This window comes from Podarcis cretensis, assembly GCF_951804945.1.
Source record: "Podarcis cretensis genome assembly, chromosome: 15".
NCBI classification, from domain to species: domain Eukaryota; kingdom Metazoa; phylum Chordata; class Lepidosauria; order Squamata; family Lacertidae; genus Podarcis; species Podarcis cretensis.
Window position 1 is genome coordinate 36000799 of NC_137185.1, and position 71728 is coordinate 36072526.

Here is a 71728-nt window from a genome sequence, read left to right on the forward strand (position 1 = left end):
TTCTAAGATTAAAGAACAGCCTTTACCAAATGTCATGGACTTTGAAGGCACTTGAACTCAGGACAAAAGGGAGAAATGTGCTAAGAGGAAGACACGCTTGGCAAACCCTCACTGTGATCAACTCCTGCCCGGAAACCAATGTCCCCACTGTGGAAGGACATGTGGATCCAGAATTGGCCTCCACAATCACTTATGGACTTAATGTTAAGACTGTGTTCATGGAAGACATGGGTGAAAATGCCTAGCTCCTAAGTTATGCAAATATTTTGATAGCCCTTTTATAAATAGTTCAAACCTCAGCAGAATATGCACTGATCCCCCTCCACACACAACGGATCTGCCCATTCCATTGACACTAATCTTAAAAGTGAAGAACATTTTATTCATTACAATATTGAAACATACAGGCTGGTTTTAATCTGATACACAATTGCTATTGAAAACATTCCAAGAGAGTCAGAAACGACAGCAGCATATTTGAACGGATGATGGCCAAGAGAGTGATATTCACCATTTCCCCCTCATTAAGAAAATCTGTTTTAAGAATTCACATCCTCTTTGCAAAGCTTGCACACAGGAAAAAGGAGGAAAATATATTCAGTGTTACTTTGTTCAATGCACATACAAAAAGGAATTATAAAAAAGTTATTTCCTAAGAGCCCAAAGAGCATTTCAGAAAAGGCATCTATCTCATTTTAACGAAGCAGCAATCACACTTAAAACAACAACAAAAATTGTTAAATTGCATTTCCAGTACCTAACAGGTTGGAAAGAATTTAATTGTTTTATCAGGAGAAATCTACACCTTAATTCTTTATTCACATTAATATTTGCTGCTCTTTATTGAATAGTGGTTTTAAGTTTTCTTTAGAGAACTTCTCTCTCTATATAAAAAGAATCAAAAGACTTAGTTATTCTAATCAATCTTTTTACATCAGAGTCATATAAAAGAAGTCATATAATACACTTTGGCTTTGCTGGAATTTAGTTTTTGCTAGTTAAAAAAAGCTTGTGTAAGAAAATATCCCCCACCCTTTCAGCAGGACCAAAAATAAAAAAAAAATCAGGAACTGCATCCCACAAGTCTAATATAAACATTTTCCCACTTAATTTTTACATTCTTTTACATGCATAATACTATCTGCAAAGTGTGATAGTATGAAAACCGGGGGGGGGGGGAATTGTGTCTATTTCAGCATCTGACACAATACTAGACAGGAATTTTACTGCAAGGATGATGTGAAAAGAGCTACATACACACTTCAGTGTCTACCTATTCCACTTTAGCGCTTTTGAAACCATCCTTTAGTAACTTCCTGATGAAACTGACATGTAGCATCAGGTAGATTCTAGCATATTCACATCATAGAGAAATAGCCACTCAAGTTCAGCAATAAAGTAACCAATCCAAAAGCAAGACTGGAGCAGATGTTTAAGCTTAACTCATTCTGGATTTTGGATGCTCACTTAGTACTCTGATGCAAAAGGAAAATAGATAGGTTTGACATTATCAGCTCAAGTGTGTGCCACAAAAACAATTCCTAGCTTCAGCTCGGAGGCTAGATGATGCATTTTGCCTGGCTGGTGGATCATGCTGGGGTGCAGGGAGAAAAAAGAGAAGGCAGCAAAGCAAATCATTAGACAGAAATAGGTTTATTTATTAGCAAAGGTCCCCCTTTCTTCTCTCTCGTACCTTCTACCAAATTTCATTGTGAAAGTTTGTCTTCTGCCATCCATGTTTAATATTTAAAAAACACGGATGAATCACAGATACATTAACAACACACACACCCCTCTATCAAGGTTGCTTCACATATTAAGAAGTTAATCAGTACCTCCTGATGCTCAGGTTAAGTGTGAGAAAGAAACGTGCTTTGAGGGAAAGGGAATCAAGACATACATTGCAAGTTCCTATGACAATCAGACTCAACTTCCTGTTTCTCATGTTACAAGAGGCATGGACGGACAAATATCAAGTTATTTATTAAGGTGTCCAGTGGTTGGTAAAATCACCTTATGGACATTAAAAGACGCTACAATTTTCAAATCACTGCTGTAATTTTCAGTGATTCCAACAGAACAGCCCTCCTGCCCCAAGCAAGCAGCATGAACTCAAGATAATGTAGTTTTCAATCCCCAATGCTGTGCCTTAGTATGTAGTCCTCTAATGGACACGTGGGGCTTGCTAAACAGAACACCACAATCTTTCAAGAATTTGCTTAAGAAATACTTGCATATCACATAGGTCAGCTTCTCCCTTAGCGCCTGCAATGCTTGGCACAAACCCACTAAAGTTCAAAACAGGGCTGGGTAACGATGGCCAAAGTTTCACAGACGTGGTCAATGTTTGCCTGGAATGTACCACTTGAGACTGCAGGTGAGGGATCACATGCTTGCTCCTCCATTAAAATTTAAACCTGCACTTAGAAGAATAGCATGTCAAGGAAAAGAATGTCAACTTCACATCCCCCTAGACATGCTAGGTGGGCACAGAAGGATTTGTTTTTATATGGAGCAGCAATCATATGAGCCAGACCTACAATATGAAGCCCCAATGCAGGTTCTACTACCTCAATGGAAACTAAGCCTAATATGAGTTACCACAGGACAGAGTACAGTACAGCTTTTTCTGTTTTCAAAGTTAGGTGTTGAATATACATCACCATCAGAAAGGTTTGTAATGTTACACTAAAAGAGGTTCCCAAGGACTGTACCTTTCATCTTGAGTGGACCACACACACACACCTTGGGACCATCAATAATCTGAATCTCCTTTCACTCCAAGAGGAACTGGGGGGGGGGGGGGAGAGAGAGCTCTATTTTGCACGTGGAAGATGCATACAAGAAAACAGTGGGGTGAGGGAAGCCAAGGAGACCTGTGGTTTGTAATGTGGGAACCATCAGAAAGAAATCTAAGGCACATCTGGCTAAGTGTCTGGGACTCTCTAAGCCCATTTGGGGACTGCAGACTCACAACTTATTGTTCCCATTTTACAAAAATGCAGTTTCGGGATGCTGTCCTACTTGCATATTGAAAGGACAAGTTGAGAAAGCAAAAGGAAGAAGTAGCCTGTGGTTGCTGTTCACTTCTAAAGTCATCTTGCAAGAGCACAGCACACCACAGTATAGTCTATCAGACTGTCCAAACCACCCTTTTAGACAGACCTATGGCAAGCATCCCATTAAGCCAGGAATTGTGACAACCAGACTAATTTTAAAAAGTGCATTCACATCAGCCCTACTCCCAGAAATCTGTAACACCTCATTCAAAAATTATTCCAGGGCATTTGCAGAATCAGAACGAGAGAGATAGCAAGAAGCAAAGCAGAAAGCTTTTGTGGTTGTTCCTTGCTATGCATAACAAAATAAGTTTTGAAGCAGAAGCTGGATAATTGTGATGTCCTGCCCAACTATGGGGCAGATATAGAGGAGAACTTAGCAAGATGATGTCGCTGTTGCTCTGTACTAACCTGGTATGGAAGAATGGGGACTATGGTTGGAAGCAAAAATAGAGGAGCGATAAGTACTTTGGAGACCGGAGCTTAGTGTTTCTTTGCATCTCAGCCCCATTTATGAAAGAGGCCATGCCATGTTTAAAACACAGAGCAGCAAGCTATAAGACACAATGAGTATTTTGAAAGCCAGGAACCTGTCGACAAGGGTGCCACTGGACAAGCCGGATAACAAACCAACAACTCCAAAATCCACTTATCTGTCATGTCAAAGAGAAGTTTCACACACTGCAAGAATGAAGGCCTTGACTACACAGCCAATTTTGCGTGTAACTAATCAAGGTTATGTAATAGGCTTCCAGGTCTTCTTACTCTGACTATACCCATTGGCATTGTATTGAGGGCTGATAATAAGGAGCTGTGTCCAACTAACACCTACTCAAGAGAAGACCCATTAAAATCGCCTAAGTTAGCTATCTCTGTTATAGTAATTTCAGTGGGCCCACTATGAGTAGAAATAGCACTGGAAAGGTCTACAAGGTGCATATGCTTAATATGATCTCTGGAAAATAGACATCACCGAGTATCCCAACACAACAATGGGATACTAGATGTTGACCTCTGGCCACACTGTCTGGGGCTGATGGGAACTGGGAATTCAACAGTTCTGGAGGGTCAGAGTTTCCCCATTACAGTCCTCATACTGATCACACTTATAGCACAGTCTAATGTAAGATAGCACAGTTATCAGGGAAACAAAGCAAAGCCCACCTCTAAATCAAAGCCTGCCAGCTGCTTTGGAACAAACCATTTCTAGAACAAACACTAATGGGAGTAATCTAGAGGAAGTGGTCTGACATTTACAGTCTAACCAAGGGCATCATCTGAAGAAGAGTTTACTGCTAATGGAAGAACTTGGATGCAACTACGTAAGTTGAAGGCAGCTCACAGGGCTGTCCCCAGGACAAAAATCCACAACTGCATTGATGCCAATTCAAAAATAATTTCCCCAAAGCATCACTTCAAAAAGCAACCCTGCAAGAGCTAAAAATGAGGTCAGAATGAGTACAAAGTAATGCTATTCACCGCTGGAAACCTTTGCTATGAGCAAGCATGGGGTGGATATCCACCAGATGCCTTCCTCTAGGAAGACACTGAAATATTTGTACTAGCACAGTTGCACCCATGAAGCTGAGGGAAACAGAGAATCTGACTGCTGGTTTACAATCTAGAACACAGGTGTGCAACTAGAGATTTGCCAAGCTGAAACACAAGGCATGTACGGTGGCCTGCTAGGGTCTTAGTAAATTAGTTGGAACTTGGTGTGTGTGTGTGTGTGTGTGTGTGTGTGTGTGTGTAAAACATCTAGCAGGCCATGATTACATGGCTGGTGAGCTTGGCTTGATGGATGACCAGTTTTGCATGCATGGTCTAGAAAGAGGGTTGCAAGCCAGGGTGAATTTGCGAAATCAGGGTGACCATCTGGCTGACCAATGCTCTCTCGTGCAGAAGTAACATTCCTGGAAAAGGTAACTTATTCAGACAGACCATCACTGTGGGGGCAAAGCCTGCATTCCACCCAACACTGGTCCTGTGATTGTCCCTATCAGCACATCAGGAGAGGATGGTGGACTGTGGGGTTCAGACATACTGTATGGATGCATCCTGAAATAAGCACCATTTGGACACCCCTTTAGTGTGCTGATATTTAATGCTCCACAACACAAGCCAAAATCTAGAATTTGTAGTGTCTCTGTGTGTTTTAATTCAAAACATAGCACCTTTATTTGAGGGTGGATGGGGGTCAACATATATGCTACAGGTAAAATCCAACGGTTGGACAGCATGCTCATGAATCCTAATAATCCAGGAAGGACATGTAGTTGGTATCTAGCTGGTGTGCATATTATCAAATTTGGGCTACATCAAGCACTCAAAGACCAGTAAGAAAGAAAGAGAGAGAGAGAGAGATAGAGAGAGGGAAAAACTCCTTCCGATTGCTGAATTTGCTGGGTAAGATGCTTATCACCCACCTGTTGGACTTGACTTGTAACATGTGCACAACTGCCAGAGGAAAGAACAGTTTCTAGCAAGAAAGGGATCCCCTTCTTTAATTGCAATGAAACTGATTGGCTGCAGAGTCCATCAGGAAAATGCTGCAGCCTCTTAGTGTTGCTTTCTCCATCCACACGAGCACAAACATGACAGTGATTCTGACTGCTGAGAAATAAGTCAGGAAGCTGTCCCTTTATGTGCTTCCAACAAACCAGCCTGCCTCCCCCCCCAACATCTTTTTTTTTAAAAAAAGCACAGCTTTGCCTGGCTCTTCTCCGACATCCCAGAAGAGAGAAAGAAATCACACTGAGGAGAGGCGCTAGGCGTCAGTTCCATTCATTCAAAGATCAGGTTGCCCCGGTGGCCAGACTCAAGATTCACAAACCCTCCCCTGCTCCTAGCCAGTTTTCATCTCTCTGCTCCTCTGTGGGTCCTTCTGAAGATTTTGTGGGAGTCCCAGCGTGGTCCATGAACATGTTTGGAATATCTTTGCCAAAGTAGATCTTGCTGTTGGTGGCAATTGCTTTGTACTTCATGAGCTGCAAGTATTCTGGAGTCAGTTTTAGCTGCAAGAAGAGAAAGTGCATCAAGAGCCCAGGGTTAGAGAGATCCTTTAAAATTCAAGAGCGTCAAAAGAGCCCTGCTGGATCAGGCCAATAGCCCATCTAGTCCAGCATCCTGTTCTCACAAACCAGATGCCCCAATGGGACAAGTAGAACCTGAGCGCCAAAAACACTCTTCCCCCCCTGCAGTTTCCAACAACTGATATTCAGAAGCATACTGCCTCTGACAGTGGAGGTGAACTTGGGAGACCTAGGTTCTGCCTATGGATCAAATTATCTCCAAGGTGGCTGACAACAGATTGGAAACAATGCAAAAATGATACAAAAAAGGAACTGTGTGCGCCTCGATGGTCGGGCCGCTAAGTGAGATGCAGGGAGGGCATGACATTTTAGAGCAGCGATGAGGAAGCTATGGCCTCCAGGTAGCTGCTAGATTTCAGCCAGCATGGTCAATGGTCAGGGATGATGGGCGTTGCGGTCAAACAGCATCTGGAGGACCTCAGGTTCCCCATCTCTGTGTTAAAGCACTTCAGTCTTTACTTAGCTCAGTTGCAATCTGAGTAAGAACTAGGCCCAAGAGACCACAAACCCATGTCAAATCATAATCACACAGCCTTTGCATCTACAGAAGCAATATGGGGATGTCTTTGGGATGTTATTAGAGTAAGCTCCCAACATCCCTGATCACTGGCAGTGCTAGCTGGGATTGATTGCAGCTGTAGTCCAAAGCACCATGACAGCACCATGTTTGTTTCCCTGCAGGAGTATGAGCCATTGGGAACCTGCAACCCCAAGCTGAGGATGCCAGCTGTGTGGAAGAACAGCTAACCTTGTTGGCTTCTGCCATCTTCAAAGCAGTATAACATTCAGCATCTGCCCTCGCCTTCTCTCTAGCAAGGAATGCAGCATCTGCAGAAAGAGGAAGGGGAGATTTAGAAGTATAGGGAAGCTGTACAAGTCCCTGGAAAGCCCCTTTCTTACCCATTTCCACCTTCAAAACACAGCACAAGTTTTCATGGTTGTAATCAATGTGTTACCAAAGTCCAAACTCCGCCCCCTGCAGCCCCAGCACAATTTTGGATTGAACCAGAGCAGAAATAGGGAAATGACTGGGATCCTAGGATATTGGCTGGCAATATTTAGAAAGGAACATGAAAGGAAGGAAGCAGAGAACAGAATTTCACTTGCGCCCATTCAGATTGTATTGCTAGCGAGTCAGACTGTTTTCATACAGGGATGAGGAAGCTGGTGCCCTCAGGGGGTGTTGGGCTACAACTCCCACCAGCCCCAGCCAGCATGGCCAAAGGTCAGGAGCAATGGAAGTTAAAGAGCCCAACAACACCTGGAAGGCCACAGGTTCCCCATCCCTTATTAGTACCGACTGATGAAAATTAACACTTCTCTCTGTAAAACATGAAGGCTAGGATTTGTCTGGTAGAAACGGGCAAGAAGAACTGGCACACAAAAGAGTTCAGAGAATTCCATGCAGGCAAGTGAGAGGAACAGAGAAGGAGGGATGGAGAACTCCAATAGAGAGATGTAACTGACTGCTACAGAAGAGGCAGTTATCCCCTGCCAGACCACAATAGGCTAGTATTTTTTGGGGGGTAGGCAGGCTAGCAATTTTTGTGGGCTTATTTACAAGTGGTGTTGTTGTTGTTTCAACAATTTATATACCACTTAATTGCTGTGGTCTTTTAAGTGGTGAACAAGCAACTCAATACTATGAAAACAAAAAAGACACAACTGAGATACTTTAGATCAGCCTTCTCTAACTTGGTGCATTCAAGATCATTCAGCCCCACTCAGTGCAGTTAAATGAAAACTACACAAGCTATGAGTAACCACCCGTTTCCCAGAGTGTTGAGTGGCATTATACCAGCTCTGCCCTTTCCAATCTATGGCGTCCTCCATTTCCCTCCCGCTCCCTCCTTTGTGATTTTCAGGAAGAAACAAACCAAAGAAGTTTCAACCTGCTGCATGAAATTCTAGAGACCCAGCCACAAACTCCGGCAGTTGATCAACGAGGTGTAAAACCTTGTTCGGAAAACTCTTAAGCGCAGAAAGCCCACGATTTTAAAAGCAACTCTTGCAAAACTGCTTTTTAAAAAACGAAAAAGATAAAAAAGTGTGTGTGTGTGTCGGGGGGGGGGAAGCCTGTCACTTTTCCCCTGGAGCCTGCGATCGTGTTGTTTCAAAACACATCAATCCATTAGCTGGTCATTTCTGCTCACATAGCAGCTGCAACCAACTCCAACAGCTGAGAGTGCCTGAGATTCAAAGAGCACACAGCAATCAACTTGTCAGAGCAGCTGGAACGGCTTGGGACAGAGCCAAACATTCTCTGCCGAGGGTTCGGCTGGGCCTCCCGACTCCTAGGGGGCTGCATCGAGGGCCTGGCACCTGGCAACATGCCTTGATGAGAAAGAAAACCACCAGCGCTCTGCTGGGGACTGCCTAATGAGAGACTGCTGATCTGTAAACCACTAATTGGCTCCTCAGCGAGATGCTGCAAAGCTTGACAGGGCCTTTAATGAACCTAACAGGATTGAGGGACATGCTGCTCAGAGGCAGCCGGCACAGCCTTTCCCAGGTCCAGGAATCTGCCCGACAATAGGAATGACAGAGAGGAGGGGAAATCCTTCCACATCACATGCCTGCAGTTGTAATCAACTGGCAGCAGCTCTTTGGCTGAGGGCATGGGCTGTAGCTCAGTGGCAAACGGTCCCAGGTTGAATCCCTGGCTTTGGGCTGGGAAAGTCCCCTGTCTGAAACTCTGGGGAGCACCGTCTGTGAAAATACAAGGCCAGAACAGACTGTTGGTCTGACTCAGCACAGGGCAGCTTCATGCGCTCCAAGAACTGAACTGTGGCATGCATAGCACATGCTCTGCTACAGTGCATCAGTTCTATGTGCAGAGGACAAAGGTATCCAGGGCTGACATGTTGAACTGTGGAAGGAGAGTTGCAAATTCTACAGAAACACAAACAAACACAAATACCAGGGGAGCTGAAACGTTTGGCAGATTTCTTCTGGCTTACAGAATCCTGGCTGAGGAAACTAAACAACCTCATGTGCAAAGAAACACATGGCTGGAAACAGGGAAGTGTGGAGGTATGCAATCAGTGGAGGCAGAACGGGGATTAAAAGCAATTCACTCGATGGTGCTGCTCCAAAGATGTTTCTCAACCACAAGGACTATTTCAGGTGTGGGGAACTTTGGGCCCTCCAGATGTTGCTGAGCTGCAACTCTCATCCTCCCTGGCCTTTGGCCATGCTGGTGCTGATGGGAGCTGCTGTTCAGAAACATCGGGGGGGGGGGGAATGTTCCCCACATGTGTGGACTACTTGAATCAGCTGCAACCTGGCGACATAAAACACTGAACGACTTGGGACCCAGGTACATAATGGACTGCCATCTTCAGAACTGGACTATTCAGCTCTATAGATCTGCCAGAGATGCTCCACTTGTTGTTCCAGCTTCTGCTCAGCAGCTGGCAACACGAGAGAGGGCACTTTCAGTTGTGGCTACTCGATTATGGAGTTCCCTCCCAAAGGGCATTTGGCTGTCCTCTATAAATAGGATCAAGGTAAGATGCTTTCTATAGGGACGCGGGTGGCGCTGTGGGTAAAACCTCAGCGCCTAGGGCTTGCCGTTCGCATGGTCGGCGGTTCGAATCCCCGCGGCGGCGTGAGCTCCCGTCTTTCGGTCCCAGCTCCTGCCCACCTAGCAGTTCGAAAGCACCCCAAAGTGCAAGTAGATAAATAGGTACTGCTTTATAGTGGGAAGGTAAACGGCGTTTCCGTGTGCTGTGCTGGTGCTGGCTCGCCAGAGCAGCTTCGTCACACTGGCCACGTGACCTGGAAGTGTCTCCGGACAGCGCTGGCCCCCGGCCTCTTAAGTGAGATGGGCGCACAACCCTAGAGTCGGACACGACTGGCCCGTACAGGCAGGGGTACCTTTACCTTACCTAAGATGCTTTCTATTTGCCCAGGCCTTTGGAATGTGACTTTTTTATGGTTTTGCTTCTGTCACGTCTACTATTGATGTTTATATTTTGTTTTACCATCTGGCTTGGATGTGAGGTTTTAACAAATGGTTACTGCTGTTCACAGCTTTGTATGCAATATTGCATTGTCAACTGCTCTATGCTCCCATTGGGAGGAAGGGCAGGATAAGAGAATGGCAAAATAAATAACCCACATACTTCTAGTCCCTGCCTGTCTTTTGTCAAGTATCCTGTGGTCCGTCTTCTCCCTACCTTGTGCCCTCTAGAGGTTTCAAACTGCAATGCCCACCAGTCCTAGCCAACATAGTCAATGCAGGTACGACTGGAGCTGATGTTAAAAAATGTGGATGGCACTAGGTTGGGGAAGGCTGATGTTCTTAGATGCAAAGTGGCCAACTTCATCTTTATTGGACCTTAAAATATTCATCTGCGAGAAAGGAGGGATCCACCAGGCCCATACCTAAACCTATTTGTGCTCTGACATCCTTGGTCAGATGGAAAATCTTTTCCATAGCTACTTACCTTCAATCTCAGAGATTCGCTTCTCAGTTTCTTTTTCCATCACCTTCTGCCCGTATGTTATTTCAGCCACCTGAGCTATTTTTTCTGCCTCTGTATTAGGAAAGATAGGCCGATGATTATGGGAACCAACTCCGATGGTCAACATGGCTAATTAGTTCCTGGAACAGCAAGACACCTGGCAAGCTCAACTCATCTACTTCAAAACACTGACTTGCCCCTCCTGCCATCCCTGCAGAAACAACAAGGTAACAAAAACCTTTTCTTCTCTTTTGGAATATGCTTCCCTCTTTGATTAAGACTAGCTCGTGGCACATTACCACTTGTCCATGAACAACTGTGATTATCTCACCAATAGGACAGTTTTCTCAATCCAAACTCTCTCACTTTTTGCCTTGATAAGATGTGTGCAGGCCTGGTCTAGGAACCAAGAGGGGCAGCAATCAAGAATCTCCTTGTGCACACAATTTATTTAGCAAAGCCTTTTGTCATCACCTCATCTCCCACCAACCTCTTGATGAATCGGCTATGCCTGCCTCACATCCCCATAGGGATGAAGTCTCTTCCTATGTGCTATGCAACTCCATGTGCTGTTCTCTAAATAAATATCCACACAAACCAATAAGAGCCTTCTTGCGTTCCGTCTCAGCTTCCTTCTCCACCACCTTCTGCTTCTGAGCTGCAATCAACAGCTTTGTCTTCTCGCTCTCCCTAGAGGGACCAAGACAGGTGAATAAGTAAAACACTGGCAGAAACAGCAGATGCTCCTGGAAGCAGCCTGATTAGAACTGGAGTGGGGAACCTCAGGCCTCCCTATCTGGCCATGCTTTGCAACCTCTTTGTCTGTTTTTGCCCAGCTGGAATGTGTCCTTGAACTCTGATAATGCCTTTTGCTAGCCTGGATGGATGCTAGAGAGGTGTACATGAGTATGTGCAGAAATTAGCCTACTATACTGAGACATGCATTGTTCTGCCCACTTCTGCCTATGGCCCTGCCTGCCCACCTGTTGGATGCAGAGGAATGGTGGGAGGGAAGAAGGCTCAGAGCCTGGGGAGCGCTGGTGAGACAAGGATGAGTGGTCCAGAGAGAGAAGACTCTGTAGCTGAAGAATGCCCTGACAATAAGCATGCAATACTGAACTATCTTGGCTATGAGAGGCGAACAACTGCTTATTATCCACAAGGGCAGCCACACAATGTACAAAAAATTAACAGTGCGTGTCCCGCAGGAGCAGACTGGAAACCTTTCCAGTGCAGCATCCTGCTTCCCACATGGGTGAAAAATATGCTCCTGGGAAGCTCACAAACAGGACATGAACGTGGTAGCCATCTTCTGTTGATCTTACTGGGCACAGAAGTAGCACACAGTCATCATGACTTGTACTGACTTATCCTACAGAAATTGGTTCAATCCTCTTTTAAAACTATGTGAGTTGGTGGCCACCATCACACCAGGTTACAGCGAACTGCATAGGTTACCAAGGTGCAGTGCCTGGGTTTGCATTTCGCCATGGTTTGTTTAACCAAAACATGGTTTGTTTGAGTATGAGAACCTAGCCTTAACCTACACATCATCACAACTGTACTGAAAGGGAAGGAGAGAATAGCTGCTACTTACATGAGTTCGTAATTCCTCCGAATTGTCTCTGGGATGTTTGGCTTTGTGACTCGGACTGCCTGGAGAAATAAAAAGGGAGGATGGTGAGGGAAGGAGGCTGCTGAGCAGCAGCATGTGCTCAACTCAGTCAATAGCGACCTTATCATATATCCATCTGGAGCACGAGATGCTGCCTAATCAAGGAAAGACTCTCCATGTTACAACTCAATACAATCTGCAACGGGAGGAAGCAGTCTCCACTCTCATTCTGTTAGCATGCAACTGATGCAGTCTAAAGTAGCGCAGGAGAGTCTAGCAATGAGTTGGCAGAAGAGCGCCCAGCATGGATCCCCCAAAATTGGGATGGCCCTTCTATTTGGGTGGGTGCTGTATGGCACCAAATTCTTTGCACAGACTTCTAAAAGAGTCAAATTATCTGCTGCCCATCCAGGCTCTGCTAACAAAAAGCCAGCACAAAAAGAAAAATTAATTCCGCTCTTCTGCTTGCTTGATGTTAAGATCTATCCAGGAGCATCAGCAAGTTTGATGAGCAAAGTGGGACAATGTTAAGACTAGCTTGCAGCTCTTCAATCCCCTGTCTGGTACTGGGACCAGAAGTCCACCCCCACCCCTAACATTCTTGGTTACCTGTATGATGAGTCCTGGTGCCATGGATGTCAGGTCTTGCTGGAGAGCCAGTTTCAGGTTTTCATCAATCTGATCTGGTAAGATAATGAACCAAATAATTAGACAATTTTAAAGGATAATTGAGTGTGGTGTGTGAATTAGTCATGTTGGACAGAGTACCACATGCCTCTGAAGGGGAGCAGCTTTTCATTCATGGAATTATAGAATTGTAGAGTTGGAAGGGATAACCAGGATCATCTAGTCCAATCCCAGGAATCTTTTGCCCAACGTGGGGCTGCAACACATGACCCTGAGAATAAGAATCTCATGCTCTACAGACTGAGCTAACTCCATTCACTTGGACACGCACAGCCTAGAACGCATTAAAAAAAAACAACAACCCTTAAAAAGATGCTAACAAGTGGGTCACATCAGTGGTACCACCTCCGTTTTAGTGATCAAGGCACTCACCAAATAATTCAATGTAAACTTCCTGGAGAGTGTGGACACTGCAGAACTGGTTGAGCTCATGGTGGATCTTGTTGAAGATGAGAGCTTTGTCATAATCTGCAGTGAAGTTCTTCACTATGTCATATACTGGTGAGAAGAGAAAAGGGTGCTGTTAGCTCAGATCAGCCCTCACGCTTAACAACAGTAGCAGGTTGCAACATCAGGAGGCAGCACCCTGTAGTCTCTGTTTAACACTGGGGGTGGGCACTGTTGACTGTGAGTAGACCTGGAGGCATTTCAGGCCAGGCAATGGAGACTGCAGGTCTGATGACTCCCAATATGACCCAAGAAGAGCCAATCTCACTCCAGTTCTTCCTACAAAGCTTATGGGTCTGCTGCACTTTATCAGGGCTCAAATACACTATGCCTCACCAGGAGTGGTGAGAAGAAAAATATATTCTGGCCCTCTGGGAAGGCCCTGACTCCCTGGACAAGAGGGAAGCCAGCTAGGCATCATCCATTGGACAAATATGGAGCAGCTCAAGGGATAAGGACACTCTGCTCTTTGGGGAAGGGCTCAGTGGTAAAACATTACATGCATAAGGCGCCATCTTCAGTCAGCAGCATCTCCAGGTAGTGGTGGGAATTGTCTTGCCTGAAACCCTGGAGGACCACTGCCTGCCAGTGTAGACAATACTGTGCTAAATGGACCAAAGTGCTGGACCCAGCATAAAGCAGCTACTTATGTTCCTTGCTGTCTGCTGCGTTGGTATTGCAGAACTGAAGGGAAGGAGGCTCTGGCCCCATCTATCTGTCAGAGGAGTAAGAGTTGCTGCTGTGTGGTGCATGCCTGCAATATGTGTGCAAGAGAGTATGTTCAAAAGTTGTTGTTTTTTGTGTGGTTATCATTACCTGTTTGTTGCAAGCCGCCTTGAAACTCATTTGATTGAAAAGTGGGGCGTAAATCTTCAAAGTAAATAAAACTATATTACTACTGGAACGGGTGTCAACATTCTGTGTGGCAAATCCAGCCCCCAAACTCTTGCACACTCCTCCACGCCACAGCCCGGAAAAGGAAGCACAAGTAAGCAGAGCTAAATAAACTCACCGGCACTTTGGATTAGGAAGTTCACAACCTCAATTCGGTCAAAATAGATCATCACTCCTCCACTGCAGAAAGAAAGTGCGAAGAGAGGTGAGTGTTTTGACAACACACCCTAGGGATGAAGACAGAAGGTATCGAAGACTAGAATGTACCCAGTGCCTAACCAACAAACTGTAAAAAAAAGAGCAAAATCGAAACAGGGAGGATTTCTTATCTAGTTCTAGCACGTATGCAGGACCTATGGCAGCGTTTCTCAAACTTGGGGCCCCAACTATTGTTGGACTGCAGCTCCCATCATCCCTGACCACTGGTCCTGCTAGCTAGGGATGCTGGGAGTTGTAGTCGAACAACAGCTGGGGACCCCAGTTTGAGAAACACTGATCTATGGGATAAAGAATTGTATAGATGTGGGAAGCTGTCCTGTGAGAGGCCCACCAGGCTCCATCTCTGCTGGCTTCTACTGCCCAGAGACATTGTTACTACTCATGGCAGCTCTATGCAACCTCTTGCTTCAGAGGCAGCATGCCTCTAAATACCAGCTGGTGGAGAGCAAAAACAGAGCGAGTCATTGCTTTCATGCACTGCTTATGGATTTCCCACCAGCATTTGGTTCATCACTGTAGCAGGAACTAGATGGGAAAACTGGCTTGATCTGGAGAACGTCAAAAGAGCCCATCTAATTCTTTTCTTGCCATGACCAATCAGATGTCTATGGGAAGCCCAGAAGCAGGGCTTAAGTATGCACTTTTGATACTCAGTTTTGATACCCAGCAAGTGGTATTCAGTGGATTTAGAACATGGTCACCATGACTAGTAGCCATGGATAGCATCCGCCTCCCCAAATTTGTCTCATCCTCTTTTAAATCCATCCAAGTTGGCGACCAACCTTGAGGGTGCAAATTGTGGTTAAAGGTTTATTGCTTATTTTAAAGTGAATTGTTAGCTATTTAAGGGGTCAAGTCCTCTTGTGGCAACGCAGAGCATGAACAAAGAATACAAAAAATATAACTGCATGAGTGATTGCTCTTTAAGCACACACCCAGCATTTTCCCCCAAGACGTCATCCCTGACCTGGCTGTGTTGGTTGGGGCGGGAGGGTACCATGTTGTCTGGCCCTGGTGTAATGAGTTGCCCATGCTTTAGGTCACTTGAGTTCCTCCCAACAGACTATGACAATAAAGAGATAATTGCGTAGATCTATGGTTAATTTTATAGCCAAACTATTTGTTTGAGCCATCTGAGTATTCAGCTTTGAGACTAAAAAATATTCTCAGTAATGGGTTACTTCAGTTTTCAGAACAGAATTAACTGACTTTCATTTGTTTTCACAAGCACGGCTTCTGTTTTGCAGGCTGTTCCAACTAGTTTAGGCCACCACCCAAGCAACATTCACCCCAAACACCAAATGCTATAGAAGGAAAGTTTTGACGTAAGTGAAGGAGAAAATGCCATCTAGTGGCAGGTACAGAGAGCTTCACAGCTTCTTCTGAGAAGTAAAACTCAATAAGGACATCCCATTCATAAGGAAAAAAACTAATTTGCATGGAAAACATGGCGCCATCAGGCGCTTAATTGCCTAGAGAGGTCATATAATCACATTTCTTAAAGGATTTTCTGTAATGCATTGCACAAGCATCATTTAAAGAGGTTTTAAGTGCAGGCAAACCAACATGGGTTGAATCCTGCTAAGTCACTGCGTGAGCGGAAACAACTTCCACAACTACTTCCTGCAAATCTGGTCTAGGGGTTTCCCAACCTTCTGGAGCAGTTTTGGGGAAGTTCCATTTTTCTCAGAGAAGTCCTTCCGCTCCCAAGAACTTAGTTGAATACAACCCTATACTTCAGAAATTGCACTGTACATACAGAGAATTTGCTATCTGCTGTGGGATCCCAAAAATCTGAGCTTCCTTTTGAAAAACCAAAGCAACTCCCCATAACCTATGTTTCTAGCCCTTATGAATGCAAACAGAAGGTTAAAGGCATCTGGGGGAGAAAGGGGTGAGTAGGCTGTCCAAACAGGAGCCTGCACAGCTATTTGTAGTTCCCTCACGTCTACGGCAATGACAATATAAGCAAACAAGGCCAATTAATGAATGTGCATCTATTTACCCAAACCACATGATTCGGCTTTTCTCAACATGGAAAGCTCGACTTCTGATGTGCGATATCTTGTTTTAGAGGTTTGGACTGTCCGTTTCTACTTTTTGATTCTAAACGCTCAGCTAAGCCTGCTTTAAGAACACACTTCGCCCAGCCTACATAGAGGTGTCATATACATTTCAGGATACAGCATAATAAGGCAATTTGGGGCAAGGTGCTTCCATTTACTGTCTCAGCAGAGCCGCTTTTCAGTGCCACTGCACAGAGGCACCACAGAAGTCGAAGAAGGTCCAACCTGTGAGCCTGAGAAGGACATAAAGGCACCAAATTCAATTCTGGGGCTACAACTCACCTTGTGCCACATGGAACATTTTTTACTTCATCTGTTTGCAATGTTGTCTAGAGAGAGGGAGAAAGAAAGAAAAAGGATTTGTAATGAACTGGATCGCTTACAATGGCGTACGACCACATTCCCACCAGGGCAACATTCAGGAGAAATAAAAATAAAAAAAAGAGAAAAAGGTAAAGGACCCCTGGATGGTTAAGTCCCTATGGGGTTGTGGTCTCATCTCGCTTTCAGGCCGAGGGAGCTGGTGTTTGTCCACAGACAGCCTTCTGGGTCATGTGGCCAGCATGACTAAACCGCTTCTGGCGCAACAGAATATCGTGACAGAAACCAGGGCGGTACCTATTTATCTACTTGGGCTGGTGTGATTTCGAACTGCTAGGTTGGCAGAAGCTGGGACAGAGCAATGGGAGCTCCCTCTATCATGGGGATTAGAACCACCAATCTTTTGACTGGCAAGCCCAAGAGGCTCAGTGGTTTAGACCCCAGCGCCACCTGTGTCCCTTCATTCAGGAAATATATGCCAGTGATGACCAGAGTAACAAGGTTGATTTTACACAGCAGGCTACATTCCAATAACAATAACAATTTATGACACTTTTCCAGGCTCAGAATTTGAACTTGCCATTAGGAAAAGAGACTAATACAGCACCCCAGACTACTTGGGTGCAACTAATAAGAACTCTATGTGCCACATTCCTGTAAGGAGATCATAAAAATGAAAAGTACCTGTACTGATTTATAGGAGGTTATAAAAGGGAGCATTAGGTGGAAGCCAGGGCCACTGGTGGATGTCAGCAGGGCTCCTCCCCTGTTAAAAACAAAGAGAGAAATGTGTGCATTTATATCAGGCAGTGCTGTGATCCTTGGTGCAGAATAATGGGAGTTTTAGAACAGGCCTAGCAGGGGTCTTAGTTTGGCCTGAGAGGCAGTTTCCCCTAAAACATGTTCTCTTTCTGCACATGTGATGTCAGGTGTGTGGCAGGTGAAAATGCATCTGAGAAAAAAAAAAGATTTGGAAGCCTGAAGGGTGCATCCAATTGTTCGCTGGCGAGTGGAGATCGCTGATCGGTGCCGACTGCAAGTGCCTTTGAGGCTGCCCATTCACAGGTGCAGCTGGGATTTGTTTCAGAGGGAAAATGTCCATTTACAGGCATGGTTTGAATCCAAAATGCACCTGCAAATGGACAAAGCAGGACTCACTGTCACCGCCAATGAGCACCAAGAACAGTCAATGGGAACATATCTTAAACATCTTCACAGGGTTCATTTCCAAGCATGATTCAAAGAGCTGGTGAGTCCTTTGAAAGCCCTAGGTGGATCACCTGACTCCACATTGGCCTGCCTTTACAGCGAGATTGCCACTAGATTGGTCCCTCTGGATGCTCCTGGCTAGAGGTGAGTTGTGGCAGCCTGCACAAGGAAGACTCTTCTTAAGAGGTTTTCCTGGCACTGACTATGCCACAGGCTTTATTCTCTTACTGTTAATATCATCTACTCTTTTAATTATTATGCTTGTTGTACATTTTCTTGTTCTGTTTAACTGATGCAAGCTGCCCTGAGAATATTTATGCTGAAAGGCAGCATACAAGTTTTTTAAAAAATAATTAATGATGCTGCAAGACAGCCTCCCCCATTGGAGTGAATTGGAGAATTGGTTGACTGTCACATCCTAGAGTCTTGGCAACTTGAGTTCAAAATGAACTTTACCGTACAACATACACATTCTCAGAATCTGAGGATTCACAGGATTGTATCCAACGTTAGCCATACTTGTGAGCAGACACACTGAAATTAATGAGCATGACTCACTTAGGCCGATTAATTTCAATGAGTATATACCGAGTAGAACTTATTTTGGTACACTCAGTACATCCAGATATAGAGATTTTATTGCTGGGGGGAAAAGTTGGTGCTTACTCACAAAAAGGGGAAGTATAGTAGTTTATCAGTACAGACAAAAACTGGCAGAAGCAGACATAGAATAAACAGAGACAGATCTGCAGTTCTATAGCACTCTTTGCTCTTAAGAGAAATACGCAGGCTTGAACACTGCCACTGCCACCGCCACCTCTCCTGCACACGGTTCCTCTTTCAAAATCATTTCTTGCTCAAGAGACATTTTTTGTGTTTGCCTCTCTTCCTGAATGTGAGATTCAATGGGCTGCTGTATATATGGGGCTACTTTAGTTTATAATTCTTTAACTTACCGTACTAGGCTGAATGTGTATTACCGTTGGTTCTTGGTTTTTTAATCATTTATATTTTATTATGCTTCTTTTTATTTGATAATGTGCATTTGTGTGTGTTGGAAGCTACCTTGGGAGGGCTTGACACTTCCTGGCAAGCAGCCTGCATATATTCTAAAGGGAATAAAAATTAATAACCTGTAGTCTGTAATGATTAAATTGGCAGGGTATGGTCAGTGCTTACCTAAGAGAAACCATTGTTTGAAGTGGGTTTCCAGTTCTGTTTTGCAGGGCAAGAACTAGGAACAAGGAATAAAGGCAGTTGCCTTATATAGTACAAGTTATACCACATCAGACCATTGCCCATCTAGCTTAGTATTGTCTACACTGACTGGCAGTGACTCTTCCCAGGAGCCATTTGATTCATTCACCATGGCAATAGTGCTAAACAGGAAACAAATCGAAGCTGCATGGAAGAGGGAACTATTTTGAGTGTTTAAGGGCTTCCCCCACTTTCTGATCCTAGAAACCATAATCTGGAGAGCGGTATAAACTGACATACACACATCTGCAGAAAGTGGAGCTCCCTCTAAGCGCCTGCACGTACCTGTAATAAACACCAATGTGCCCTTCTTCAATCTTGTGTATTGCAGAAAAAAGAGCAGCTGCCACCAGGCTGGCAGCTACAGCTGCTATGGCACCCAGCTGAGTCATCCCTGAGAGTATAATCTAGACAAGAAGGAGAAAGGCAGGGAAGGAAAGAAAAGAAAAGAACAATGAGTCCTGCAATACTGTGTGGAAACTAGGCCCATTATTCTGAACCTCTGGGGACAGGATGTCCTGCCTTAGAGCGTTATATATTAAGCAGTTAAGAATGCCCTTTGCTTGATCAGATCAAGGTCCACTTTGTCCTATCCTCCCTCCCTGCCCAAATGCCGTATCGCAAGCTCCCAAACAGAGCACAAAGGAACAGGCTAATATCTCCTGTTTGCCCCAAAGATCTCAATTCTTTTCTATGCCCTTGAACACTGAGATTCTGTTTCATCCACCACAGCTGATGGCCCTTTGTTGCCCTACCCTCCAGGACTGTCTTGCTTGCCTAATTTGTCTTTTGATTCCCTGCTGCAAATTCCATCTCCTGAGAATCCCGGATGTGTGTGTGTTTTTTAAGACAAGTGTCTACTTCTCACAATGTGTGGGCAGAACCTAATGAAACTGCACAAGCTGGAAACAGGACTTCCAATAACCAGGAACGAAGGTTTCGGAGAAGCCTTCTCCAAACTTGGGTTCCCTGATGTTGCTGAGCTACAACCCCTGCCCCCTCCCTGCACAAACACACACCCAAACACACACACCCTGATTGTTGGCCATGTGGCTGGAGATGATGAGCATTGTACTCAACAACATCTCAAGACTCATGGTTGGGGGAAGCTGATCTGGATCATAAGCCTTGTCCCTCCTCCTAAACAGCTAGCAAAAATGATGAACAACCGTCACTTGCAGATGAACTTTGCCAAGTCTGTTTAGATAAGATTATTGGGAGGGAAACTTCAGAGCAAAGGCTGAAATCTTAGGGTGTTTTTCGGAGCTTCCAACATACTAGAAGCTACATATCCAAAGGAATCAAGAAATAAGAGCTATCGAAAGAGATGTGCCTTACAAGCCCCTAGTCCACTTTGTGCAACTTCAACTAAAAGGCACTAAATCCACATTCCAGATTCTAGTAAGAGCTGCAATACTGAACAAAACAAAAACTAAAAGTGGTTCCCTCAATAAACCAGCAGTGCTTTTCTTTTTAAGGTTAATTTTAAAGGCTAGTGACAACATGCCATTGAACTTCTCTCGTGTAGAAGGGAATGCTTCTACAGTGATGTATATTGCAATACACATGTGCATAAACTTAAGGAGAAGTATGATATTTCCTTGGTGAGGCAAGGAATACTACTGTTCTCAAACAAGTTACAGTGCCCTACGTCTACCCTTTAAAAGCAAACCCTACTGAGTTCATTGTGGTTTACTCCTAGGTAAGTGGGGCTAGGATTGCAGCCCTGAGGCAAGATCTCTGGGTCATATCCTGGATGACCCTACGTCTTCATGATGCCATCAGAGAAAAGCTCTTTCTGCTCGCCCCTCATGAGGTGGGTGGCCCCACTGAGAAGAGCAGGAAATGTACAAGAGCATTGTATCCATGCACCATTCATCTTACACAGGACTTCCCAATGGATTGTGCCCAAATTTCTCACATCCATCAGATGGACACTGTCTTGAGGTATAGGATGGACGCTATTTCAGAAATCAGCGTGCTACCAGCAGTAGACAGCCACAACACATAAATGCCTACATTACAGGTGGGGAACCTCAGGACTAGGGACCAGAAGTGGTCCTCCAAACCTCTCAATCTGCCTCATGGGGCTCTCCCCAGACCACATCCCACCCCATACCTATTTGAGACTCTCAGGTGTTTTTGGCTGGCCGGAATGTGTCCTTGAACTCTGATAATGCCTGAAGGGGGGGGGCGTGATTGTTATTACCATTATTAGTACACAGAGGAAGAAGAGAAGTGTGCATAAAAGTTGGCCTACTGAGCAAAAGTAGTACTTGAATGTTTTTGCTTCTGGTCCCACCCACCACTGGCATGTGGCTCTCGTAAAGTTGTCCAGAAGGGAATGTGGGCCTTGGGATTCACCTTTGGTCTACAGAGCAGCAACCCGATTACTTCTATTAATCAGCCCAGCCACATACTGTTAGCAAGGCGATGCATTCATCTAAGATTTTGGGCATCACGTGGCAGGACATAGTCTGAAAAAAAGGTGTGCTCTGCAAAGCCCACATTCCCAGCATTCTATCTCAGCAACATGGCTTGGTCATGTACACAGAAAGAAAGATAGCAGGATCCCCAACTCTGCATTATAAAGGTGTCAGCAAACCTGACATGAAGACTAGGAACATTAACCCTGCTGTGTGGGAATTCTTTGCAGTGTCTGGAGGCAGACTGTCAGGTCCTGTATCCACAGCAATGACCAGAGGAGAAATGACCGCTGGGAGGAGCGCAGAGCCACAATGGTTTGACTTTACCCCCAATGGCACACTCTTCCACTGTCTCCTGAGACGGATGGAGGCCAACAACATATGTGAGCAAGGCAATGCATTCTGCTGTGAGAAGTCTATGGACACTTTAGGAAATCACTTAAACAACTTTATTTCCTGTTCTCTTCTCATTAAGATAAGAATTAAGATGAATAGAAAACCGGAACACAGGCTATGCAACTCTGCTGTTTCTTAAAGCAGAGAACACAAGAGTTCCAGGACTTCTTCCCAGGATGTGTCTGTGTGCAACAGTGAGAATGACTTCTTTTCTAGAAAGCCAAGAGGTGAGAACTCACGTTACTTCAAAACACCCCAGACCACCCATCATGTTAGATGTCCAAGAGCCACAATGGTGATTTCTGAGATGCAGCTACAAGACAGTACCAGAGATCTGGTGCTTGGGAAAGCTCTTCACTGGAGAGGTGACAATTCACAAAACAAGAAATGGTTTTGACTAGGAAGTGGAGTGGAGTGGAAAGGACCTTCCAGAGCAGGGTGGTCCGACATGTGGCCCTCAGCAACATTTGGCACCCTACCTCCCAGCCTTTCCAAAAGCACTGGGCTAGTTAGTGCTTTCCCAGCTTTAGGAAAGAGGAGGGAGGGCTCTAGGACACTGCCAGAGCTTCACACCTCCTTCCCAAAGCCTGCTGTTGCTTAGCTGACTTGAGAGCTGGGTGTCCTCATCAAATGTTGGTCTCACTCCCCCGCCCCACAGGACAAGGCATTGTGTGGCCTGCAGGTTCCGTGTCCAAGTACTCTTGTGACTCACTTGGTATGAAAAGCTGAACCCCCCTTTGCTTTACGGTTCTAACCCAATCTGCTGAATTTTCAGGGTGGTGGCCCCAGGAGGGCAGCTCTACCTTGGGGTGAAGTATGATATAAGGAATGTCCACATGACATTAATCCACAAATCAAAAGACAAGAGAAGCAGCTACAACACAGTACGATGCTTCATCTATCAATAATGTTACTTGCCCTTCCGCATAGCCCACAATTCCCTGCATCTCCCACCAAAGCAGGAGAAAAACAGCTGAAAAGTATTTGCGATCTCAAAATGGTCAAGGGGGTGAGGTAACTCCCCTATGAGGAAAGATTGCAACGTTTGGGACTTTTTGGTTTAGAGAAAAGGCGAGTAGGAGGTGACGTGTTATAAGTTTATAAAATTATTCATGGCATAGAGAAAGCGGATAGAGAAAGGTTCCTTCCCCTTTCTCACAAGCCATGAACTCATGGACATCCAAAGAAGCTGAATTTTGGAAGACTGGCTATATTCTACCTCCACCATCGAGAGAGTATGCTTCTGAATACCAGTTCCTGGGAATCACAGGTGTGCAGAGTGAGGTTGTGCTCAGGTTCTGCTTGCAGGTTCCCACAGGTATCTGGCTGGCCACTGTGAGAACAGGATGCTGGACCGGATAGAGCCTGCTGGATCAGGCCAGTGGCCTTCTTAGCCACGTCCAGAGCTCTAAACACTGTGGGCAGCACACCTGTTTACCTACAAACCCCACGGAACACCTGGGACTTGTTTACAAGTAAATATGCACAAAACAGAGCTGTAGGGGTTGGGCAGATTCTCTCCAATGGCTACAGCATTCAATGTGACATTAATTGCTGGAGCTTGACCAAGTCCTCTCCTTTAAGCCTTTTCAGGAAATGGCTGGTGCCAGACATACAAGACTGCCAGCGTGGTTTAGCAAACTTGAGCACTGGAGAAGGACTGAGGAGGCCTGGCTCCAAATACTGCTCAGACACAAAGTTCACTGGGTGATCCTGGGCCACCTGACACCAAAGCACAGCCCTAGGCTACCTCACAAGCTCGTTATGAGAAGGGAAGAGCTCATCTAGAACCTTCTTTTGTGTGTTGAAATACTTTCTTTTTAAAAAATCTCCCAGTCTTTTAAAAAGTTTTGAGTTCTGGGAATATAAATATACATACTGTGTTTTTAAAAACCTACTGTTTTAATCTATTGAGTTTCACTTTGCCATACCCTGCCCCGCCCCACTTGCCTGCCTTTCTTTGGCTTTCATTGCACTGTAAAGGTAAAGGTACCCCTGACCATTAGGTCCAGTCGTGACCGACTCTGGGGCTGCGGTGCTCATCTTGCTTTATTGGCTGAGGGAGCCTGCGTACAGCTTCCGGGTCATGTGGCCAGCATGACTAAGCCGCTTCTGGCGAACCAGAGCAGCGCACGGAAATGCTGTTCACCTTCCCGCCGGAGTGGTACCTATTTATCTACTTGCACTTTCGAACGACTAGGTTGGCAGGAGCAGCAACAGGAGCTCACCCAGTTGTGGGGATTTGATCGGCGAGCCCTAGGCTCTGTGGTTTAGACCACGGCGCCACCCACATCTGTATTCTGCTAATAACCAACCAGTTAGCGAGGCAGGACAGAGATGGGGCCCTCCTAAAAAAATAAAATAAAAGGTCAACAAGTTTCGGGATGTAAAAAGCGGCTCCCTACGTGTCAGCTGGGTAGGAAGGAAGAGACAAAAATTTCCTTATTATTGTTACTGTTATTTAAAGAAAACAGAGGGCAAGGGCGTAGCAGGCTTTATGTTAGGTGGGGGGTAGAACCGAGTTAAGTGTTTTTTATTAATTCTTGACTTGGGGAAGCGGCCGCTGACCCCCCCCCCGCATCCCCCCCCATGGCTACAACCAATGGCAAGGTGGCCCTTAAAAGAACAGGCGAGGGGAGGGCGGGGGAAGGACCATGGGGGTCCTGGCTTTAGAGCAGGGAGGCCTGGCTGGAGCGAGCAGAGCCTGAAGCAAGACGGTCCCTGTAACCGGGCGAGAGGGGTGGGAGCCCGGCTGGGAGGAGGAGGAGGCCCTGCCTAGTCGAGGGGCCGGGCAGGAGGAAGAAAGCGGCCAGGGGCCAAGGAGGGTCGGCCTGGGAAGCGGCCCACCCCCCGCCCCCCGCGCCTCAGCCGCTCGCACTCACCGCCGCCGCCGCCACCTGCTCCTCCTGCACCAGCTGCTGCCGCGACTTCCGCGTCGTCGCTCCCGTGACGCCATCAGTCCCCGACGCTTCCGCCCCTCCCCGCCTTTCCCTCCCTGCAGTTCCTGCGCCGGCTCCGGCAGAGGGCGCGAGAGAGTCGGTGCCGGGTTTCGTTTCGCTTTCGAAGAGCGTCACTTCGGGCTCCGCAGCTGGCTAAGGCTGATGGGAGTTGTAGTCCGAGGGCCAGGTGGGGAAGGCTGGTGCAGAAAGGCAGTGAGGGTTAGTGGTTAGATTTCAGCGCAGAGTCGGGGGGTGAAGAAGGGTGACCGCCTTTTAAAAAGAGGAAGCGCTTCACGGGGGGGGGGGGATTTCCATAAAATTTTGCCAGTGCCAACACCCAGATGCAAATATAATTTCAATATAAATACAACACGTTTCATTTGTAACTGAAAATAAAACACTTTTTTTTTTAAAAAAAGGCAGCAATGTCAGCAGGAAGTTTTTGTCGGGAATCTCAGACAAGTTCTGAGATTCTGACTACTACTGTACTTCAGCCCAAGAGTTCCAGCTTGGAGTTACATAAGCCACCATATCAAAATATTTGGACACTACAAACTGGAAGTGAAATCATTTCCAGGTGGGGAATAGGGAGGGATATGTGGACTGCAAGAAGATCAAACATGTCCATTCTGATGGAAGTCAGCCCTGAGTGCTCACTGGAAGGACAGATCCTGAAGCTGAGGCTCCAAGACTTTGGCCACCTCATGAGAAGAGAAGACTCCCTGGAAAAAAACCTGATGTTGGGAAAAATGGAGGGCACAAGGAGAAGGGGACGACAGAGGACGAGATGGTTGGACAGTGTTCTTGAAGCTACGAACATGAGTTTGACCAAACTGCGGGAGGCAGTGGAAGACAGGAGTGCCTGGCGTGCTCTGGTCCGTGGGGTCATGAAGAATCGGACACAACTAAACGATTAAACAAAACAAAAAAATGTTGAACCTACAGCTCATTTCTAATCTCAAAGGGCTCTCGGAGCGCTAGTTTGGAGGATCATATTTCAACTAAGCCAGTGGTTCTCAAACTTTTTCCCCTCCAGGCCACACTTTCAGAATAAAAATTTGCTCGTGCCACACCGATTTTTTTAATTAGTAAGAAATACATTGGAAAACAAACAACAACTAGGAGCACTTGATTTATAAGATAACGCACAGCTACTTTATAATATGACCATGGGGCACCCAGAAAGTATAACAATGCAGCTAAATAAGAACATGATGAATCATTCCCCAAATACAGTATTGATTGTCCTTGAATCTTGCCTCCATACTTGCCACCCTCTCCTGCCCCACCAGTGTGGTGTGCCACATCCTTCAAGAATCACTGGAAAGCCACTGGGAGTTTCTTGGCTTGCGGTAACAGTGTTCCGTAGAAGTGAAAGATGGACCTAGAGTGCTTTATCTTGCTTTAATTTCTCATCGTTCTACAGGACGGGCAGACCACATGCCTGCTGCAGATGCCAAAGGCATTAATTCCTGTTGCATTTATTCCTTCTTTTGTAGGACGGGTAATCCTGTTTGAGAAGCCCATCAGTGCAAGTGTCTCCATTGCCCAGGGAGAGAGGTACCGGTATTTGTCTGCAACTGAGCAAGGTAACTCACAGGTGCTTGGAGAGCAGAGGAGAAAGGGTGAGTTGGAGAAAAAATACCAGGTGATAACAATGCAGTGCTAGCATCCTTGTACAGTGGTTCCCCGCAAGACGAATGTCTCGCAAGATGAAAAACCCGCTAGACGAAAGGGTTTTCCGTTTTTCGAGGTGCTTCGCAAGACGAATTTCTCTATGGGCTTGCTTCGCAAGACGAAAACGTCTTGCGATTTTTTTCGCTCCCCCCCTTTTTCTAAGCCGCTTAGCCGCTTTGCCGCTTTGCTGCTAATAGCCGCTAAGCCGCTAATAGCGCTAATCCGCTAATCCGCTAATAGGGTTGCTTCGCAAGACGAAAAAACCGCAAGACGAAGAGACTCGCGGAACGGATTCTTTTCGTCTTGCGAGGCACCACTGTATATCACTTCTTTGAAAGTAGCCAGTACAGTTTTTATTTTCTTCAGAGCTTGAGTGGTGTAGTGGTTTGAGTCTTGATCCAAGATCTGCTTCCAATTCCCATTTAGCCACAAAGCTGCAAAAGTAACCTTAGGCTAATCACCACCCCTCCTCCTACCCTACCTTCCAGGGTTACTGGATCACAGAGGGCAAGAAAAAGGACCATGTATGCTGTTCTGACCTTGAAAGAAGAGGTGAGCTAAAAATGTTACAAATTGAAAATGGGTATACCTGGTAAGGGACGCGGGTGGCGCTGTGGGTTAAAGCCTCAGCGCCTAGGACTTGCCGATCGAAAGGTCGGCGGTTCGAATCCCTGCGGCGGGGTGCGTTCCCGTCGCTCGGTCCCAGCACCTGCCAACCTAGCAGTTCGAAAGCACCCTCGGGTGCAAGTAGATAAATAGGGACCGCTTACTAGCGGGAAGGTAAACGGCGTTCTGTGTGCTGCACTGGCTCGCCAGGTGCAGCATGTCACGCTGGCCACATGACCCGGAAGTGTCTCCAGACACACAACCCTAGAGTCTGGCAAGACTGGCCCGTACGGGCAGGGGTACCTTTACCTTTACCTTTATACCTGGTAAATGTACTCACTTTTAAATAACACACCCCCTAAGAGGCATGCCCCATCATCCCTTGAATTCTGAGTTACCTTTTGGATCTGTTCCTTAGGACAGAAAATATTCAGCATGTGATTCTGTGCTAATGAATGGGGTGAAAACCGTTAGATTTCAGATCTGTGCAAATCTTCATGCGTAACTTTGCAGGCGGGGAATACATTGTGTAAGTGACTCAGGCAGCCTCTCATCTTAATACTGATACAAATCTGAGGTCACTACAGAGGTGCGATGTCATGGGAAGACTTTGGCAGAAATTCCTAGCCTCTTTTCTTTCATGGCTAAAAATTAAAAACAATAAAAATCTGTAGATGATTAAAAAGGAATAAAAATATGTTTTCTATTAGAATGTATGCTTGGTCAAACGGAGGAGCAATAATAAGAGTGTCAGATCATGCAGAAATATATTAAATATTGTGTGTGTATGTGTAACTGCTGAAGGGACTATAAAGAAACATAGGGGAAAAAGACCTATAAAACGTCAATAAAAGAGAATAATTTTATATTTAGACAATATAAATCTCATTGAGTATGTATGTGTGTGTACTTTATACACACACAAACATAACAAACCTGTCAGAAGAATTCTGCGCCAATTTATAAAAATGAGTAATGAAATATCTGCAATATTTGTCAATCCAAATTTTACAGCTCCAAAATAAGTGTTAAAAAAGGTGTCTGGAATGAAATACGCCCTGCATTAAGTTTTTAAATACTTACCCAGATTTAAAGCCTCAATAAAATGTATTAAATCTTTTAAGGTTTTTAATGAATCTAGCACGTGTTTCATAAATCACAGAGCTTGGCTCAGCCCCTTTGTGTTTTAATAACTGTAAGCTAAGAAATTGCTCTGAGCTAAGATGAAACGCATTCCTATAACGGAAGGGGAAAACAGGGTTTTTTAACAACAACAACAACAAAAATCCTTGCTCATTGCTGAGACTGACTTTGGCCTGTAGATCAGAATCTGTCTGCTGATCCATGGTTAACAGCATCAAGATGTGACCTAGTGGTGCAAAGGTAATATTATTAGTAATAACTCCAGAAATAAAAGAAATCTACAAGGAGACATTAGCAGAGATGTCGTACCATCTCCTGATACATATCTCGGGGTACTATCATTTTTTATTCACATGCCACACAAGCGTCTCAAGGTATTTTAAAATCAGCAAAAAAAGGGAAAAGGTTTAAAATTCAAGAAACAAGAGGCATATTTAAACAAAAAAAGCAGAAACAATACAAAACAGGCACCCAGCAGAGACCTAGAGAGTAGACAAGGTTGGGATTGCACTCTTACTTAAGTCAATTCATTGCAATGGGTCTCACTGACCACACATCCCTCTGCCCCATGCTTGATGCCCTCCACATGTTGGAGGGCAAACGTCAGCCGCAGGAAGCCTGCTGTACTTGTGTAGTTTCATTTTACACAAATAGGTCAGACACCATCAATAATAACAACAAAACAGTCAAGGTATGAAAACATAAGACTTGTTTTCTCCTGCACTTTCTGGTGGTAATTGCTGCTTGACTGTGGAACAGTTTCCCTCAGAAGATGGTGGACTCTCCTTCCTTGGAGATTTTTAAGCAGAGGCTGGATGGATGGCCATCTTTCATGGGTGCTTTAGCTGAGATTCCAGCATCGCAGGGGGTTGGACTAGATGACCCTTGTATCCCCTTCCAATTCTACAATTCTGTGTAGCTGCCTCAAGACCCATCAGGGGAAAATGTAGGGTGTGTGTGTGTGTTTTCAACTATTTTATTCTTGCTTTCATTATAGTGTATATTGCTTTGAGATGCTTCACGGAAGGAATTAATAAATGCAATCAATGATAACATTTCATTTGAACCAATCGGGACCCTGAGACCATCATGTGAGGTGCCTCTTTGTGTGTCCCCTCCATAATAATAATAATAATAATAATACTTATTATTTATACCCCGCCCATCTGGCTGGGTCTCCCCAGCCACTCTGGGTGGCTTCCAACAAAGATCAAAAATACATTAAAATGTTACACATTAAAAACTTCCCTGAACAGGGCTGCCTTCAGATGTCTTCTAAATGTCAGGTAGCTGTTTTTCTCTTTGACATCTGATGGGAGGGTGTTCCACAGGGCGGGGCCACTACCAAGAAGGCCCTCTGCCTGGTTCCCTGTTGCTTTGCCTCCATGAAAAGTCTAGAGGGTGGTGGCACAAGAATGGGCTTTTTCTGCGGTGGCTCCCCGTTTGTGGATGCTCTCCTGGCACCTTCATTGCATATCTTTAGGTGCCAAGCGAAAACATTCCTCCATAATCAGGCCTTTGGCTGATTAATCTATGGCCTTTTAAATGTGCTTGCGAGAGGAGGGGTTACTGTTCTGTTTTTGCTATGTATTTCATGGTCTCATTTTGTGTTTTTATGCTGCAAACCTCCCCGTGATCTTTGGATGAAGGGCGGAATACAAATTTAATAATAATAATTAATGGAAATAATTGCGTTCCAGTTTTAATTTGTACACCACCTCTCTGTATTGCGATGCACAAGGCGGTTTGCAAGCCAAAGAAACAAAAACAAAAAAAGGTGCAAGATCCAGTGGCGTAGCGTGGGTTGTCAGCACCCGGGGCAAGGCAAGTAATTTGCGCCCCCTAACCCGTGGATTTGCGCCCCCTAACCCTAACCCCCAGATGTTGCGCCCAGTGTGGCCGGCCCCCCCCTGCACCCCCCACGCTATGCCACTGGCAAGATCACATCACCCAACACAAACCAAGAATGTTTCTCTTGTTGATTTATGTGACCTGCCAGGTTTATACTAGGTAAGGTGTTCCCGGAGGTAACTTGGTCTCCATCTATTCAGGGCTTTATATACCAGTAGCAATAACTTTAACTTGTCCTAGTATCATATCAGCAGCTGAGGCAACTCTTCCAGCACTTCAATAACGTTTTTTTTTTACCCCCTCCCAAGACACACCTTGCTGTTTTGGAGCCAGTGAAAAATCATTCTGTACTTTTTACGAGCCAACAAACCGAGACAAGTTCAAAGGTCTTTGAAATATTCTCATTAACACTATTGACTCCAGCCTGTCTGCAGAGGCAGGGCCAGAAAGCAACCTTCCCCCCCTTAATGCATAGAGGTGCAATATTTTATTTCTTTACCTTTCCTTGGCCTGCTCCAAACTCCAGCGACAAAGGCATTGGAGGGATGTGACTGGATTCAAACAGGTGGACAGACACTGCCCTTGGCAGTTGCTTGGGCTCTTTGTCTATTGTCTTAAAGGGGAAATCAAAGGTTCTTAGCTCCTTGCCCAGGGAATCTGGTGGTTGTGTTAAGCTCTGCAGGAGACACGTCCCCACTCTGCAACCCTGCACTAAAGTGCTGTGTAAAAAGTCTGTCTAACCTCATTAACTGCCACAAGCAACAATATTGAGCTGGCATTAAAGGCAATTTTGAGCTGGTTGGTCATTAATCACCGCTTGACAGTCATAAATAGTGGTGACCCCCCCCCCATCTCTTTTCAGTTTAAGGTTACCTCTACTTAGACTGGTATGAGCTCATGGAGGCAGTGTTGGTGAGAAGCTGTGGGTCGTTAGCTGTTAATAATGTTAATAGCACATGCACTGAGGGACAAGGAAGTTCTGAAACAGGGTCCAACTCCTGGATGAACTTTTAGGGTGTTCTTGGGACCACGGGGAAAGTAATAGGAGGGAGAAGGGAAATGATGAAGAGCCAAGGGGTTTCTTCAAGGTCTCCACTGCATGCTGAAGAGCCTAGCCACTTTTCAGTTTCAGCTGAAACGGAATAGACGCTTGCCCCTTCAGCAGAACAAGGCGCAGCAGGCAGACTTTAAAGAAACTCCAGGCTTAACGCAACATTCTCCCCTCAGAGGGAATGCTGTGCTCTTATATCCCATTCACAAAGGAAAAACTGAAGCAGCCACTGACTGGAGTGCTAGACCAGGGCCAAATTCACACTATGCATTTAAAGCATTACTGTGCCACTTTGAATAGTCATGGCTTCCCCCAGAGTATTCTGGGAGCTGTAGTTTGTCAGAGGTGCTGAGAGTTGTTAGGGGGCCGCTATTCCCAATTCTCGGAGTAGTTTAGCAATGAATCCTTATTCACAAAGAACTCTCTGGATCTGCCACTAGCTTGGTGGTATTTAGACAAACTTAAAGTTAGCTATGAACAGAACGGCAACGAATTAGCTTCTTTTGTAGAGGGGTGAATCTAAACTGGAATGAGTTGATGTCTGGAGCAAAACTAGTTGCTTTTCCAGCACCAGAGGGGGGAAAGGTTAAGAAGACGCTATCATATTTTAAAACGTAAATTGCTTTGAGGACCTGTTGCTCAGAAAGTGGAGAATATACTTAATTTATAAAGAAACGCTGACATAGGAAGTGATTCGAATGCAGTGCTTGCCCCACTGTCAGTAGGAAGATGTTATCTAGCAAACGATAGTGACTAAGATGGAAACGTAGAAATGTGGCTTAATCTACATGTTAGGCCATGAATGTTAATCTATGTGTTAAGACAGGTGTCAGGGAACTGCCATCGGAAGGGCAGGCGGCGGAAGGGCTCACGGAGGTTAGGAGAGACTCGGCAGCAGAGGAGGGAACCAGCAGGGGGAGAGAAGGAGCTCCAAGGGAAAGTGAATCAGAGGGATGGCTCAGAGAGACTTCCAGCGAAAACAGTGGGAAAGTTTCAGGACCTCCTATAGGGACACCCACCCCTCGCCGGAAACTGTCGCGCCGAGAATCCCGAAGACGCATTTCCGTTAAGGAGCTTCTATGCTGGAAGCGTTTCCGCAAACGCCCACTGTCGGATTCTGCCAGCGATTGAGGGAGTCATGTTTTAGGGGGCTCCGCTATAGACAGAGCTTTGATAACCAGGCCAGACTCTGAGGGACTAAGCTTTACGCACAAGCAGCTCATCATCCCATCACACCAGGTTTTGAGGCAGGGTGCCACTGAAACACAATTTTTCTGGAGCAACTATGTGTGTGCGCGCGCTCTGACTAGCTTCTGCTGTGCTTAGGGGATTCCTGAAGGCATCTAGGAAGCATCCAGAAAGGATGGTGGATGGACCATAGGTCTGATCTAACAGGTCCCCTCTTACATTCCTGTTTAGGTTTTTATACTTTGCATTTGTTTGGAGATGCTAATAACTAATAATAATAATAATAATAATAATAAAATTTTTTATTTATATCCCGCCCTCTCCAGCCGAAGCTGGGCTCAGGGCGGCTAACAACAATCAAAATAATCCAACAATTCTAAAAACATTTCATTATAAAAATTAATTAAAATCAAATTGATGGCAACCATTAAGCAAAATTCTGTGCAGATTGCCAGAGGAGGGGAGTCAGGCTGCGCCCTGACCAAAGGCCTGGTGGAACAGCTCTGTCTTGCAGGCCCTGCGGAAAGATGTCAAGTCCTGCAGGGCCGTAGTCTCTTGTGACAGAGCTTTCCACCAGGTTGGAGCCGTGGCCGAGAAGGCCCTGGCTCCAGTTGAGGCCAGCCTAACCTCTCTGTGGCCTGGGATCTTCAAGATGTTTTTATTTGCAGACCGTAAGTTCCTCTGTGGGACATACCAGGAGAGGCGGTCCCGTAGGTACGAGGGTCCTAGGCCGTATAGGGCTTTAAAAGTTAAAACCAGCACCTTAAACCTGATCCTGTACTCCACCGGGAGCCAGTGCAGCTGGTATAGTACCGGATGAATGTGATCTCGCAGTGAAGACCCCATAAGGAGTCTCGCCGCGGCATTCTGCACCCGCTGGAGTTTCTGGGTCAGTCTCAAGGGCAGCCCCACGTAGAGCGAGTTACAAAAATCCAGTCTGGAGGTGACCGTCGCGTGGATCACAGTGGCTAGGTCAGGGCGAGAGAGATAAGGAGCCAACTGCTTAGCTTGGCGGAGATGAAAAAATGCAAAAACCACAGCTCAGGCTGGGTACCTGCTATACCTTTGAAGCACATTTTCATCACTGCCACTAGGAATCCTGGGAACTGTAGTTTACTAAGGGTACTGGGAATTGTAGCTCTGTGATGGGGCTGAAGTACAGTACCCAGCGTTCTCTGTGGGGCAGCATTTGCTTTGAACGCACTTTAAAGGTTTGGTGTGCGCACAAAAGCTTTGTGTAGAAAAAGTTCCTGCAAAGTAAATAGTTTAAGTTGGCTCATGTGAGGAAGAGATAGATTATGCTGATAAGGGGGGAAGAAGGAGGCAGGTAGATGCTGTCATTTTTAATTTAATTTGCACCCCCTCCAAAAAACCTCTAAGGTATTCTAAGTGCCTCCTTCCCTTTGATTTTATGGAAAGTTGCCACTTGCCCATAAACATTCTCCCAAAAAACATTTTTGAAATATGTTAAGAAGAAGAAAGGCAGATAAAACGAAGCCCTCTTGAGACTTCCCTTCCTGTCAAAAGAGCCACCTTTCAACTCCATTTGATCAGGCTAAGCATGCCTGTAAATAGTAATCATGCTTCTATAAAGTATTTCATCTTCAAGGCGCTTTACAAACAACCTATTTAATAATTATTAGGTATGGCTATTAGGGAAGATTAGGAGCGCCTCGTCTCCTCCTTCCAGCAATTTTGCCCAAACTCATTGGAACGGAAATGTGCCATGAGACAGGAAATTAAAGGCCTTTTCAGAAAACGGGGAGGGAGCGTTGGATTTTATTCTTAGCACGTATTGTAAGTGGGCCTCACCGCAACGAAATGCACGACGTTTCAGCCAGCCATACCCTTTTGCAGGACATTCCATTCCGTTCCCCACACCCAGTCAGCCAGCATGCTATGGCTACTGAGCATACCCAGTCCTCAGTGGGTTGCTTTGCTGGCATTTGAGGGAGGGAACCAGCCCAGCGGCAGTGAGGGAAAGAACCGCCATTGAACCGCCATGACCATTGCCACCAGAAAGGGGCAGAGAACCCCTTTGGCCTCTTGCTCCCTCTGTGGCAGCCCCCACTGCCTGCGAGTCTCAAGGGCTGTCACATGGAAGAGGGAGCATGCTTGTTTTCTCCTTGGAGTCAAGTGTGAATTTCATGCTCTTTATTCAGCTCATAATAGCAATAATGAAACTTTCCCCAAAACGTCTAGCTGTATATACATTATTTACACAATGGTCCCCATGTGATTGGCTAATTCTGGGCTGCTCCTGCAGGCTAATCAGGTTGAGGATTCACCTCCTCCAGAAGCCTGATTGGCTTCTCCTGCAGGCCAATCAAGTTGCGGATTCACTTCACCCAGGAGCCTGATTGGCTGCTCCCACAGGCCAATCAGGTCGCTGATTCACTTCCACCTGGAGCTGGATTCTGGATCCTATTGTTCTAGGATTCAGCTCAGTACATAACAGTAGGACTTCAACCAATGGCTTCAAGTTACAAGGACTCTCCTTCCTTGGAGGTTTTTAAGCAGAGGTTGGATGGCCATCTGTCATGGATGCTGAAGAAGAAGAAGAAGAAGAAGAGGAGGAGGAGGAGGAATTTGGATTTAATATCCCGCTTTATCACTACCCTAAGGAGTCTCAAAGTGGCTAACATTCTCCTTTCCCTTCCTCCCCCACAACAAACACTCTGTGAGGTGAGTGGGGCTGAGAGACTTCAGAGAAGTGTGACTGGCCCAAGGTCACCCAGCAGCTGCATGTGGAGGAGCGGAGACGCGAACCCGGTTCCCCAGATTACGAGACTACCGCTCTTAACCACTACACCACACTGGCTCTCTAGCTGAGATTCCTACATTGTGGGGGGTTGGCCTAGATCATGGGTAGGCAAACTAAGGCCCGGGGGCCGTATCCGGCCCAATTGCCTTCTAAATCTGGTCTGCGGACAGTCCTGGAATCAGTCTGTTTTTACATGAGTAGAATGTGTCCTTTTATTTAAAATGCATCTCTGGGTTATTTGTGGGGCGTAGGAATTCGTTCACCCCTCCCAAATAGTTTAGCCCCCCACAAGGTCTGAAGGACAGTTGACTGGCCCCCTGCTGAATAAGTTTGGTGACCCCTGGCCTAGATGACCTTTGGGGTCCCTTCCAACCCTAAAATTCTCTGTGTCAAAGTCAAAAGCTCCTGTCACCCCTAATGATTGGCCACGCTGACTGGCAGTGATTGGAGCTCAAAGGTTTCCATCTCTACTTTGGAGGAGCGGCTGCCCAGGTTGGAGGGTTACAAAACAAGCAGATGGCAAGGGAGTTAAAGGAGGGGAAAACCTGAAGAGGGAGCCCATATCCATGCAGGTGTCCTAAACAGGCGGAGGCCTTAAACCAGAACACCCTGATCAAAGAGATAATGCTGACAGGAGGGATTAGGATCCAAAGGAGGAGCTTCAGGCAAAACCTGATGAAATGACAGTGGGGATTAGAGCTGGAAAATAACCTGATACAGAGGAGTAACTTAAAGGAGTGTTGTTGACCGTGAGAAGGGTGAAGGGATGGACGGATGATCCAATCAAAGGAAAGGGAGTGGAAGGGAAATTAAGTTTCCAAAACACACTTCCCGCAAGCACTCAGCTGGCTCCATAAATAAAGAAATCACTTAGGTAAGTTGCAATCTCTATACAGTACACACTTCCTTGAAAGTAGGCCCTGCTGAATTCAGGCGTAGGATTGCTTTGTTTGTAACAGTTAAAGGTAAAGGGACCCCTGACTATTAGGTCCAGTCATGACCGACTCTGGGGTTGCGGCGCTCATCTCGCTTTATTGGCCGAGGGAGCCGGTGTACAGCTTCCGGGTCATGTGGCCAGCATGACTAAGCCGCTTCTGGCGAACCAGAGCAGCGCACGGAAACGCCGTTTACCTTCCCGCTGGAGCGGTACCTATTTATCTACTTGCACCTTGACGTGCTTTCGAACTGCTAGGTTGGTAGGAGCAGGGACCAGGCAACGGGAGCTCACCCCGTCGCGGGGATTCGAACCGCCGACCTTCTGATCAGCAAGTCCTAGGCTCTGTGGTTTAACCCACAGCGCTACCTGTGTCCCTTTTGTAACAGTTAGTCCCTGCTTTAAAATCATTTGAGCATTCTGCTGCACCGCTTGCACTCCATAATCCAGCTTTATAGTGTGGCTGAAACCTTTAATCAGTTCTAGGAGGGAGAATGCTCTTGTGTTTGCAGGCTATCCATAGGCATCTGGTTGGCCACTGTGAGAACAGGATGCTGAACTACATGGGCCACTGGCCTGATCCTGCAAGTCTGTCCTTAGCTACAAACTAAAACCTCTCTCATTGACTCTACTTTGGGATTCCCCCCCCCCACACACACATGTTGGAAGGTGGAGTAAACCTATCCCAAAATAAATAAAGAATTCCCATGAATTCTTTTGCAGCATACATCCCATATAGATTGGGCAAAGGCATTTAAATAGGTATAGAAGAAAAGTCTGATTCAGCAAAGCAGTTCATTCCTAAATGTGATCTAGGAATCAGGCCTGTTTCTGCAGTGTACCTGTGGCTTTGGGACCTGGCACAGAAAGGAAACACCTGGTTTTAAAAGGGGGCGGGGAGAGAAATCAAGGTTTTGTAACACAGAATACCTCATAGGTGTTGCGGCCTCACAAAGTTGAAAGGCAGAAATGAGAAATCATGTTTCACAGGATATTAAGTGCCAGGCCTTATCCAGTCTCCCGGGGCAAAGCCAGAGGGAGAACTGCAAACACGTTTCTTGGCTGTGAAATTTCAGCAGAGATTTGCTTCTATTTCTCCTTTCCATTCCCACGTGGGTCACTTCCAGACCATTATTGAACATTTACTTTAATTAGCTGGCACAAAATTTTAGGGGAGGTTAGACCTTGTGACCTGTTTGTGGGTCATGGGATGTTGCATCAAGCTAGCGCTAGCCAGTCTCCTCCAGCACCATAATTCAAAAGCATCAATTCTTCGGCGATCAGCTGGAGGAGACTCTTGAGAGTCCCATGGACTGCAAGAAGATCAAACCTCTCCATTCTGAAGGAAATCAGCCCTGAGTGCTCACTGGAAGGACAGATCCTGAAGCTGAGGCTCCAAGACTTTGGCCACCTCATGAGAAGAGAAGACTCCCTGGAAAAGACCCTGATGTTGGGAAAGATGGAGGGCACAAGGAGAAGGGGACGACGGAGGACGAGATGGTTGGACAGTGTTCTCGAAGCTACAAACATGAGTCTGACCAAACTGCGGGAGGCAGTGGAAGACAGGAGTGCCTGGCGTGCTCTGGTCCATGGGGTCACGAAGAGTCGGACATGACTAAACGACTAAACAACAACAACAACATCGCTAGCCAGCACTTTCCAGTGCTTTACCTTATTTACTGCAAAATGTCCGATTTTGTGTTGGGAAGCAGCTTAGCTGTGCAAGAGCTGCAAATAGACTTTAGTTGCACCACCTGTATTTGCTAGTATCTGATTAAATCCTTATCCGTTTTCCTGTGTCCCAGAGTGGGTGAATGTGGCAAGCCAATAGGCAACAGCAGTTGGGCGGAGAAGAACCCGCTGCTAACAATATGGCGGCAAAGAGAGGCGGCCTCAGTCTGAAAGGGAAAACTGAGTCTTTGCCCAAGGAGGCTCAGTGACTTTGCATTCAAATTCCTGTGGGGTGGGAAGTGAGGGTCAATGAATAAGTCGTTTTCAGTTTCTTTCAGGTGACATGCACTGTACATTTAAAGCACTATGATACCACTTTAAACAGTGATAGCATCCCTCAAAGAATTCTGGGAGCTGTAGTTTGTATAAGGATGCCTCTTCCCCTCACAGAGCTACAATTCTAGATCTCCAGGCAAATCTGAGAACTGTGGCTCTGTGAGGGGAATGTGGGCCTCCTAACAACTCTCAGCAGCCTGTTGCAAACTACAAACTACAGCTCCCAGAATTCTTTGGGGGAAGCCAAGACTGTTTGAAGTGGTTATACAGTTGTACCTTGGTTCTCAAATGCTTTGGTACTCAAACAACCTGGAACCCAAACACAGCAAACCCGGAAGTGTTCCAGTTTGCAAACTTTTTTCGGAAGCCGAACATGCTCCATTTTGAGTGTTATGCTTCTGTTTTGAGTGGCACACTTCCCTTTTGAGTGTTATTCGGAGGTCTGTCTGTTTTTGCTATTTATTTTGTGTTTTTGTTTTTGCGGCTCTTTTTTGTTTTTGTGACAGTGTGGAACCCAGTTCGGCTACTGATTGATTGATTGTGTGACTGCAGTACATTGTTTATTGCTTTCATTTTATGGATCAATAGTCTCGTTATAGTAAAATCCATGTTAAATTGCTGTTTTAGGTTGTTTTTTTTTTTAAAAAAGTCTGGAACGGATTAATCCATTTTGCATTACTTTCTATGGGAAAGCGTGCCTTGGTTTTGGAACGCTTTGGTTTTGGAACGGACTTCTGGAACGGTTTAAGTTTGAGAACCAAGGTACCACTGTATAGGGTTTTAAGTGCATGGTGTGAATGTGGTCTCAGTTCCTCATTTTTTCCAGTCTTAAACTCCGTTCTCTACGTTTCCACAGCCAAGTTGTCCCTCTTTAGTTTCCCTGTTGTGCAAGAGTGCCGTTCCAGGTGGCAGCAACGTGTTAACACTGGGGGAATCATCACAGAACAACTAGTAAAGTGGTCTGGTAGAAATACACCACCAATGCACTAGTATTGCATCAGCGACACGTTGTAGAATACAGGTATGAAGACAATACCAGTCTGAAGGGACCCTCGATCCGCATGTCATACACCTGCAGAAAAACACAAAAAACCCAGCCCTTTGGAGGAGACCCAAGACACAGTTCACAAAGCAGGTGTATCACAACTGGAGGAGAGGAGAGGAAAGCAGGATATGCATATCAAATATAGAAAGAGCTGAGCTCGCATTCTTCCTTTATTAGGAACAAGGGAACGCCCAAGCTGCCTCCGCAGTAAAGAGGTAGGATTGGAGCTCTGAGAGCATTCGGCCATCCCTCCCCATCTCACACACAGTTTGCCAAGAGGAACATCTCCGCGTCCTTAATATGTGCTAATACTTCTGTTCCTGATTGATGGGTTTATCTTTTTGTGTGTGTTTTCAGCTGCTTCCTTTATCTCCCCTGTTTTTAATATGCCTTATTCCTGTAAATATTGTTCTTTTATCTGCGTAGCTCTTGTTCAGACAAGCTTTTGGCCTATTAGGTTAATATGTGTGCTTAATATGTGTTAATACATCTGCCACTGATTGATGTTTTTATCTCTGTTTCGTGCATTGCTTTTTCCTTAGCTGCTCTTGTTTTTGAATGGCTTGCGTGATCTTTTTTTCTTTTTCTTTTTTAATGGTGTTGCTCTTTTATCCATATTTTACTGGTGATTTGATTGAACTTGTATATCTGTTCTTGTAAGCTGCCATGGGGGACATTTGAGGAGGGGCAGGATACAAATTTAAATAATAAATAACCTGGGAACACTTCAATAGGTTGCATCCAATGCTACTCTTACTCAGAGTAGACCCATTGCAATAAATAGGCGTGGCTAACTTAGGTCTGTTCATTTCAATGGGTCTACTCTGAGTATGAGTTGGTTGGCTACGATCCAGGGTCCCCCTTATCAAAAAATGGCAGGGCAACCCAATATATTCTTATTGTGCATTCTTGATGATTCGTACTCATAATGCTGTCAGGGCAGTCAGACATGATTCCGCATTCAATACTGTTTGCACTTGCAAAAAAGCTGCTTTATTTCCAGGCAGTGCATAGTCTCTTTCCTCTTTCTGCCATAAATGTTCTGGTCTTTTTTTGTCCCTGCTTTTGTTACGCTGTAGCCCCGCCAGAGAGAAATTATGCAGTTGCATTGGAGAAGCATTGCAGAACAAATCAAAGCAGAAGACAGCCACTGCTAATGTACTGTTATGGTATCAAGAACACAGCTGCAGTAAAGCACCAGTCCAGAGCAACTGAAAGTCAACTTCCAAGATAATATTGGGACTTCCAACCCAATCAATCAATCAATCAATCAATCAATCTTTATAGCGGTCAATAGACTTCCAACCCATTTTTTAGAATAGTGGAAGTTCCAAAACCATGCAGAGGGCCTTCTCGGTAGTGGCACCTGCCCTGTGGAATGCCCTCCTATCAGATGTCAAGGAAATAAACAATTACCTGACTTTTAGAAGACATCTGAAAGCAGCCCTGTTTAGAGAAGTTTTATTCTGTTTTTAGTGTTCTGTTGGGAGCCGTCCCGAGTGGTTGGGGAAACCCAGCCAGATGGACAGGGTATAAATAATAAAATTATTATTACTAAATGTAATATTTCTAGATGTCTTAACTGTGTTGTAACATTATCACACTTTATTTTAAAATAAATAAAACATCTTTTTATGAAAACAACATATATATAATCAGTTCCAGTTTCAACACAACGTTTTCCTCACAAATGCCTCTCTAGAAATCATTTCCGCAGCAGCCTGGCTAGGATCTACGTAACTTAGGAATTGGCCCCAAGCGTGAAAATATTGTTAAAGATGCCACAACCCTGAGTCTTTCTGGGGGTGCGGAGGACCTTTTTCAGCTCGAGGGAGACCTGAATACTGAATGAAATTGGGCTGATTCAGAAGGTGGGTGGGGAATCTGGGTTTGGGCCAAACCAGGTCAAGACAGCCCAAGATAATCCGAGCGAAGCAGTGCTGTCAGGAAGAAGGGGGTCTGCTTAACCAGCATGTTCCCTAGAGAAGATGCTGGGGAAGGGACCCCAATAGGGTCAAATCCTCTGCTCACAGCGGAGAGTACAGGAACGATGTACAACCCTTGTATAAGGCAGCTTCCTATGTTCCTATGAGAGTGCTTCTCTGCTCATACATTGACCCTGGGCTTCCTAAAGGCAGCTGGGTGGACACGAGGGCCCTAAGCCACATCTTGTGTCCACCCAGCTGCCTTTAGGAAGCCCAGGGTCCATGTATGAGCAGAGAAGCACTCTCCTGGTCTGCCCCGCAGAGGACCTTAAGGTCCATGAATAACCATAGTTTAGAGGTCCCGGGCCCTAAGGAAGTCAGACTATCCTCCACCAGGGTCAGGGCCTTTTCAGTGATGGCTCCGACCTGGTGGAATGCTCTGTCCCATGAGAACTGGGCCCTTCAGGATTTAACCTCCTTCCGTCGGGCCTGTAAGACAGATCTATTCCGCCTGGCCTTTGATTTGAATTCAGCCTGATCTTTTATTTCCCTTCCCTTCCCTTCCCTTCCCTTCCCTTCCCTCCCCCTCCCTTTTTATGAAGATCACCTGCTCTGAGACCCCACAGCTAATTCTCCCCTGGTCTCCTCGCTGGCCCAAGTAGGACCAATTCAGCCAGCTAGCCCTGGGTATTATCTAATTGATTTTTGAATTTTATTGTTATTCATGTTTTTATACCGTATTTTATGCTGCTTTTATAATTAAGTGTTTTAAAGTGTTTCAAATTTGTTGTTAGCCGCCCTGTTTTTGAACTGGGAAGGGCGGGGTATAAATAAAAGATTATTATTATTTATTATGATTATAATAAGATGCTGGTCTAGATGGACCTTTGGCCTGACCCAGTCGGACTCTTCGTATGTTCCTATGATTATGCATGGCCATGGTTTCTCACGCTCCCATCTGAAGCCCATATGTCTTGTCACAAAATCATAGAATTGCAGATTTGGAAGGAACCATGAAGGCCATCTAGTCCAACTCCCTGAAATGCAGGGATCTTTTTGCCCAACATGGAGCACAAATCTTCGGATTACAGCCAAAGTGATACTTTGATCAACCCCGATACCTTTTTGCACATATCACCTGAGTAAAAGGACTTGCCGCCTTGCTCACTGAGACACTAACCCACTTGGATCATTCCTGAATTCTAAGCAAATATCCTCACGAGGCTTCAGCAAGCCTCCCGGGTATGTCAGAAAGTAAATGCCGATGGAGTGTTTTGCCGCTGGGGATTTATCCTTGCGGTTCATAAAGGAATAGTTCTTGCTTTCAGCTTCAAATGCCTCTCTGACATATCCCAAGATAGACACCTAGGAAGGGAGCGGTGATTTTCAACCTACCCCCCCCCCAGCACAATTCCATCTCCCACATTGCTAAACGCCCTTTCAGAAAACCATTATTCCATCCGACAATATGGTGAGAGCCTTCAACCCTCTCCCTGGATGCCTTTTTTGACACCATTTTGAAAAGGAAGTGGGGGAGGGAGAGAAGAAATACTTAACAAATTAACCGTCTATCAAACATTATTTGCGGATGATGGTGCCGAATTGTGTTCAAGTATGTCCAGCCTCATTAAATGTCAGCATTAACAATACAGCACTTGGCAATCAAGGCAGAGCCGTGGCTGTTAGTCATTAATCACTCTCTGACAGGCCTGAAGTGGAAACTAGGAAACTGCTCACATGTGTTCTGTGTACCTATTTACTCGCTGCCGCAATCACGGCGTGAACCGTTTGCTTTGACTTGCTGCCTACCAAAAGCTTAGCCATGGTGATAAGGAGAAAGGGCCCTTATTTCATTTCACTGGGATTTATGGGGTGCTAAACCCGTGTGAGTGTGTCTCAGGATATAATAAATGAAAGACTTGTTTACTACTGTAAACAGTTTAATAGCACATGTATAGCGATATTGTCACTTAGGCTTATTTTTCACAGGGAGGGTGAAACACTGGGCTGTACTTAGAAAACTAACCATTTGGTGGAAGATCCTAGCCAAACTGATATATATAATTCAAGGATTTATTTTTTTAAAAAAGGGGGTATGGAGGAGTATTTAATTATCTGAGCCTCTCTAGACTCCCCCCCCCATTTGATGTAACCTGGCAACAGGGTGTTAACAGGCCACTCTCATTGCCTTTTATTTTCTTTGGATTGATGGTCACTTTGGGTTACAGGCAGCTCAAAAAGGTTGAAAACCTCCGGCCTAAATGATCCTGGAAGTCCCTTCCAACTCAATGTCCCCCTGTCTCCTCCCTGGATGACAACTTTTTTATGGTCCATTCTTGAAGGTTTGTGCTCATGGAGGTATTGCGGTGGTTATAAGCTTTGCAATTCCAATTCAGTACTGTTTGCACCTGCAAAAGTTTTGGGACTGCCGTTCTGCTTCCTTTCCAGTGCCCCATGGCTTCCTGCTGAAATCCTGCAACTTTTCGTACCACAGATACACTGGGATTTTCCTTTGCCCTGCCTTTGTTGTGATGAAACGGGAGAGCTCCTCTCCGGACATCAATAATGTGGTCACTTTGGGGAAGCATCGCGGAACGAGTCAAGCAGAATGATGTGTGGACTGTCGCACACTTTTGGGTGTGAATGACACATTGCAGAACACACCGCCAAAGAACACCAGTCTAGAGCAGCCATAAGTCTGCATGGATCCTGCTTCCTGTCCAATAGATCCTCCTTCTGCTGCTTTTGCTTCTGCTGCGGGGCTGTACATGGACAGACTGGTGGAATGCCTCCAGCTCTTTGCTTGGGCTTCAGCAACGCTGAGGGATTTGCTTGGGTCCTGGCGGAAGCCCTCCCGGATGAGCCCAGCATGTTTAGAGAGGGGATGGGAAGGGGGGAGGCCGAGGCCTTGGGAGTTTGCTGTGGGGAATTTGCCCAGAGGCTTTTCCTTCACTTAATCTTCTAGACGCCAGCCCAGTGGACAGCTGCCAGGATGCCAGGTCATCTTGTCAGTAAATAAAAAGGAGCAATGTTTCCAGCTCCAGATCCCATTTGTAAAGGGAAAATGATTAATGGCACTAAGAAACCACAATTCATCCGGGGAAAGAGAGTAGACTTGCCTCCAAAAAAGTCGTGCATGAGAATCGGAGCTCAGATTGGCTCCCGGGGGTTGGGCGAGGGGACGCTAATGGCAAACAGAACCCATCTGTGCTGAGGCAGAAGGAGAGACGGCTTGCAGCAACAAAAGCTATTTGGGAGGAATATGCAGAGGGAACAGGGATGGGCAGACTCCAGGAGACAGGAGAAGGGAGAGGAGAAAATTCGGAAGCTCCCTGGACCAGGGTAGGCCCAGAAGGCAGCTTAGAGCATGCCCCATTGGGCACAGATGCTCTTGTTAAAACTCCAAAGCCTGAGAGCACTTTCTGAAGTCCTTTTGCATGCTCCTAGGACCAGTGGCGTAGGGGACGCAGGTGGCGCTGTGGGTTAAAGCCTCAGCGCCTAGGACTTGCCGATCGAAAGGTCGGCGGTTCGAATCCCTGCGGCGGGGTGCGCTCCCGCTGCTCGGTCCCAGCGCCTGCCAACCTAGCAGTTCGAAAGCACCTCCGGGTGCAAGTAGATAAATAGGGACCGCTTACCAGCGGGAAGGTAAACGGCGTTTCCGTGTGCGGCTCTGGCTCGCCAGAGCCGCGATGTCACGCTGGCCACGTGACCCGGAAGTGTCTCCGGACAGCGCTGGCCCCTGGCCTCTTAAGTGAGATGGGCGCACAACCCCAGAGTCTGTCAAGACTGGTCCGTACGGGCAGGGGTACCTTTACCTTTAGGACCAGTGGCGTAGCGTGGGTTGTCAGCACCCAGGGCAAGGCAAGTAATTTGCGCCCCCTAACCCATGGATTTGCGCCCCCTAACCCTAACCCCCAGATGTTGCACCTGCCCAGTGCGGCCGACCCCCCCCCTGCACCCCCACGCTACGCCACTGCTCCCATCCTCTCATAGCTGGAGGTGCCGGCGACTCAACCTGGGGGCCTTTTGCAAGGAAAGCAGCGCTCTCCCATGCAGCCACGAACTGTAGTAGACCGGCTCTTTTGAGAAGCAAGGCGGGCTCGGCTGAGGGACGTGGCTGGTCTCTGCAGGGGGAGGAAAGGAAGAGACCGCGGGGTCTTTTTCTTCCAGGCATCCGTCCAAGAAGGAGCGCCTGCCTCTGGTTTAAACCTCGCTCACCAGAAGAGTTGCAGATCCAGCCGGGGCCGCGCGCACTTTCCTGAGCGGGAAAGCAAATGCGGGGGAAAGTCTCCTGAGAGGTGCCCTCCCTGCTTTCAGAATGGCGGGATGATGAGAGGCACCCTCTAAGGCAGTGTTTCCCAACCTTGGGCCTCCAGCTGTTTTTGGACTACAATTCCCATCATCCCTTGCCACTGGTCTTGCTAGTCAGGGATGATGGGAGTTGTAGTTCAAAAACAGCTGGAGGCCCAAGGTTGGGCAACACTGCTCTAAGGAACAAGAGACCCGGGAAATCCACCTCCCACTGAACGGAGCTGGGGTGGGGAGGGGGGGACTTAATTGGAAAGAGGATCGCAGCTTCCTGGAAGGGAGCCTTTGACCTTGAAGCTTGCTGCTGGCAGGGTGGCTTTTTGTGGTCGCCCCAATTTGGGGCGCAAATACCCGGCGGCTTCGCCCCCCAACCCCCGCGAAGATGTGGCTTGGGGGGCACGCACGCGTTTCCACCTGACTCTCTCCCTCGCCCCCTCCCCGGAGTGTTGCAGTGAGAAAGGGAGAGTCTCCCGCTCGGCTGCTGCTGTTTCTCTCCACGTGTCCGCCGCCAGAGGCAGCAGCGTCGGCGGGTGGGCGTGCCTGTGCGAGCAAGTCTGGCAGCGGGATGGTGGCGAGGTGCTGCGGCTGCCGCCGGGCCCGGGCGGTGGTGCCTCCCGGTGCGCTCTGCCTGGGCGCGGCGCTCAGCGGGCTCTTCAGCTTCGGCTTCTTGGCTGCGGCCCTGGTGCTACAGCCTGCGCCCGGAGGTGGCGAGCGCGCCCCCCCAGATGCTGCGCCTGGTGTGGCCGGCCCCCCCTGCACCCCCACGCTACGCCACTCCCTAGGACCTGTCTCTTCACCTCTGAACTTCTTCAGTGATGCACAACTTAGCAGAGTAGTGCAGCTTTTCCTAGGCAACGATCGAGACTGCTCAGTCAGGACGACGATCAGGAACAAAGCTGACGACTAGTAACTTGATTTTGTAGTTTATTATATAGGTGGCGCTGTGGGTTAAAGCCTCAGCGCCTAGGACTTGCCGATCGAAAGGTCGGCGGTTCAAATCCCTGCGGCGGGGTGCGCTCCCGCTGCTCGGTCCCAGCGCCTGCCAACCTAGCAGTTCGAAAGCACCTCCGGGTGCAAGTAGATAAATAGGGACCGCTTACCAGCGGGAAGGTAAACGGCGTTTCCGTGTGCGGCTCTGGCTCTGGCTCTGGCTCTGGCCAGAGCAGCGATGTCACGCTGGCCACGTGACCCGGAAGTGTCTCCGGACAGCGCTGGCCCCTGGCCTCTTAAGTGAGATGGGCGCACAACCCCAGAGTCTGTCAAGACTGGCCCCTACGGGCAGGGGTACCTTTACCTTTACCTTTACCTATATACGGCAGTAAACTCACAAGCTATATACAAGTTACTATATACAGACACAAACCTCATCACTCTCCAAGCACTCCAGAGTACTCCTAACTAGCCAAACAATGTCATAGGCCATGCTACCTATATGAGAGACCTCAGCCAATCACCGAGCTATTACTAGGTCCTCTTACCTCCAGGCAAATTTCTCCCGTGCTCTGTCTCCCTAACCTGTAGTCAAAACACTAATTGCTCACTTGCCAAGCTGCACGTAGACTATGAACTCCAACAGCTCTCTCCCTCCAGGAGGTGCCCCCTCTCTCTGCAAGAAGCCAGTCTTGCAGGGTGCACGCCTTACCCAGTTCTTGCACCATCAGTGAAATGGCAGCAAGAGCCTGGACCAGTGTTGGAAGATGGCATTGTCAGGAACCCGCCAAGTATGGTGACCCAGTAAGGGGCTGGCTTCCAAACCCTGGAAGTCGGTGGCCCGGTTGCTGCTCCTCTTTGCCATTGCTGCCTGTTGACCTGGCCTCCTTGACTGAGCAGAGGGAGAGAAGAAGCCGTGATTTCCATGCATTTTGTTTCCCCCTCTGCTTTCTCTGGCGCAGTCTGAGCCCATAGGGCAAGGTAAGTAATTGGGCAGCATCAGTAGTGGCGGTGGGGAGATGGACACCCCCACAAAAAAACAAACCAGGAACGTACATTGGCGAGAGAGTGCGCCACATGCTCAAAGCCCCAAATCAGCTCTTCCAGTGTGCCTGAAATGATACTAGAAAGGAAGCCTGCTTTTATAGGGCACAAGGTATTTGAAGGAAAGGCAGTGTGTTTTATCAGGGGAAGGTATGCCAACTGCTGGGAACATCTCTTCATCATCCAAGCATATTACAGTGATGGCAAAGCAAGCAAGGAAGCAAGCAAGCAAACAAACAGACAAACAAAAGAAACACATTGGTAGAAAGTTTAGAAGTGTTCAATTTCTAGTCTTTAGTTTCATCCCAAGAACACAGGGACAGCAAACTGTCAAGTCATTTTCTAGAAAGAGATGTAACAAGCGAATGTAATGTGAATTTGAATTCAGGTTTCTGATACTCTAATCCAGCCTTTGCCCACCTGGTGGCTTCTTGATGTTTTGGACCACAACTCCTGCGATGGCAGCCGTCGTTCAAAACTTTGGGAGGGGACCCGGTTGGCAAAGGCTGCTCCGATAATTGCATCGCATCTCAAGTGTACCCTCAACCTACACTTTCTCTGCATGTTAACTCTGTCCAGATTGTGGATGTCAGCAAACAACGGATATTTCCATGATACGCTTCTAAGTGGAAAGGACATCCCTCAAATTCTGCTTTGGTTTTCCATGGGTGATGCGGCAGTACTGCTTGCTAGCTTTCTGGGTGTTTTAACTGTGTATTGACAAATGTATTTGTATTTTTTTTTCTGACTGACGGTCGAATAAAAAGGTTGTGTGTGTGTGTGCTTGCTAGCAAGTTACTCCAGTTCACAACATAAGTAAAATGAGTTCAATGGCTGAAACAACTCAGTATCCTGAATAGGCAGCTGATGAGAAGCCCCACACATTTCCTCTGCAGAATAGATCAGGTACCCCCAATTGTTTTGGGCCTGGAAGTGTAAAAAAGTGTTATGGGGACCACAGCATTTTAGAGAAGAAAAACCGGTCATGCGCCAAACCACCCCCTCCCCAAAAAACCAGGCAAAACAGACACAAAAGGAGCAAATGCCAAGGTCCCCTAATAGGCAGTTCCCTCCCAAATGAACAACCCCCACTACTAGAGGCAAAAGCCCTCAATTTAATGTATAAAAATGAGATTTGGGAAGAGCAGGGGGCCTCTGTGGGTGCCAAGAGGGGTGTCTGAAAGTGCTCTGCCCATTAGTACCACACCGATGACCCCAGCTCTAGGCAGTGTTAACAAAATGGTCAAAGATATTGCCCCATGTTGCCACACTATGTAAAGCATGGATTTCACTGACAGTTATCCGGGGTTAATAATTTATAGCCTCTAGTTACCCATGGAAAAGAGAGGGGAAGCTGAATGTCATCAGTAAGCTAATGATGCTCAGCACTATCTCTTTTTTCCATCTCTGGATCCCAGAGAAGCAGCTGAAGTCCTAAGCCAGTGCCTGGAGGCAATTCTGGGATGGATGATGGGGAAGAAACTAAGGTTAGATCACGGCAAGGTGGAGGTGACATGGGATGGAGGGAGGCATAGAGCTCGTTCTGGATGGGGTGGCACTCTGAGAAACCAGGTCTGCAGTTTGGGACTGTTTCTGGACTCGAGAAGTTTCCATTTCTTCTGCAAGAAGTAGGGTGTTTAGTGTGTCTGTAGAACTCCTTGCTTCTTAATATTAAGCAAGTGCCACCAGCATTTTGTTTCAAATTCCTGCTAAAGACTCTTCTGTTTACACAAGCCTTTTCTGATGCGTTGCTTATTCCACTGTTTATTGTACATCCACTGCCTAGATACGTTAACTGTGCAGGATACAAAACTGTCGTTCTTGTTATTTTGATTTCTTACCTGCCCTTCATCGTGAGTTTCCGCGGCCAATTACAACAATTTAAAAGCACAGTATTTCTTTAAAAAACAGTCAAAACAGATTACAACCAAGAGAACAGGGTGGATCGTATTATATGTATCTGGGGTGTCCAGTGCTCTCTCAGACCAGGTGGGGAAAAGGCCTGCAAGGCAGGGAGCAAGTCTTCTAGACAGCCAAGGCAGTCTATTTCTATTATGTACTTATTCTTATAATTGCATTTATAATTATAATTGCATTTACATAACTGTTTGGGTTTTTATGTTCTCGGTTGACATTTGTGTGCTGTACTGTAATCCTCCCTGTGGCTTTTTAGATTCTAGATTAGATTTTTCCCAAAGTTGTTGAGAAATTGGATGTTTTTGAGCTATTTCTGAGGAAAATTGGCAAAAATGACAACATGGGCTGCCACACATCCAGATTTTGCCAATTTCTGCCCAGACACTGCTTGCGGCTGCAGTATTCTGGATATGGACGGGAAATTCTGGACGTATGGCAACCCTAGTGGTAAATAAATAAATAAACTTCTCAGTTGTGTAATCTGTAGCCTGACCTATGTATAGGTAGTGCAGTCAATATTGGTATAAAGCTTTTGGCAAAAACCAAGCTCAGCGTCTGAGTGCCGTGTCCCACAGTGGGAGCCACTGCAAGTGGGCTGCTGGGGTTGTGTCAGATCTCTTTTTAATAAATCTATTATTTGTGTATTTTAGGTTGCGTTGTCCTCGTTTTTAATGTTCAATTTGGTAAGTCGCTTTGAGTTTCACTCTTTTGAAAAGCAAAGCAAAAAGTGACTAATCGATATAATAAAATAAAGAAATGTCCGGAAGTGAATTTCACCTGGATTTGGACGCCAGCCAAGATGGCCGTCACCTGCACTCGGCTCCATAAGCCAACATCAGCTCTACTCTTGTTCTGGTTTCAGAGCTGTATAATTCTTCTTGTCAGACTGTTGAGTGGGGAGCTGAGAGAAAACAGGGGCTGATTAGCTTGGAAATGCATAAAAAGAGTTTTCCAGCATGATTCCTGACTGTAATCCAAGCAGCTGCGTTCTCTCTGCTTTGGCGTCTAAAGCCCTTGTGTAATTTTCTGGGTTTGAGGAAGGGCTAGTGGTAGAGATCTATCACGGCCTAAGAGTTTGGGGTGGGTTTTTTTTTAAGGCAGAGGAAGGGTTCTGCTCTTAATCAGGCCACCGAAAGTTACAGCGTGGTTCAAGGCGAACAAATAACACAAGGCAGACCTTACAGGGAACCAGGGCTTAGAGCTGAGACAAAGGACAGAGTTCTAGCAAATGAGGCAAGCTAAGCAGAGCAAATTTCCTGTAAGACGCTAAGCCAAGGGTCTAGCATGCAAACTAGGCTGTTTGTGAGGGATGAGCAAATGCATAGCAAGGCAACCCGGTCAGGATTCAAGAAGTCTCCCTGAGAATGCATGGAGTAAGAGTGGAGCCAGGCATACGAGTCCCACCTCAATGTCCCTATCCCTGCCGGCTCCACAAACTCTGCATGCTTGACTGAATTCTTCTTTATTATTATTATTATTTTTTTATATAATATTTATTAAGATTTTGGAAATTACAAAAAGAAAAAAGAAAAATTGAACATACAAAGACAGAAACAAAAACAAAAACACTACACAAAACATTAAATTAACAAAACAAAACAAAAACAATTAAAAACACTTCCAATATTTTCAAATCTTAACTTTCATACACTTGTTTCATTGACTTCCTCAACGCCTCCCTTTTTGTATTCCACTTCAATTAACTATTTCAGCAAGTCCTTTCCATCTTCATCTATTTTCTATCTTAAAGTTAATTTTAACATATTGTAACCTAGTTTCCCCCCTTTTAATGCATTAACAATCTATCTATACCTAGTTCCTTCTAACATTTCTGCCAAGGCCATATAGCTTCATTCCACCTTTTTTCTAACATTCATTAATTTTACAATATTTCCGTAGATAATCTTTAAACTTTTTCCAGTCTTCTTCCACCGACTCTTCTCCCTGGTCTCGGATTCTGCCAGTCATTTCCACCAGTTCCATATAGTCCATCTTGACTGAATTCTTCACAGAACCTTCCACACTGCTGTGGAAAAGGCTGCCTCAGGAAGCGGTGGACTCTCCTTCCCTGGAAGTATTTGTGCAGAGGTTTTGGGTGGCCCTCTGCCAGAGATGCTCCAGTTGTGGGATGTGAAACTTATAGCAGTCAAGTACAACATTCCTACAGTGGACGTGTTAGGGGATGTTTTGTACCACTCAGGAGAAGACTTCCTGTTTCCTCCTGAGCTGGGACAACCTTCCACTACATGTGACTTGAAGAAGATGTAATGCTGTATTATAATAAGGAATGTATGTCTAAAGTATAACACAAAAATTTATTAGGGGATTATAGACACTTATAAAATGTATATATAGTAATCATGCTTAAGCAAGAGCAAAGTAGAGAAGCCAGAAGAGGGGTGGAGGGAAGTTAACTCAGATAAGATATAGATTTAAAGGAGAATAATATTGTTAAGTTGTATTGTGTTTAAGATATTTGGAAAAAAAAAATAATTATTGGGGGGGGGAATACATGTGACTTGAAGAGGGTGTGGTCTGTTGTAGTAGCACGAAGGAGCACACAGCCTCCATGTTCTGATCAGTGTGTGTTTTCCATTTTGTATGCTGCTGAGTGTTTGGAGAAGTGACTGCTTAGTCGCAGTCACTTGGGACTAACTTCTTTATGGAATAGTTCTAGCTGTTATGTAACCTAAGGCTTGGACTAGATGACTTCCATGGTCCCAACTCTACAATTCTGTGCTCTTGCTCTTCCCTGCTGTTAACAGTTGGCGTTATCACTTCAGCCCATGGAAACTTGCAAGGGAGCAGATTTCAGTTCACCATTAGGAGGGATTTCCTAATGGTGAGAGCCATTCGACACTGGAACAGACTGCATCAGGAGGCAGCTCTCCTTCGCTGGAGATATTTGAGCAGAGGGATCTTGCAGTTGCCTTGTCCTGCATGGCGGATCCTGCACGGAGCTGTGGGCTGGACTCTAAAGCCCCTTCCCTACCAACTCTATGATTTCACATGCTGCAGTGAAGTCAACGTTGAACCCAAAATAACCTGTTAAGCCAGGCCAGAGCCCCCTCTTACATTCATAGGCCAGCTTTCCTCCAAGGAGCTCAAGATGGCATACAGGGTTTTCCCCGCCACCAGTTTTTACCCTCACATCAACCCTGCAAAGTAGGCTAGGCTGAGAAAGAAAAGACTGGCCGAAGGTCAATCAGTGAGCTTCATGGGGATTTGAACCCTTGTCTTCCAGGTCCTCCTAGTCCAGCACTCTAACCACTGCATGTCTCCCCACCTCCATCTTCTATCTCTCCAATGGTCAAGCCCAATAGGCATTCTGCCCCCTTTCTGTGGGTCTCTCTTTCTATAAGCAAGACTCCACCACCTTCCTCTCTCAGCCACCCAACATTCTTCTGCTCGTCTTCTTGGAGACCTTGATGCTTGGGAGGACCCACCTAGTGGTCTCATCCCTCTCTGGGCTGGGCTGTCCTCAAAAGATGATATATGATATATACGATATCTTTATTGTCATTGTCCCATGCAGAACAATGAAATTGAAAAACTACATAAAACTACTACAAAACTACATAAAACTACTACAAAACTACATAAAACATTCAAAAACCCCTAAAAACTCTAAAACCCCATTTTAAAATACACTATACTATAGAGACCCCTTATGCTGCGTTTAGAACCAGAATTGCATTTGCGTAGAAACTGTTTCTCTTTTTTTAAAAAAAATAATTTTTTATTAATTTCCACATAAAGAATACATAACACATCACATTTTCCACTTTAACAAATTTTTCAATTTTGGACTTCCTTCAGCCTCTCTGACAATCATCCAAATTTAATTTTTAAATACACAATTCTTAAATTCACTATTGCCTTTCAAAAAACCATTTGAAATCTATTTTTCTTTTTTGCAATATTTCTTAAACTTTTACAGAGCTTCTTTGAATGCCACAAACGTTATTTCTCTATCACTTATACCTTCCCAATAGTCCATCAGCTTTCTCCAGTCCTCGATAAACTTTTGGTCTCGTAGATATCTGATCTTCCCTGTCAATTTGTCCAGTTCTGCATAGTCCATCAACTTTATTCTCCACTCCTCTAATGTTGGTACTTGTTCTTGTTTCCAGTTCTGGGCCAGTAGTATTCTCGCCGCTGTTACTGCATATTGGAAAAGTTTACAATCCTTTCTGTTTATTTCATTTCCTATAATTCCTAGAAGAAAAGCTTCTGGTTTCTTAACAAATGTATATTTCAACATTTTCTTCAACTCATTATAAATCAGTTCCCAGAAGCTCTTCACTTTTTTACATTCCCACCACATATGATAAAAAGTGCCATCCTTTTCTTTACATTTCCAACATTTCTTACATGTTTTATACATTTTTGCAAGTTTTACCGGTGTAATGTACCATCTATACATCATTTTCATTATATTCTCTTTTAACGCTGTGCATGCAGTAAATTTCATATTTTCATTCCATAATTTAATCCAATCATCCATTTGTATATTATATCCAAGATCCCTGGCCCATTGCGTAGAAACTGTTTCTCAGGCGGCTAGTCCTGGCCTTTATAACCCTATACCTTCTTCCAGAAGGCAGAAGCTGAAAGAGATCATTTCCGGGGTGCGTACTATCCTGCGCTATCTCTGCCGCTTTCTTATGGCACCTGGCAGCATAGATTTGATCTAAGCTGGGAAGAGTACACCCACTTTGACCCTGGTGTTTCTTCAGAACTTTGAAGTACCTGCTGTTCTGTCTGCAGGTTTGCTGAATCTTCTCTTTTAGGGTTCATGTTGTTATATCAGATCATTCTCCATTCAGCCACATTTCCAAAAGGAGACAACCCCAACGTCCCTTTAAATGCAGTAGAAGACTCCCAAGTCTAGGGGTGTCCATAGCACAGGATTAGACAATCGGCTTTGCTGCATCATCATCCTCACCATCATCCACATAGATAATCCTGGATGACATTTGCAGGTGGGGCAGAGAACGTCCCCTGTCTGAAACCCTGGGGAGCTGCTGCCAGTCAATGTAGACCAGGCACATCCAACTCACAAAAGACTGCGATCTACTCCCACTGTAAAAAAACTGGCAATGATCTACCCATTGGATTGACCAAAGTTGTTGAGTGATCAACCAGTAAATCGCGATCGACCGGTTGGACATGCCTGGCTTAGGAGACATACATATCCGGAAACTAGACAAGTATTTTGTTGTCTTTCTCAAACAGGAACAGAACAGCAACAGGGAAGTCCTGACTCCACCACGACAGAGCTAAGTCCAGCACCACCTAGTGATTAAACAATATAGTTGGAGGAGGAAACTTTTTTTACCCCAACTTTTTTACCTTCCCTCCATGTCAATCCATGGGGTTGCATACCCGCTGGAAGCAGAGACCAAAAACAGGAGACCAAAGTATACAGGATATGGGCTACATTCTCACATGCACATATTCAGGCGTGCACAGACTAATGTAGATAGACACATGCACACCATTCTATTAACAGCAAGAGTTGGGGGGAAGTTTTCCTCAGTAAAGTTTTAATAGGATATATTTTCTCCTTCGACTCCACTTGTGGATTTTAAGTGACTTTCCTAACTATGAAACTACAGGAAAATCAGTTCTGGTACTGAAAACAAATTCCTAGGCTGAGCATGTGTTCAGAAGCACCCTGGTTCTCAGTTCTAAGTGCAGGCCTGCCCCACTGAGCCCCCAATTTGCTACTGCTTCAAGTAGGTGAACTGTAGGGATGGGCAAATCTGTCATTTCAGTTTTTCATGTTCCCTGTCTTAAATTCAGTTCTCCATATTTCCACACCAGCTTGCAAGTTCTTTTTAAAATTAAAATTCCCCGTGAAAACATGCCAGCGATTTAGTGTGAATTTCTTCTAATATGTACGTTTTTGTAGTGGCGTAGCGTGGGGGGGTGCAGGGGGGGCCGGCCGCACCGGGCGCAACATCTGGGGGTTAGGGTTAGGGTGGCAAATCCACGGGTTAGGGGGCGCAAATCCATGGGTTAGGGGGTACAAATTACTTGCCTTGCCCTGGGTGCTGACAACCCACGCTACGCCACTGCATTTTTGCCAGCAATTTTGCCAAATACGTACATTTTCACAAGCAATTTCCCTCAATATAATGCATATGTTTTCACTAATTTGTGCATTTTTTATGCACACTTTACTTGGTTAGAGAACTGCATATTACTTGGTTAGAGAACTGCACTGCAAAATTCGGAGAACTGCCAATTTCCTCTTTGGTCCCAGTAAAAAGAAGCGGGGGAAGATATTCTGCAAGCCTAAAGTCTGCCCACCCCTCGTGAAGAGCATTGGTAGCAGGGGTGAAGAGACCTTGAGATGAGAATAAGTGTATTGTGTTTGTCCCTGTTTTAATCTGTGAAATGTGCATATAGAAGTAATGCTACTGTGAATTAACAAATTGAGAGGAGTCATCCTAGCTCTTCCCCGCTGGGTCAGTCTGGAAGGTCCAACACAAGAACAGAAAAAGCTACATTTCCCCAGCTTCTCCCTACAAATAAATCAAGACTCCAGAACTCTTTCAACTTTGCAAGTCGATCTGTTCTAATAAGGAAGGGAATGAAAGGCCATGTCCCTCTGGAAGCCACCACTGCAATAAATCTCCAATGTACAAACACATCCCCAATTCCCAGATGCATTTGTTTTCATGGTATTGTTTTAACAGAGAAATCATGCTGCAATAAACGCAGCTCTTGTTAGATGGTTGTGTCCAACATACTGCTGGCAGATGCGACTGGGCATAAAATAATGCAGATGGAGCTGGGGGCGGGGGGAGCCTGATGGGAACCAGCCCCTATCCAAAGGCCTAGTGGCCTGACTCAGGCATAGGACACATTTGGAGAGCCTAACACTTTCTTGAGCCATGTATCCTGCTTTACAGAGGGCAGTCCTCTGTTTGAGGGATTCCTCCATCTGAAGGACTGTCCCAAAGGTTCAGTTTAAAGGTGAAGAGCTCTAAGAAAGGAGAGCAGGAGCTTGGATCTGGCCCGACAATGGCAGTGAGGTCACCTGGCCACACACTGCTGCTTCATGGTGAAATGTAGTACATTTCTTCTGAAATCACAGTAATTCATTCTATCACTGCATCTCAGCATTTTAATAACAATATGCACGTATTATACAAATACAGTACGCCATTATTTGTTTATTGCTTATTGTTGTTGTTGTTTAAGTCGTTTAGTCGTGTCCGACTCTTTGTGACCCCGTGGACCAGAGCATGTCAGGCACTCCTGTCTTCCACTGCCTCCTGCAGTTTGGTCAAACTCATGTTGGCAGCTTCGATAACACTGTCCAACCATCTTGTCCTCTGTCGTCTCCTTCTCCTTGTGCCCTCCATCTTTCCCAGCATCAGGGTCTTTTCCAGGGAGTCTTCTCTTCTCATGAGGTGGCCAAAGTCTTGGAGCCTCAGCTTCAGGATCTGTCCTTCCAGTGAGCACTCAGGGCTGATTTCCTTCAGAATGGATAGGTTTGATCTTCTTGCAGTCCATGGGACTCTCAAGAGTCTCCTCCAGCACCATAATTCAAAAGCATCAATTCTTCGGCGATCAGCTTTCTTTATGGTCCAGCTTGTACGTCTCCTCTTTTTTGGGCAATGCAAAAGCGACCAAGCACCCTATCTTGGGTTGGTTTCTGGTCTAGGATCAGCACTTGAGCAGCTGCCAAGACCTGAACAATAATGGAGACTGCCCTTTGAATACTCCAGAGTGGCACTATATCCATTTTCCATGCCCCCCCCAACCCCAGCTGTTTTCCATATGTCAAATAAGTAGTTTTCATGCGTATTCCATGCCAGCCACACCCACCATTCAACAACATTTTTGCACCAGTGCAAGGGGATTTCCCCACATCTCCCCTTCCCACACTTCATGCCATCCCCATAACTTCTGTGGAGGGTTGGGGGAGCTCCTAGAACAGATTTAGGGAGCACACAGAAGGAGCTCATTCCATCGCATAAGAAGAGATCCTCGCACTGATGGAACAGTCTGTTTAACGCTAAGCTGAAAACAACTCTATACATTTAAAGTACTTGGCCTCCCCCAAAGAACCCTGGGAAGTGTAGTTTGTTTAGGGTGCTGGGCAGGGGTAAACTACAGTTCCCAGGATTATTCAGGGGAACCTATGACTGTTAAAGTGGTACAAATGTGCTTTAAATGTATGCTGTGGGTGCATATGAACCCTACAAATCTACCCCCCCTCTTATCTCCTCTTACCAAAGTTTAGATTGTATGTTCCTCTAGGCAGGGATCCATGCTATTTTACTTTGCTGGCATTCTCTCTCCCTTTCTCACCCCCCCCTCCCCTGCCATCCATCAGCACATGAAGCCATGAGCCTAAACAGCTGTCTCAGGAAAGGATTTTGCAAAAGTATGTCCGAACTCATTATACATCAGGCCAAACAATACCCAAAGTGGCAATTGAGGGCAATTTCAAGGTTGTTGGTCATTAATCACATGCTGACAATCCTGACAGGGCCAGTCACTCCAAAGAGTTCAGCTGTCTGGGGAAAAGCAAGAGAAGAGCTCAGGGACAAGAACTCACCTCCTCTGAGTGGCTTTCTGCTTGCAGCAGCAAAAAATAAAAAAAATAAAATAAAGGATCAGGGCAGCCTTTGCAATAAGCTTGCATTTGGCCTCCCAGCATGCTCTTCATTCACAAGGGCGAAACTAGGCTTCATTTCACCCGGGTCAAAGACCCAGTTCGGCACACACACCATGTGCATTTGTGTTACACACACACACACACACACACACACACACACACAGAGGCTGGGAGTCTTAATGGCACTCCTCTGAAGGCTTCACCCGGGGCAAAAAAAGCACACACCCCCCCACTGCAAGCTACAGCACACTAGGGCTAGGGATGGACAAAACTGTCTCAATCTGGGCTGTGTCCTTTGCACACTGTGAATCTGTTCTGTCCTAAATCTATGTGGATTTTAAAATCCTAGAAAAATTGCACGCTTACAACAGATTGAAATTGCTTTGGAAGTGCTTATGGGGTATGCTGAGGCTGAGTACTTAGCCACCCCCAAAGAACCCTGGGAAGTGTTTCCCCCTGGTTCTTTCTTTCTTTCTTTCTTTCTTTCTTTCTTTCTTTCTTTCACCATTTGCAGCAGCTACATTGGTTGAACACTTTGGACTAAGTAGTCCTAGACTGGTTGGTTGCACAACTGCATTTCACGATTCAGGTAAGTGTGAATTTTAAGAGCCAGTTCTGTTTTGGTCCCCATGCTGCTTCGGTAGGTGTGAATTTCACAAAATTTCACCGGTCTTGAAAGATCTTCATTGGCTCCCAGTATGTTTCTGAGCACAATTCTAAGTGTTGGTGCTGACCTTTAAAGTCCTAAACAGCCTCGGTCCTATATAACTGAAGGAGCCTCTCCACCCCCATCGTTCAGCCCAGACACTGAGGTCCAGCGCCGAGGGCCTTCTGGTGGTTCCCTCACTGCGAGAAGCCAAGTTACCAGGCAGAGGGCCTTCTTGGTAGTGGCGCCTGTCCTGTGGAACGCCCTCCCAGAAGATGTCAAACAAATAAACATAAAAGACAACTGAAGGCAGTCCTGTTTTGGGAAGTTTTTAATGTCTGGCGCTGTATTGTTTTTAAAATTTGGTTGGAAGCCACCCAGAATGGCTGGGGAAACCCAGCCAGAGGGCATAGTATAAATTATTATTATTATTATTATTATTATTATTATTACTATTATTATTATTATTATTATTATTATTATTATATCAGCTTTAAAGGTGAACTGATTTGGATTTCTCCCCCATCCCTACAGTGGCAAGGGGCCAGCTTCTACCCTCCCAAAATAACTATTCCCCTCAGCTCCCACTTGTGATTGCAGAGCTGAAGTGAGACCCAGTTTGCCATCAGCTGGGAGGCCAAGGGCCACTGGAAGGAAGAACCCCCAACCTACCAGGAGAACCATCATGTTAAGGGGAAGAACAGCCTTGCCCCCATTCATTGACCAGAGAAGGAGCAGCTACCCCAGAGCTTGCTTTCTCATCCACTCCCCATTCCCTTTTCCCTTTGTACTGTACTGCCTATGAGATTGTCAGCCTACAGGCCGGGACTGTTTTTTCCTTTCGGTATCTCCGCAGCACTTCGAATAATAGAATCGTAGAGTTGGGAGGGGAACATGAGGATCATCTAGACCAACCCCTGCAAGGCAGGACTCTTTAGCCAGTGCTCGAACCCATGATCCTCAGAGCGAGTGGCTCATATTCTACCAACAGAGCTATCCCAGCTCGGACAATTTTAGGTGTTCTATAAGTTGATGATGATAACACAACAACCAAAGGAAAGTGCAGTTGGGAACATGAAGGTGGCATATGGGCTTCCTATGGGACCCTTATTGGGGGCACTTATATTCATATAAGGGACGCAGGTGGCGCTGTGGGTTAAAGCATCAGCGCCTAGGGCTTGCCGATCGAAAGGTCGGCGGTTCGAATCCCTGCGGCGGGGTGCGCTCCTGCTGCTCGGTCCCAGCGCCTGCCAACCTAGCAGTTCGAAAGCACCTCCGGGTGCAAGTAGATAAATAGGGACCGCTTACCAGCGGGAAGGTAAACGGCGTTTCCGTGTGCGGCTCTGGCTCTGGCTTGCCAGAGCAGCAATGTCACGCTGGCCACGTGACCCGGAAGTGTCTCCGGACAGCGCTGGCCCCTGGCCTCTTAAGTGAGATGGGCGCACAACCCCAGAGTCTGTCAAGACTGGCCTGTACGGGCAGGGGTACCTTTACCTTTACCTTATATTCATATACCTATTTATAATGTAGAACTTGCATAGATGAGCCATGAATTGGAGCAGAAATGAATACTGGAGGGTGATCAGTAGCTGCCTCGTTTCTTCTTGGTGTCCTTTGAAAAACTGGAAGACAGTCAGCATGCCTTCTCTTGATCTTGTCCCTGGCGCAGCCAACTTATATCCATTTCCTTTAACCTTTCGTCATAGGATTGGCCTCCAGCCCACTCTTATCCTTGTAGCTCTGCCCTGATCCTTTCCAGCATGTCAACACCCTTCTTGAACGATGGCACCAGCAACACAGTATTCCTAATGTGGTTGTACCTTAGTGCTGACTGCAGCATATTGGTCCACTGGGACTTCTGTGATATGTTTGGGCAGGGATTTCTGTTTCAGGCTGTACCCCTAGGCATGTTTAACTGGGAGCTGGCCCCATTGCACTCAGTGGGACTTACATTTGAGTAAACACAACCAAGTGGCAGGTCTAGAAACAGAACTTACTTGGCTAGTCTGGCTATTGCTCCTTGCCGTGTTAGTGACATTCCTTCTCCTCTCTTCCCCTCTCCCCGACTCTTGCAAAATGATCTTAATAACAGCATAAGAAGCAAGACGATCAATGTGAATGATGATTTACATCACCATGAAAGTACATCATCCCAAGCAGCTTACAGTAAAAACAACAACTGATATACTGTAGGACAGACACCAGATGGGAGGGAAGGGAAACAGAGGCTGGAATAACATATTAATTTAAATTACAAATATTTCAGCTTAGCTGTAGTCTTAAGTCCTGCCCCTAAAATAATTGCTGGGGGTAGGGCTAATTCAAATTGGGATCCATGTATGCATGTATGTGTGGGCTTTAATCCTTTTTTGTCCACTGTGAATCCTGTTCAGATTGTATACTTGTCATATGCATGGGGGAAAATATATTTGCAATAGAAATTCCAAGGGTGTGGGGCCCAATGCAGATTAGGGAGGTGGGAGGTGGGACAAAGGATTAAAGCCCCCTGATTCTTTTTCCAACACTAGGGTTCCAATCCAGACTGAGCCCCCTGCACTGGCAATTTGTGTGTAAGTTTCTGCACTCAAGGGCAGAACTACACAGTTACAATCACATGTAATTCGGTGGTTAGTTACAGTAGGGCAAAGATTGGGGAGTTGTGGTCCTCCAGATGTTGTCAACTCCCACCACTTAAATTTGGCTCTGCTGGCTGGCATGATAAAAATTGGTGAGATTAGCTCTTCTAGCTAAATAATATTTACTTTTATTCCTTCCTGTACATCTTATAGGATTGGGCGGTTAGTCTGGATGTCATTTCTGGGTTGCCCCCAACCCATAATTTCCTTATCCATAAAATAGGGTTCAGTAGAGAACGGGGCTGCTGAAGTCACCAAACCAGTATCTTTCTTAAGTCACTGGGCTCTAGACAAGTGACTTAAGTATCTTTTTGCATGACTAAAGAGTGCAGAAACTACTGTCTGGAGGTGCTTGCAGGAGGAAGGGCTTCCTGTCTCCCTCCCGCTGGTGGTGAAGCCTTCAGTGAGTGTAACTGAGCAAAGACACGGGACAGTCATCTTGGTGGAGTTAGGAAGACTCAGGGGTCTGTCTTGCCCTCTGTGCTGAGTCCAAAGCTACGGCTTTGGCTCTCCTAGAAACCTAATGAGGCAGCAAGAGCTGTTGGGCAAGACTTGGCCAAGAGCTGAAGCAAGCATGTCAGTTTTTCGAACAGTGCTCAGCCCACTGTCTAGGCTTCAGTTCTTTTTCAGCTTTGTGTGGTTTCGCCTATGGGATTTATGCCTGAGCAGACATTTGAATCCAGGTCCAAGGTCAGCATACTATCCAAAACACCAGGAGTGGGAAACCATTTTTTTCTGCCTAGGGCCACATTTCATTGGGGTAGTCTGTCAGGGGCCACATACTAATGTCAGCAGGGACCAGAGCAAACTCTTTCTGCCACTTCCTTTCCTCCTGTTTGTTCTCCTCCTGAAATTAGACCCAGGGCCACTTGAAATTCAGCCAAGGGCCACAGGCTGCCCATCTCTGCAGGAAGCCGTGCTGCGCACAACACATGAAATACATCTGGGGGACCTCCATTGCTCAAAAACAAATTCCTTTAATTCACACTGTGAATTCCTTTAAATGCACACTGTGCGTCCCATACCTGGTGGTTCAAGCATATTTTTTTCCTTCTCTTTCAAACCTGGACACCATGAACAATATCTCTCCCTGTGAGTAATAGATCTGGTTAGTAATGGCTAAGCAGACCCAAGCAGAAACCTAGACATGAATGAATGAATATAAGCTTCTCTCCATGGAGGCAGTGGGGGGAGAAAGGCTTTCTTCTCTGGGCACTCCCTACAGCTCTGAGGCACTAGGCTGGGGAGATGTCCTGATGAACATGACAAATGGGGCCTGGATGCAGATCAAAGGCAAGTGAGGCTTAGCTTGATCTCTGCATGCCTGCACGTGTTTGCACAGAGAAAACATTTCGCTTGGATGTTTCCATTTCAGCAGGTCAGTGGAAAGAATCTCTCTCCAATGATAGATCTGTTGAGGCCATGCAAGGGCCCAGGTGTTAGGAGATGCAGATGGCAGACCTCAGAACCTATGCAAGCAGCCCGAGGAATAGTGGGGCCAGTCTCCATAAGTAAATCAAAGAGCTTAAAGAAAATCCATTGAAAGCAAGAGATTGGTGGAGAGTTTCTTCCTAGAATTGCATGGCATGGAAACAGCAGGATCTGATTTGGATTCCTGTGCAAAGTGTCCAAGGGACTCACTGTGATACTTCAGTGCATGGGTGCACATACAAACTTATTAATAACTAAAAAATGCAAACAAATACATAAAGTTTTAATAAAGAAAGGCTGTAGCTCAGTAGTAGAGTACATGCACCGCACACAGAAATTCCCAGGTGCAGACTCCAGATACAGCTAGGTTGAAACCCTGGTTGAAACCCCAGAAAGTATCCTCAGTGGTTTAGAATCCCAGGAAACCATGCGATCATGCAGATTCTATTAAGCTGGGTGTTATGCTATGTATTGCAGCTCTTAGCTCTGAGTGTGTCTGTGATGCTTGCAAACATCTTCATTGTGGTTTGCTGTTATATCTGAACTGACAGACCATCAGCAAACAAGTTAGGACCATTGCTCCATCTCAAGAGGTTGCTCCCCCATGAATTTTAAAACTTCCAAAGCTGAGGGCTCAGCAGATGAGCACCTCTAAACCATGGCTTGCCTTTTGTACACATTGAAGTGCAAGTCACAGCATGGGTTCTCCACTACAGTCAGTGTAAAAACAATGGGTTTGTCTTATGTGTGAACTCAGCCAATATCTGGGTGCTGAACTGCATTTGCCTTGGTGACCCACCAATTGTGCAGTCTTGGATGCATAAAGGCAACTCTGCCAGTATAACTTAGTAGAAATGCAGATGCGGGGAATCTTTTTGGATCCAAGGGCCCCATCCTTCTGGGGGCCACATGCTACTAGTTGGTGTGGTCAGAGGCAAACAAGGGGATGTGACTGTTACCTTTGTACAGTAGACTACATTCCAGCCATGTAAAAGCTGAGAGACTTTCAGACACCCAGCCACACCAATACCAATACCAATACCAAACAACTCTCCATCCACATAAGCAAGTGGAATCATCACAGTTCAATAATGCAAAAAAAATTCAACCAGGTAAAAGTACTAAAGGAGGGTGCAAACTGAGGAACAGAGTGGCCTCCAGAGAGTCCTAAGGGACAAACAGAGAGACCTGGGGGGGGGGCACACCTCCCCACCCTAGGAGAAAGATAAAACCAAGGACGAGCTTTGATGGATGGATGTTGAGCTAAATAGACCCTTTGGATTGATGATGCAGGAGTGGATTGCGGGTGAAGGGTTTTCATCCGCCTTCTCCGAAAACCATAAATAAAGCCAAGCCTACTGAACTGGAAGATGTAAAAGAGTCAAGTTCCATCCGGCTCGTCTCACCAAATTTATGGCGCTGCGGATTTCTGAGCAAGATCTAAGCAAGGTCTGGACTGTGTAGTCTTCTGCTGGTGCCCAAACAAAGCACGGCGGGAGGGGGGAGAGAGAGAGAAAGAGAGAGAGAAAGAGAGAGAATGCTATACTAATGGAATCATATTTATCATCTTTAAATACGTTACACATATGCAGGTCCATGTTCGTCCCTGGATGCATAAACATCTTTTAACTAACTCAGCTCAGGCTAGGCCTCTTTCAGCAGTAATTTATATTTAACTTTTTCCATATGTGGAGCCTGTCGCCTTAGTGTCATTTCCGGAAAAACATTAGGGGTTGGGAAGAAGAGAGAGTGAGAGAGAGTTATTTGGGGGGGGGGGCTGAGGGAGGGAGCTCCGTGTTCTAGCCTGCTGGAACAGGCCCACTGCCGCTCCTGGCACCGCCAACAAAATCTACCCAGCAGAGCCAGCACTCATTAATCATTTGAACTACTTAACTGCCAGCTCCTTTCAAGATCTTTCAAGAAGTGTTTTCACCCAAAATAGAGCTTGAAAATGCGCCGGGGCCCTACTTTCAGAACCTCATCAATCTGGCTATTATGGGGAGTGTCAGGCAGACCCTGACAGACAAGGCTGCTCTGTTCGAGGGGCCCCGACTCCCTCAACCTGTCATATCAAGGACCTGATCAAATCGGACAGCTTCATTTGTACCTACAGAATAGATAAAAGGGCTGTTCATTGAAACAAATGGAGGGGAGGAGGAACGCGGAGGAGGGTGAAGCCTAAGCCCTCTGTTCAGGAGGAAACGGGGCAATCCAGCACAGGGCAGAGAGTGGAAGGCGGCTGGCCAGCCACCCAGGGTCCACATGTCTCTGCTGGCACTCAGGTCATGCTGTCTAGCCATACGGATCTAATAGGGGCAGAAATAATAACCATACTTAACCCTTAAATTACTTAGGAATCTTTCGGACGACCTGTTTATTCAGCATTCATCCAGATTTGCTTGCACAAAGCCTATGTGGAGGTTGAACTATCCATGCATTTAGAGCATCATCATAGCACTTTAAACAGTCATGGCTTTCCCCAACAAATCCTGGGATCTGTAGTTTGTTAAGGGCGCTGAGAGATGTCAGGAGACCCTCTGTTCCCTTCATAGAGCTACGATTCCCAGAGTTCGCTGGGAAGAGGGGTTGATTGTTAGGAAGTCTCAGCCCAGAGACTTCTTGGGCAGCTCCGTCCTAGGGTTGGTGTAGCTTAGCACCTAAGAGACTGAGCCACAAATTAGTAGGCTTCCCTGGTTTCAGTCTCACCTCTGCTATTAAAGCACAAAGTACATAGGAACATATGGAGCTGCCTTATACCAAGTCAGACCATTGGACCATCTATTGCCTACACTTACTGGCAGGCAACTTTCCAAGGTTTCAGACGGAGCCCTCTCCCAATGCTACCCAGGGTTTGAACCTGAACCTTCTGCATGCAAAGCAGATGCTCTACCACTGAGCTGTAGGCAAACAACTCTATCCAAGTCTCAAGCCTTTGCTGATGATCTGGTAATAACAGTGGAAGAACCGCCGGAAAGTTCAAAAGTGGTTTTGGAGGAAGTTGAACAATTTGGTCAAGTGGCAGGGTTTATATTGAATATGAAAAAAACTAAAATGTTAGCAAAAAATATGGATCAAGGTATGATAGAAACAATGCAACAACAAACAGGGATAGAAGTGGTGAAAAAAGTTAAATACCTGGGAATCTGGTTAACCCCCAAGAGTATTGATTTGTTTCAGAATAATTATGTGCCAGTGTGGAAGGGAATAAAGAATGATCTAGAGGTGTGGGGCCGAATGAAGTTATCCTTTTGGGGGAGAATTTCGACGATTAAGATGAGTGTGCTGCCAAAGATGTTATTCTTATTTCAGACAATTCCAATAATTAAGGGGACAGTGATATTTAAAGAATGGCAAAGAGCAATTTCAAGATATATCTGGCAGGGTAAGAAGCCAAGAATTATGTATAAGTTACTAACGGATGCAAAAAAAGAGGCGGCTTCGCCCTGCCAGACTTGAAATTATATTATGAAGGTTCATGTCTCTGCTGGTTGAAAGAATGGATAAAGGTAAAAAATACTGAGTTATTGGACTTAGAAGGTTTCGATAACAGATTTGGCTGGCACGCATATCTATGGTGTGAGAAAAGAAAGATTCATAAAGGTTTCGAAAACCACATCTTTAGAAGATCTCTCATAGAAATATGGGAGAGATATAGAAGTTTATTAGAATCAAGAACTCCCCACTGGCTATCTCCGTTAGAAGTTATGAGTCTTAAGAAAGTCAATATGAGGGGGAACTGGATTACATATAAAGAATTGATTATAAAGGAAGGAGGAAAATGGAAAATGAAATCCTATGAAGAAGTGAAAGAGTATGTGTATGATTGGTTGCATTATTATCAAGTTAACGAAATGTTTAAAAAGGACTTAAAAGAAAGAGGTTATGAGGAAAAAGAATCGAAATTTCAAATAGAAATAATAAACAATGAAAATAAAATTTTGCCCAAGATGTATAAAATCTTGCTAGAATGGTATACAAAAGATGAGGAAGTTAAATCGGTTATGATACACTGGGCCAGAGATTTGGGTTATAATATACAGTTTAATGATTGGATAAAACTGTCGAATGAAAGTATAAAATTTACAGCATGTACTGCATTAAAGGAAAATGTTATGAAAATGTTTTACAGATGGTACATCACACCTGTGAAACTGGCAAAAATGTATAAAACATGTAATAAGTGTTGGAAATGTAAAGAAAAAGAAGGAACATTTTATCATATGTGATGGGATTGTAAGAAGGTGAAGGGCTTCTGAGAAATGATATATAATGAGATGAAAAAGATGTTGAAATATACGTTTGTTAAGAAACCAGAAGTTTTTCTTTTAGGAATAGTAGGAAATGAAATAAATAGAATGGACTGTAAACTTTTCCAATATGCAGTAACAGCAGCGAGAATATTATTGGCCCAAAGATGGAAATAGGAACAACTGCCGATGCTCGAAGAATGGAGAATGAAATTGATGGAGTATGCTGAACTGGACAAACTAACAGGAAAGATCAGATATATACGAGACCAAAAGCTCATTGAAGACTGGGGAAAATTTTCAGACTATCTGAAATGTGTATGTGATGAGCAAATAACGCTAGTGGGATTTCAAGAAGTTCTGTAAATGATAGAGGACTATTGTATTAATGAAAACTAAGTGTGTGAAGGTTTATAAAATGCAATATAAAATTAGGAAATGTGTATTTAAAAAAATTGAATAATGGATGATTGTCAGAGAGGTTGAAGAAAGTCTAAAAGAGAAAATATGTGATAAATTTAGATTGGATACTATAAATGTATGTTGGAAAATTTAAAAAAAAATTAAAAAAAACAACAACTCTATCCAAGTCTCAATTATCCACCTTCTCCATCAGCAAGATGGGGATGGTGTAATATCAACTTTATTTTACAGTGTTGTTGTAAAAATTACCTCCAGATAATGCATGTGAAATGCTTAGAATATGTGAGAGGGCTGTATACATATTGTTATTCAAGCCACACTACGATGACTATTATTATTATGTATTTTTGGTTTCTATGGAAGCCGCCCAGAGTGGCTGGGGAAACCCAGCCAGATGGGCGGGGTACAAATAATAAATTATTATTATTATTATTATTATTATTATTATTATTATTATTATTATTTTCAGAGGCATGTCAGTGTGCAAAGGATGGCAGCCGTACAATAAACGCATGGCTACCTGCCTTTGTGTAAGAATCTACCTTTGTATGGCAAATCCTTCAGAAGAGGAAGTATGATTCAAACATCAGAGTTTGTATCCAACATTAGTCATACTAAGAGTAGACCAACTGAGATTAATGGGCATAAGTTAGTCGTGTCCATTAATTTCAGTGGGTGTATACAGAGTATGAGTAACTTGGCTATAACCCCAGAGATATTTGGAATCCTAATTCACAGCTTAGTATAGGGCCTGTGTTGCACATGAGATTTGTGATACAGAAGGTAAGATACAGTGGTACCTCTAGTTACGAACTTAATTCGTTCTGGAGGTCCGTTCTTAACCTGAAACCGTTCTTAACCTGACATGCGCTTTCGCTAATGGGGCCTCTTGCTGCCAATGCGCTGCCGGCACACAATTTCCATTCTCATCCTGGGGCAAAGTTCTCAACTCGAGGTAACTCTTCCAGATTAGTGGAGTTTGTAACCTGAAGCGTTTGTAACTCAAGGTACCACTGTATTGACTGGCTGCCTGAAAAAAAGAGAGTTATCTGGAGCTCTATTAAGAGTCATTTGGTACCCCCAAATGTGGATCAGGCAAATTATGTGGAGTGGGGGGCTGGGGACGAGGAGAAGAGGAGTTATCACTTACATGACATTTGACCTTATTCTTCTTTTGAGGGTTGGTGGGGAGACTATGGTAATCATTCTTTTAACAAACTTGCTGCAGTTATTCCATCTTGGTCATGCTCCAAAGTTCTCTGAGGTTCCAAGTGGGGGAAACCTTCAGGCCCCCAGAAATTGCTGAGCTACAACTCCCATGCAAGCATGGCCAGTGATGATGGGAACTGTGGTTCAGCAACATCTGGAGGGCCAAAGATTCCCCACACCGGTTCCAGGGTTTTACTCCCCTGCTCCCAGGTCCTCTAACTTTCTACTGAAATTCCATAGCTTTTTATACCACAAATGTTCTGGCTTATTTTTGCCCCACTTCTGTTGCCCTGTAGCCCTTCTGTACAGCAATAATGTGGTAGCATTGGGGAAGAATTGCAGAATGAACTAAAGCATAGTAAATTCACCACTGAAGCACCATAGTTTTATCACAAACATGTTGCAGAACACACCTGCAATAAAGCACCATCCTGAAGGAGTTCTTGCTTGAGGTTTTAGATGATGTTTCTCTATAATAGGGATGAGGAACTTGGGGTCCTTTGGATGCTATTGGACTCCACCTTCCATCACCCCCAGGCAGCATGATTTAATGGTCAAGGACAATGGGTTTTGTAGTCCAGCAATACCTGGTGGGTCACAGGCTCCTCATCCCTGCTCTGTAAGCATCTTCTTAGGATCACTTACAGTACTGTGTTCTCAGTTGCATAGGTTGATTTGCGAGAAGCTGGTGAATTTGGTAAAGTAGTTGGATTCTGATTTTGGGTCACCTCCAGCTCTATGATTCTTTGAAAGTGGATCAATCTGGGAACAGTCAGGGTATGCTAATCATCTTGCAAAGAAATGTGTAGTCATATGTTAAGTTACAGAGGACCCCTGGACTATGCCAGCCATTCATTCATTCATGAGGTAAGTAATGAAGAGGAAATTATTGGAGAGTGATAATGGCATGCCATAAAGTTACAATGTGTTGTTGTTTTTAGTGAAAGACTCCCTGCTAAAGGAACACTTCCAAAGCAGCTCTGGCCCAGTCCGTAGCTACGAGAAGAGTTAAACCCTACGGAGACTACGGTAGTTCTCTTTCCAACTCACTTTTCAACATGCTCCAGTGATAAAGACTTGCCCTTTACTCCCCACTCTGGGTTCAAATCTTTCAAGAGAAGACGACTTATGCAGTTCCTTTCTGCTCTGCCAATAAAGCTTAAACAGCTAGTTCAACTTATGCCCATGACAAATCAGAAGGTGGCTAGCAGACATGGATCTTGTTTGGTACATGCTGAAGAGTGAAATCTCTCTCTCCAAATTCTAGCCTTTTTCAATCTCTTTTAGGGATATGGAATATTATGTCAATTTTGGCTTCTTTTCATTTCTCATTTTTTCAACATTCAATTTTGAAAAGTTCAGCTTTTTACATATTCTTGTGGATTTTTTTAAAAAGTTCTCATGAAATATCACCAGAATTTTAGTGTGACTTTCTCCTAATATATACATTTTTGTATGCAATTCTTCCTAAGTGCACATTTTTTTCAAACCAATTTCCCCTGACAATGCATTGTGTACACCATTTGCAGGCCTGTAAAGAGGCATGGGTGTCTCCCCTTCCTGCTGCCATGAGCTCTCCTCCCCTCTGGTCTCCCAGAACTAGGAGAGGCATGAAACAGGAGGAGCAAAGACAGGCACATGGGCACAGTCTCTGATTGCTTGGAAAACACCCTGGAGAGGAGGAGACATAGCTGGTTATGGGGAGGCAGGGACCTTTAGTCTCTGCAACCACTTCATGAGGGCAAGACCTGAGTTGCTGTGCACATCAGGCCAGACACTCCTGTGCAGATCCAGCTTTGCTAATACAGTGGTACCTCGGGTTAAGAACTTATCGTATTTTTCGCTCTATAAGACACACAAGACCACAAGATGCACCTAGTTTTTGGAGGAGGAAAACAAGAATCCCGCCCCCCCCCCCGAATCTCAGAAGCCAGAACAGCAAGAGGGATCGCTGCGCAGTGAAAGCAGAAATCCCTCTTGCTGTTCTGGCTTCTGGGATAGCTGCGCAGCCTGCATTCGCTCCATAAGACGCACACACATTCCCCCTTACTTTTTAGAAGGGAAAAAGTGAGTCTTATAGAGCAAAAAATATGGTAATTCGTTCTGGAGGTCCGTTCTTAACCTTCCACACCCTGGCAGGCATTTTGGACTACAATGCCCATCACCCCAGCCAAGATGGCCAATGGTCATGGGATGATGGTACTGGGGTCCCACAACATGTAGAGCTCACCAAGCTGGGAGAGGATGCTTTAGCAGATCACTGGCTTTGACTGAAACAGACCAGTGTCAACAAGACAGTGCCAATTATTCTCTTGCACATCCCGTCCCATGAGATCACCGCTGGTGCTTGTAATGTTGGGGAGTACATGTCTTAGAGCTCTAAATCAGTCTCTCCCAAACTTTCCCTTTTCTTTTTTTCTCCATGGGCTGCTTGAAAATTGCTGATCGTCTTGGCGGGGCACAATGGTTTTCCTGCTTGTTGCAGTAATTGTAATGCGCGATGCACGATGCTGCATGGTTTTTAATTGTATTTTTATTGGTTCCTTTATTTCTTACATTGAGTTTTATTGTATTACAGTTCAAACTGTAATGCCACGTATAAGAAATGAAAGAAGCAATAAAATGCAATTAAAATCAATGTGAATATTTGATGTGATGGATGGAAGCCTTTGGAACAAAACTGGGAGAAATTTACTGAGGGACCGCTGTTGGTAGGTAAGACCGGTTGCAAAAGGCAAACCATCTGTGTAAAGGGGGGAGGGAATGCCTGTGCTCAAAGCACCCCACAGATGTGGTCTCAGTTACTGACAAAAATCCCTTAAAACCTGCAAAACCTTAAAACTTTCTTCTCCTTCACCCTTTCCCTCCCAAACAAAACTGCAGTTTCAGTCTCTCTTTTTAACTCCAGCTGATCCCAAGTAAGCCCCATCAAGATTAGTTGTAGATATGCATAGGACTGCAGCTTTTGGAAGCTTCATCCCATGTAACGGTAAAGGGACCCCTGATCAT

General features: G+C 45.5%; 1 protein-coding gene and 1 long non-coding RNA gene across 3 annotated transcripts; one reads left to right on the forward strand and one right to left on the reverse strand.

Annotated features, from left to right (window-relative positions):
* Positions 1–361: 361 nt before the first annotated feature.
* On the reverse strand, positions 362–25110 carry ERLIN2 (ER lipid raft associated 2). The gene is made up of 12 exons (XM_079956114.1): positions 25040–25110; positions 19621–19742; positions 17554–17635; positions 16831–16877; positions 14382–14443; positions 13295–13420; positions 12845–12918; positions 12218–12276; positions 11219–11310; positions 10603–10692; positions 6900–6979; positions 362–6073 (listed from the first exon to the last, which is right to left on the reverse strand). The coding sequence occupies exons 2-12, from the start codon at positions 19725–19727 to the stop codon at positions 5885–5887; spliced, it is 1008 nt and encodes a 335-aa protein (XP_079812240.1). The 5' UTR covers positions 19728–19742; positions 25040–25110; the 3' UTR covers positions 362–5884.
* Positions 25111–26362: 1252 nt separating this feature from the next.
* On the forward strand, positions 26363–32889 carry LOC307204009. Of its 2 annotated transcripts, XR_013833448.1 has the most exons (4): positions 26363–26721; positions 27200–27325; positions 28702–28762; positions 32844–32889. It is a non-coding gene; the product is annotated as an uncharacterized lncRNA (long non-coding RNA). The 2 variants fall into 2 exon arrangements; XR_013833449.1 differs by lacking the exon at positions 32844–32889 and having other exon boundaries at positions 28702–29104.
* Positions 32890–71728: the final 38839 nt, after the last annotated feature.

Bases quoted from the DNA above. Each gene is read 5' to 3' on its own strand.
- ERLIN2 (XM_079956114.1), bottom strand. From the start codon at position 19,727: ATGACTCAGCTGGGTGCCATAGCAGCTGTAGCTGCCAGCCTGGTGGCA. The intron at 17,636-19,620 runs GTACGTGCAGGC...TGTTTTTAACAG, and splicing joins CACATTGGTGTTTATTACAG to GGGAGGAGCCCTGCTGACAT. The intron at 11,311-12,217 runs GTAAGTAGCAGC...TGGTCCCTCTAG, and splicing joins CGGAGGAATTACGAACTCAT to GGAGAGCGAGAAGACAAAGC.